General features: G+C 38.6%; 3 protein-coding genes and 2 long non-coding RNA genes across 20 annotated transcripts in view; 3 read left to right on the top strand and 2 right to left on the bottom strand.

Annotated features, from left to right (window-relative positions):
- Positions 1-14,954: 14,954 nt before the first annotated feature.
- Positions 14,955-19,949, top strand: LOC308199867. The gene is made up of 2 exons (XR_013955060.1): positions 14,955-19,052; positions 19,344-19,949. It is a non-coding gene; the product is annotated as an uncharacterized lncRNA (long non-coding RNA).
- LOC308199869 lies at positions 15,798-31,292 on the bottom strand. The gene is made up of 2 exons (XR_013955062.1): positions 27,501-31,292; positions 15,798-21,218 (listed from the first exon to the last, which is right to left on the bottom strand). It is a non-coding gene; the product is annotated as an uncharacterized lncRNA (long non-coding RNA).
- A 137-nt stretch (positions 31,293-31,429) lies between these two features.
- FXR1 (FMR1 autosomal homolog 1) lies at positions 31,430-60,454 on the top strand. Of its 4 annotated transcripts, none has more exons than XM_080604599.1 (17): positions 31,430-31,559; positions 40,532-40,584; positions 43,742-43,835; positions 44,652-44,723; positions 46,158-46,306; positions 46,739-46,832; positions 47,829-47,945; positions 48,048-48,218; positions 50,346-50,424; positions 50,809-50,918; positions 51,850-51,936; positions 52,667-52,874; positions 54,412-54,579; positions 55,554-55,754; positions 56,498-56,578; positions 58,986-59,077; positions 59,436-60,454. In XM_080604599.1, exons 1-17 carry the CDS (start codon positions 31,509-31,511, stop codon positions 59,604-59,606), a joined length of 1,998 nt encoding a protein of 665 aa, XP_080460725.1. In that variant the 5' UTR covers positions 31,430-31,508; the 3' UTR covers positions 59,607-60,454. The 4 variants fall into 4 exon arrangements, with proteins under 4 accessions (XP_080460725.1, XP_080460724.1, XP_080460727.1 ...); XM_080604598.1 differs by having other exon boundaries at positions 31,434-31,559; positions 54,376-54,579; XM_080604601.1 differs by lacking the exon at positions 56,498-56,578 and having other exon boundaries at positions 31,434-31,559.
- Positions 60,455-62,768: 2,314 nt separating this feature from the next.
- DNAJC19 (DnaJ heat shock protein family (Hsp40) member C19) lies at positions 62,769-66,598 on the bottom strand. The gene is made up of 6 exons (XM_080604620.1): positions 66,441-66,598; positions 66,060-66,111; positions 65,741-65,814; positions 65,333-65,409; positions 64,135-64,205; positions 62,769-63,458 (listed from the first exon to the last, which is right to left on the bottom strand). The coding sequence occupies exons 1-6, from the start codon at positions 66,441-66,443 to the stop codon at positions 63,388-63,390; spliced, it is 348 nt and encodes a 115-aa protein (XP_080460746.1). The 5' UTR covers positions 66,444-66,598; the 3' UTR covers positions 62,769-63,387.
- A 3,406-nt stretch (positions 66,599-70,004) lies between these two features.
- Positions 70,005-71,301, top strand: part of LOC308199856 (uncharacterized protein) — a 288,903-nt gene continuing 287,606 nt past the window's right edge. For 3 of the 13 annotated variants that reach the window (XR_013955011.1, XR_013955012.1, XR_013955020.1), the window contains exon 1: positions 70,005-70,153. The gene's annotated coding sequence lies outside the window, so the exon portion shown is untranslated. Of the gene's footprint in view, positions 70,170-71,301 lie in introns of all 13 variants that reach the window. The other 10 variants (XR_013955029.1, XR_013955030.1, XR_013955021.1 and 7 more) reach the window with 9 other exon arrangements.

Genomic DNA, 71,301 nt, shown 5'->3' on the forward strand with positions numbered 1-71,301 from the left:
TAAATTTAATTCCAAGCACACCACTTCATGCTTTATTATCTCACAACAGCAATTGCATTTGGCCCTTTGATTCATCTGTGGAGAATGCATTATGAAGCAAAGCATAAATATCATAAAGTGGTTAGTCCATGGGGCTTCTAATTTCAGGAACATCACCATATGCTAATTCATAGTTTTCATACTAGCACAAAAAATATATTTCAGTGCATGTCATGAGGGTAAATCCCTGCTTTCGTCCTTCACTTTGGAAGATGCTACAGCTTAAAGAAACTTAAAAGCTCTAATAAAACTTACAGGAAACCCACTCACTGGAGTTTTCATCTACACTTCTAAGTATTTGGAATAAAAAAGTGTGTAAAGAACCTCCAAAATAGTCTAGAGTGGGGATGAAAGTAATGAAAGAAGAGGTGGCATTTGCTTCTCTTTTACCTGCCATGTATTATGGTGAGTAGCTATTGTCCATTGGTGTAGTTCATCTTTAACAATGCTAAAGCTGCACCTTCAAGGCCATTCACTAGTACTGAACCACAGAGGAATCAATATGATTTGACACATATAATTTGATAAAAAATTATTAAGAATGATTTAACTATGTATGGCTCTACAAGGCGAAAACCAGCCCATCCAGGCAGAACCCATAGGCATCCGTGCATGGTTTCCTGTGGCGAGTGTAGAGCACAGGTGGGCAGTCTTGGCTGGGAGAGAGCACACTGAATAGACTCTATTTATTCTTATTAGGGTTGAACCAGGCACACCGTGCTCTTTCACTTTATGATACATATGTGTGAAAATGTCATCCACAGATGTTGCTGTGTCAATTTGTCCTTATTTTCAGCTTTAATTCATCTTCAAGATTCATGGACTATGCAGACATACAAATTTGTTTTGCGTTAACAAAAAAATAACAAAAAAAAAAAATCAGACAAAATTTCACAATTGTTAGAGGCAAGTGTGGGATGCATATGTGTGAAAGAAAGAGAGGGGAACTGAGACAGACCAAAACGCTGGCTGGGCTACCTCTGCGCAGCTGTAACTTGCATGACCAGCACTTACACAGCAGATCAATAGGTCCTACAGCCTTGTTAGAATTTGTGAAGCGATCTTTGCAGAAGATAATTTCCTTTTCAGCAATTACCAATCCAAAACATTGAATGCTACTTTTAAATTTTCCAACATATTTGCCCTTAATTCCCATTTTTCCATACTTTTACAAACGTGTTGTTTGGTGTTCTTTGAATCTTTCCAGAAGCAAGATAAGATCATAGCTGAGATCATAAAAAGCCCTGGGCATATTGAACAGAACCAGTGTGAGATAAGAGAATGTGCTTACTTGTAGAAGGACTGAATCACCGAGAATCCTGGCTGCTGCCCCATGCTGCTCTGAAAGAGCATCCCCAAACACAGCACAGTCCCCTTTGGTCTCTTCACCTGCTTTGTAAGCTGTGTTAAGAGTGTACCAGGCAGGGTGCTAATAATCTGGGCGTACAGGGGAGCACAGGGCTCATATGCTATGGAGGTGGTATTTTGGTTCCATTTGCCATTTGTTGCTGGTGATGGTAGGCAATTTGGGGCCTAATGATGGTGCAGAAACAGCAATGGACTTGTTCATTTCTGTTTTTCTTGTCTGTTAATTATAAAACTTTTTCTGAATCAGGCTTAATTCATCTTGTTGCGCAACAAAATATGTCAGGTATCCTTGTTTTGCCTTCCATGTCTGGTAACTTGTGCAGCGAGCTCAGCCTGTTGATGTTTGTATTGGTCCTTCCACAAAAATGTGCAGTAGCACCTACTTAGTTCATATTTCTGGTAGTTTACATCTGAAGTAAGCTGCTCTTAAACACAATTTTCAGCAATATAGGCAGCATTGTTTTCTAGCTCTTGCTCAGAATTGCTTGAAAAGTCATGAAGTTAGATTATCAGCTGGTATAAATTTGACCTACTTTTGCTAGAATGCCCGGAGATATTGATTTGAGGATATAATTTGTGTCTCTCAGACTGTTTATGCAGCAAGTCTGTGATAAAAAAAGCATGTACTTCTGCTATCCTGCAGCCAGTTGTAATTATATATATATATATGTAGAAAAATACTAGCTACTTCAATTTTTTATTATTATTTTTTATTTTTTTTATTTTTTAAGTTGAGAGGATAGCAACGGGATCCTCTACCTAGTACAGACAGGCTATTTTTTTTTTTTTTTTTTAATTTTGGATCATGCTTGCTTAGGATCAAAATATTTATTTGTGTAAGGTGGTGACCTTGATTTTTATACTGGCCAGCAAAACTGTTGAGTTTGTAATTTTATTCTCTGCAAATCATCATCATTATTTACTCTTAGATGAATAATTTAGATATGTTACTTTTATGAAGACTGGAAGGAAAATTGAGTCTGTATCTCCAACACCAGCAGAGAGTTTCTAAATTGTATTAGGATGGAGTTTCTAAAATCCGGTCAGTGCTGTAGATTATTTTATTTATGAATGGAAAGGAGTAAAGTATATTTATTGCTAGGTACATTTAAATGTTCAAACCTGTAGGTAAACTTTAACTTCTTAATATTTATAACATTGCATTGGTAAGAAAACAAACTCTTGATCACCTTGTGTTTTTGTATTTTCTATAATTTTGGATATTACAAACAACATAGACATGGAAGGCCATAATAGTCCGTGATTTCTAATATTGGGTAAAGCACAAATATAAAATATACTTGAAGCTCAGCTCTAAGTAGATTATAAACATTTAATATAGAATGTTATCATAATATTCAGAGCACCAAATTGCAGACTTCTGTCACCCACTTTCAGGCATGCTTCTGAAGATCATAGTTAATTCTGCTGATTTATGGTAATGCTGTAGCACTATCATATGCAGCATCAGAAACCACTAACAAGCTTAGTATAAGCTTGGACTGAAATGGTTTGAGGTTTAAATTTCTGTAACGATTATAAACTAGAGGGAGTGAAATCCCACTTCAGCAAAAAAATAAAAGTGTCTTGTTACAATTCAATATTGCATCCTCTCTCTCTGCCCCTCTCATTCTAACCCCCCCTTACTTTCTCTTCTCTCTTTAGCTTCTCTGAGGAGCCATATTTGAGAAAAGTAATTTTAAATTGTGACTGGCATTTTTAAATTTAAAAATAATCCTTTTTGTATGGTAATGTGCTTTATAATTACAAGACACAATATTAGTATTTATTGGAAGTAAAAAAAAAAAAATAGCTAGGCTGAAAAGTATTAAAATCAACTATTTTTTTTTGCCCTTTTCATTTGAAATGATAGCTATTTATAAAACAAATATGATGACTTTGCCAACCTTTTCCACAAACATTTTAATAACGTATGTCATATTTGACTGTCTCAGGGATACTATGAACTGCAATTACCATAAAATCTGTTTCAAAACTCCCTCTGAACTTAGAGTTAGTATGATGCTAATGAAGGTGTGCAAAGAGAGAACATTATGAATCAGAACTTTAGTGGATGTAAATCACAGTGCTGTTTTTTCATAATGAAATCAAAGGAACTACAATAACACAGTTGTTGAGAATCTAGCTTTGCATGTTTGCCTTTTATACACTAAGCTATTCTCTTTCCTGTGCCTTTATGAGAGCTGTGCTGAATGGCCATTTTTGGCAAAAGGCTGATGTTATACTACAAATAAAGAATTTTAGGAATCTTGCCATTGGTTCAGGCAACATTGCCATTTTCAAATTGCAGATTCACTACTCCGATCTGTCAAAATCACTTTTTCTCTCTCTGCTCATATGAAAATGTACAAATTGCCCAAGATTTTGAAATAATTTGAAATGTTTACTTTCCGGAGTTCAATTCTGATATCAAGAATCAAATCAAAAATCTGAGTATCAAATCTTAAAGAAAATGATTTGAAAGTTTATTTCAATTTAGTCATATAAACAAATTCAAAACACACTTCCCCCACTAAAAAATTGCTGCTTTTCATCAAAAATAAGGTCAGGCAAAATGGCGCAAGGAAAACAGCTGTATTTTTCCTGGTTTTGGTGAAACTTATTCTGAACTCATTACCTTGATGCAAGCTGCTTGATTTTGCAGAGGTCTGATACTTGTTCCCCATCTTTCAGGAAACAAATCATGATTAAACATCAGTCAAAACTTTCTTATGTTGGGCCAAAATCAAGTATACCTGTTGTCTTCAATGGGACATTGAAGGTTTTTAAGGCATTAAAAAATTGACTAGTTTTTTTTTTTTATTGAAGCTGAGACACATCTTCAGTAAGTAATCAGTGAGTAATCCTAAGTGTTCCTTCATATTTGCTTTTTCATCCCAGATGTTTAAAAAATAGGAATCATGACTTAAACAAAACTCCTAAACATTTTCAGTAGCATCTTTTGCCCAAATAAATTCTGTAGAATTTGTTATCTGAATCCTACAGCATCAGGATGTGGTACAGTTGTTGATTGTATGGCAAAGAGTTTTACCTTGATCATGGGCAAATTTGTGGTGGTATCAAACACATATCATCAGTGTCCACACAGAATCATGGGTTCACCTACTTCAGCACATCTCCCTCTTCAAGATGCACAAGGAATCCACTGCCCTTTTGTTAAAAAGTTGAGAAAGGGAATCAGCTCTTCTGGGATTCAAACCTCTGTCTCCAACTTGTTCAGCTGTCTTGCATCTGCTGCAAAGGCTGCTGATGTAGCCAATGGTCAAAGTTTTTTATTCTAAAAGTGGATCTAACTGGTTCTGTGTCTTTTTCTCCATCAGCCTAGCATAGATGTGAGAAGGAAGCCACCAGGTTCTGTAAGATTTGGGAGGGCTCATCATCCGGTGTTGAAATACCAACTCCACATGCTACAGCTTTCTTTTCAGGATGTCACTCTCCCGCCTCCACACTCACCACCAAACAAACATAGAAATCTACTACTGTTCTCCCCATGCACTCCATTTTCTTCCAATCTGAGAGCCATTTGTGTGTATAATTGAAAATTAGCAGTGCAGCTGTTTGAAGAGAGTAATTTATCACAGCACATTGTTCGCTCCTGACACTTTAGACCTGGCTCTAACAAGGCAGTGGTTGCTGGGGGTTGAGCTGCAGAAAGTGATTCGGCTGTAATGCCGCGTTTCCCCTGCTTTGTTGCTAATTGTAGCCTCTTTTTCTCCATTGAATTGGGAGTTGAGTAAAAGAGCTTGTTTGCTCTGTGCGACGAGGCTGCCAGGGCCGCTTGGGCTATTATCACAAGATACTCTTGATCTTTTGAAAAGCAGGAAATAGAATTTTTCTCCAACAGGGAAAGTAATTTGCGATGCGTCCATTAGTTCTTCATTAAAGCAAGATTAAATTGCACGGCAAATCACATCTGTGTTTGGATGATTAAAGGGTGGCATTTTAGAGGCCAAAACTAATTACTAGCCAAAATGAATGGGAGTGAAAAAACAGTCATGTTTTTACATTAGATAGTGTGGCTTGTAATTAGATTCAAGCTAATTCCACTATTTCTTCTCATTTAATGAGATGAGCCTGTCCTCATCTTTTTCTAGGCCATGCTAACAGCCCCAAATGTATAATTTTGATAATACTGAGAGTTTACTTTATTGAAATTTCTTAGCTACCTGCCACAAGTGACTGTTCTGTCTAGTGGTGCTTCATTATACATCAACACGAGCTACTGTGCATGGCCCGAGCAAGCATCTCAAGCAATCCCTGTACATTTATATGTAGGTATATTTGCATAAGTATAAATTTGTGTCTGTATAGATATACACACATATATAAATATAACACCCATGATATACATACTTTTTTTTTGTTGTTGTTGTTAAATGAATACAGGAATGTTTGAAGGAGTATTGAAGGAAAGTAAGTTAGGCCTTTGCATATCTGGGAAGTCCAAATCTCTATGAAAAATTCCTTTAATTATGGAGATTTGGAGGTAGTTCTTCAGGCATGAGAAGAAACGGATATATAGTTGCATCTGATCCCTGTCGGTCCCTTCCAACTCAGCGTAGTCTATGATTCTGTGATTCTGCGATTAAGTGGTGGTATGACACAGTTATTTATTTAATTTTTAAAAATGAAGTCTGCTAGTTGTCATTAAAGCAATAAAGCTTGAAACTAGTAGCTGATTCCAAATGACCTAGTAATTCATTACTTTATTATATCATGTTCTTAAGATCAGAAATTCTTGTTACTCATTAATGGATGTGGTCGAAATGATGTGGTACTATTTCTCCTCTTGGGTTCCTGTATTTAAAAGAAAGGAGGTGTACACAGATTGGATGAATATACGTCCCAGAGAACAGGTGCTGTCCCTTGCTTCTAATCCTTGGAGATCCTTCAGAAAGCAATAGATTGGAGATATGTTATCTGTTCTGCAAGATTTCATTGCAGTTACTCCCAAAGATAGACGCAGAAATGGCCAAACATCTGTTCATAAGCCTCCAATGAAACATACCTCTGGGTTTTTTTACAAGGCACCAACACATTCTAAAGGGAATTTGCCTTTGTCTTTACTTGCCCTATAGTAAGAACATTTGCTGCTGCTGCTGAACATTTGCTGTTGGCCACTGTCAGGAAATAATTACAGAAGAGACCTTTGGTTCAGTCCAGGATGGCAAATCTTATGTTCTCAGCACTTCCTACTGGACTGGTCACTGCAGGTTGCTCCAAATACACCATCATGGAGGACTTGTAAGAATGTTACAAACTAATTTGTGATGTATATGTACATGTAGAGCTGTAGAGCTGTACTTTCATAAAACAAATATTCATTTGAGTAATATCAAACAGTGCCCACTACCTGGAAAATCACCTTCAGTAATAAACCAGGACTTTTTTCTTTTTTTTTTTTTTTTTTTAACTAGCTTTTATTTTGATGCCTTACTGTGTTCTGTGAAAGCTGAGATGGCCAACATTAAGGTCCATTTGTTGGCTGCTTGCTGTTTTCACTGGTTTATATTGGCTATAGCAGATTTCTCTTGAAGATGATACTTGTAAACAACAGCCATGGAAGTGCCTCCTGGCAGAATACCATAGGGGCAATTAAGCTCACTTCTGGTTAACTTTTAAAAGTCTAGGGTTTCTTCTGGAGAAGCAACAATGTATTCCATAATTGCCTGTTTCATCTAAATTTAATCTTAACATTACAAAAACTTAATTGTGAAAATGATGCAGGAATTCTAGCAAAGCCAAATATAAAGTTCTTGACTGCAAAATTGATGTATATTTTCAAAGAGAAATCCCCCGTGATCAAGACTCCTTTCCTACTTTTCACTTGGGACCTTTCAGACAACTTAGCCACAGGTGCTGACTTCATTGTATTTTACCCCATGAAGATTTTACACCATCTTTTTCAGAGATTACTTGTAGTTGGTTCTCTGAGTTGATAGTTGTTGCTTATCTCATGAATTTCCATGGGAGTTCCAGCTAAATATGAGAAAACCCTCCCTTACTGTGCGGGTGACAGAGCACTGGCACAGGTTGCCCAGAAAGGCTGTGGTGTCTCCTTCTCTGGACATACTTAAAACCTGCCTAGATGCCATCCTGTGCAACATGCTCTGGGTGACCCTGCTTGATTATCTCCAGAGGTCCCTTCCAACCTCAAATATTCTGTGATTCTGTGAATTTCCAACTGAAAATTCATTTTTTTAAAAAACAAAAACTTTTCTGCCTTTTTTTTTTTAATCTAGTAAGACCGATTTTATTGACTCAACTGTTACTATGTAATATTTGTATTATCTCTGGAGATAGATTTCTGACTAATGGACATGAAACTTTCTACTTGGTTTTAAGAATTATTTAGTGCCAATCTAATAATCAGGAACTGCACAGAGAAGATTTTTAAACAATATTTCAAATTCATTTTACATAACATTAATTTACATAACATTCATTTTACATTAACGACATAATTTATGCTCACTCTACATTACATCATATCAAATTCATAGTCATCTCTCTGTTGTGAGCAACATATTACATTAATAAAACAGTTGAAAGATTGGTATTTTAAGTGTTTTGTCTAAAGTATTTTTCCCTTCATCAGTTTTAGGGACTCATGCCATTGCACCTGCATTTGAATTCTCCTAATTACAGGGAACCTAGCTTGCTAAAACAATAAGAGAAATGTGTCCATTTATCATTGCTTATAGCTAGAAAAACTATGACTGACGTTCCTGCAGATACTCTGGCAAGCAAAAAGGCTTCTTACAGCTAATGGGAGGGGAAAAGAACTCATTTGAAGACAGAAGGATCCTTTTTTGTTCTAAAGACAGTTTGTATTTTCTAAACTGGGAATTGCAGAGTTCAAAAGTTTCTAAGCTCTCTGCTGCCATTGAAAGCTTCCTCCAGTAATGGAACCTAAGTCTCTATTAATGAGCCTTAAATTCCACTTCAAAACCACTTAAATATTTTCAGCTTCCTAGCATATTTCTTTTCTACAGTATATATGCAGTCAGGGGTCATGTAATTTTCTAAACAAAATACTTAAAAATGAAAGATCTGTGGATTCTGGAGAAATTACTTTTGGCTGTGGCAATGGTTCTCAGAGTGTTTTTCACCGAATACCACCCTCATTAGCAGTTGATGTACATTTTGTTTGATCATTTCCATTCTCCCCGTGACTGGTCTATCAAAATGGTAACCTTCCAGATGGGTAACAAGCATTCCCACATTTTTCTGCCTTTCTGGATGAGCAGTAAGCAGTAACTTCTGGGCTCAAACATCCAACTTTATGCATGCAAGTAAGCTGTCCAAATAACTTAAGGTTTGGTCATAGTTTGAGAAATACTGGTCAAAAAGTGAGCTGTGAAGAGGAATTTGTAAGAAATTTTATGGCATGAAGAAGGAAAGGCTTTCTGGGCAAAAATACCATGACAGATAGGAAGAAGAGAATAGCTTATGAAGACAGCATCTTTAGCAAGATAGAGACAAGCTTCAGCTGGAAGCAAGGAGGGGGAGCCAACATCATATGAATATCCAGATAGTGCTTGAAAGTGCTTGCTTTCACTGGTGTCTGAAGTGAAATCTTAGGAATAAAACTTCATTTGAGACAGAATATCTAAGTCATGGCATTTGACAGAGAGACTATAATTTAAAAAAAAGAAAAAGTTGATCAGATCCACTCACTAGCAAATTTTGTACTATCACAAGTAATATTCAGGTCGCACTTCACCTTTGAAGTTTTAATGGCCATCTTAACTTAGTCACTCACTTACGTTTGAAGTAAGCGTGCAAAGCCTTAGCTGCCTCTGCTTGTCTATAACTGCTTTAGGAGCTTCAGAAGGCATTGAGCTCATAAAACTGCAGGCTTCAAAGAGCTTATTCAGAGATTTCATTCTGCTGCTGCCATTTATCAAAGGGGCACTTTCAAAATATATATATATCTTTATAATAAAATGTTTTTGTTGTTGTTGTTGTTGGTGGTGTTTTTTTTAATATAAACCTGGCAGTGGGGATGATGGAAACAAAATCTCCATTGACATCAATGACAGCAGAACTGATTTCCATAGTTTTAAAGATAACATTTATATTTTTATAAATAATATTTATTATTATTATATATAATAGTTTACTATTATTATATATAATAGTTATATTCAAGTTAGTTACTAATATAAGGAAACAGAATTAACTTTCCCTCTTATTTCTTTATCCTAATTTTGTGGAATTTATGGAAATATAAATGTGCATTTAAGCTTGGACTGTAAAGCAAGTTTTAAATTTAACCCATAATATTGAGAATAATTGCATCTCCTAAAGAGTATGGCAACTCACTATTTCTGAGTAGAATTCACCTTGTTGGACAAATAAAAGCCTGAAGAGTTGGTGGAGTATTAAAGCCAGATTGTAATTTATTAAAAAAAAACAACAAAAAAGGACAGGAGTTCTGTAATTTTCCAGTCCCATGATAGGTCTTTCGTATGTCTAGTACATAATGTTGGATAAATCACGAGGCATCAAGTTACTTTATGTCCCCTTTGAACAGGAATAATAATACTTACCTAAGTCCCATTCATGGTGCCATGTTCTCTTGTCCATCCACTTCCCAAGAAAACAGGGGCAGGCTTTGCATTGACTTTACTGTTTATTAGATCAGCCCTTTAACTCATCATTTTAACTTATGTAAAGGATTATGGCCTCAGAGGAAAGAGACAGTGAATGTCTATGAAATAGATATGACAATAACCGGCAAATACATCTTTATGGTTATAAAATACTCCCACTCCTTCTTTATCCCAACAGCTTGGTCACTTCTTTTGTTTGCTGCAACAGTGGACCTCATAACATCACAATCTGTTGCCATGGAAATGGCTGTGATTTTGCAAATTCAGTTTTATGTCTTCACGGTGATATCAGATAGAAGAAAAAAGAACTGGGCAATAGGGAAAAAAAAACTTGTTTGAAGACAAAAGGCCAAATTGATTCTAAATTCAGGCCTCAAATCTCGAACTTCAGTGGGATAATTCCTCATGTGAGCACCTTTTGAAGTTATTACTTTTCTGTGGTTACTTACAAGGCTTACCTAGTTCCTTCTGGAAGGGAATGCCACGTCAAGTCTGCCTGAACACTAACTAGCAAAGTAGCCTCATTCAAGTCTCTGGACTTACTATAGTACAACTAAATAATGATAAAATTATGATAATGATACCGTAAACATAGCTAATAGCATGGGAAATAGCCATCCAAACACAGGACTTCAATGCATTTTCTGCTTTTTCACTGCTCTAATTAATCTACCACCTCAAGCATGTAAGAGCTGCATTTTGGTCATATTCTGTTGGTTCACAGTTTGGCAACACTAAGAAATTGGCTTTTATAACCACCCCAAAAAAATTATTTCAATTTTGCCACTCTGGACTAATTCCCCCACATAAGTATTATTTCAGATTGTAAGTGACTTTATTCCGAAATAACTTCTCCGGTTTAGAATAACAATAATTCTTCTGAAATAATATTATTCTAGAATAAAATACCCCACAATGGAAAATATGCTGGAATAGCTAAATGATAAGTATCTTAGAGATTAGACAAAACTTCAGAGCATAGACTTTTTAAACAAGTGCACCAAGCTGTTTGTTGTTGTTAGTTTTTTTGTTTGGCTGGTTTTGGTTTTGGTTTTGGTTTTGGTTTTGGTTTTGGTTTTGGGTTGGGTTGGGTTGGGTTGGGTTGGGTTGGGTTGGGTTGGGTTTGGTTTGGTTTGGTTTGGTTTGGTTTGGTTTGGTTTGGTTTGGTTTGGTTTGCCTGCTGTTAAACCTTGCTCTTTTCTGTAAGATAACCCCAGCACTAAATAACAAAGATGTGCAATTCTGACACAATTCACAGTACAAGCTGTGATTACTTTGATGAAAAATCTTAGGAGGGGTTTATTATCTATTCACTGTAGAATGGGTGTGTTTTCAAAATGGGTCTTTATTACCAAAATTTACATGGATCTCCACAGACACTCCATGTAGTTGCCATCTAATGTTGGAGGTGTGTATATCCCAAATGCCTGAAGTTCTGCCTGAAGTTCAGCCTCTGCATTATGGTGAATCACAGGTCAGACACGTGCAGTACCTGCACAGGTTTCTTCTGTGGAGGCCATTGCAGTTTAGACATTTACTGAGCCAGCGAAAGGATAGATGGCTGTGATTCCTTAGTTCAGAGGTTACAAGTTAGGCCATTGCAGCCAGGACTCTGTCTTATTCAACAGTCAGGTATGGGATAAAGTACTGAAGTTGTTCCAGGGATGGGAGTTAGAACATGTCTTTTGCTGTACAGTAGCTTTTAAAGGGAATATATTTCACCACTCTTTTGAACAACAATATTAATTGGCAAAAGTACTTTTTTTTAATAATAAATGGTTGGATAAGATCATTGTTCATTACGTTTCAGACTTCACTAAGTGAAATCTGAATTTGCTAAGTGTGAATCTACATATTGTGAGGTTGAACAGACCAGCTGTTTATGGTAAAAATAATAAATAGGCCAAAGCAGTTATTGCAGGAAATTCTCTGTGAATGTTTTGAGAGATACTATCTTCTTTCCAAATGATAGTGTTAGCAAACAGTTACAGACTTGAACTGCACTCATTAGAAATATATACTTTGGCACAACTACAGAAAACAGAGTTAGACAAACAGTTAAAAAGGACAAATTGTTTTTCATAAACGTAGGATAATTGTAAAATATTTCAACTGCAAAATATTTCAAAACTGCTTTGTGAAAAGGGATTCAATATTGCATCTAGCTACACTGGTATAATTGTGAAAAACCTTAGTTCACATTTTGCTGTGTCTATTTGAAACCTAAAGATAGGGGTTTACACTGGAAATCTTGTCTTTTTCCCATTTGCAGCATTTAGTCTAATAAACTGTGCTGCCTTTCTCTACTTTGTATGACTTGCTTGTACAATGCAAACATGCACCACTCAAGAAAAAATGTTAAGCTATAAGAGCAAACACACATATATGAACAAACAGCTTGAGGACAAAGCTGTGATCACAGGGGAGCAGTTCTCTCTGAGGCTGTAAATACATTTTCAAAGCAGGATTTTGTGACTGATTAGTTCCTGGATGTAAATTTCAAAATAAATATTGGTATTCAGTGAAAGATAATTACTAGAGGCATTATGAGCCTGACCATTTACTGTCAAAAGCAAAAGCTATGCTTGTTTAATAATGTAATCAGAATGGGAACTCTTATGTCTGAACCATTTTGAATCACATTACAAGATGATGAAAATAGCACTTGAAACAATTCAACAGGGATCCCATGTGAATTTGGATTGAAGAATAAGCTGCAGAATCACACTATCAGCTATCATACTATTAGGTATACTCTGTCTGCTGATCAGGATGAAAATGCTTTTCTTAAATCTCTTAAGAACTTTGTTAAGTTCTTTATATGCTATAAGCAAAAGATATCACATTGATATAAATTCCAGTGTGCTGAACTGTCAATACTGGAAGAAAGTTCAGTGGTTAAAATAATAGTTACTGAGTAAATTAAGACATCTACTAAGGTAATAATAAGCTCACTGTTAAAAAAAAAAAAAAAAATAGTTAAGAGCCATGAAAATGCCATGAGCTGAATCTTCAGGGCTCTAGAAAGAGAATAAGTAGTTATCCTTGGACTCCTTATTTGAAGTAAAACTACTTAGTCCCATACTTTGAGAGACAGATTGTACTATGCAAAAGAAGGACCAAATGTCAGAAAGGAATTAAACTAGCCACATGAAAGATGTACTCGTGGCAATTTGTCAGAGCACCAAAAGGAAAGAGAGTTGCACAAAACAAGGTGAGCCTTAAAAAGGACAATTATGTGCTGTGGTACTTGGCAGTGACCAGTTGCATGTTCCACTCAGGCCGAAGCTTAAGGACAGTACGATGGATATGTTACAAGGAAGACTGGCACGGGGAGAAAAAATACAGAAGTTACAGAAACAAATTCTTGATTTTTTTTAAGTCTAACAGTGGAAAAAAAAAACTTCAAGAAGCTTATGCAGGATGAATCTTTCTGCTAGATGATCACCCAGTGGTACAATCTACTGATTCTCATTTGTATTTTAAATATTGAGTTATAATAGAATATGTCAAATAACAAAGGCTTATCATAATTTGGCTAGGATGGGATTCTATTCAAGTTCATAGATAAAGGCTTACATGTTACAATTGCTTCATTTTTGCTATTCTCTGTTATATCAGTAGAAGTTTAATATACTGTGTCCCTTATAGTCACAAATATTAGAAAAAATATCAGCATAAATACCAGAGACATTGATTTTTATTTTTTTTCAAGAAGTGTCAACAACGTAATACCTTTTTCTTAATCTGAAAGTCACAGACATTAGAATTACCAGTTTTGAGACTTAGAGGCCAAAGGAAAGCCAAATGTTGCCAATACCTAACAAAAACAAGAGGCCCTAAAATGATTAAGCCACTGCAGACCAAGTGAAACATGATAACAAAGGAACCCCTTTTCAAACTGAAAAACAGATGAGTTTCAGAAAGTGGTTGCTAACCCAGGAAGATAATGGATAGCTCATTCTGATAAAAATCATGTATTATCATTCACTCCTGGGTCAATTTTACACAAACAGAAGCTCCTTAAACAAAACTCAGGGTACTCTAAGAGGACACAGACACTATGACAAAGAGGTGATAATAGCTACTAGATGCAGTGATTATATAGTTTACACAACTTTTCTTTTTCTTTTATTTTTTTTTCTTTCTCCTCATTACTCAGATATAGCTGAGGCTAGTGAGGCTAGGAGATAACAGCCTATTGCCAACACTTTTGTCGTACTTTAATACAAAGGCTATTTCTAAACCTGTTTGGGATTATTTTTCTCCTATAATCTTATATGGTAACCACTATTCATCGTGAGGAATTCTTCAGGATACTGCTTTTTAAGCCATTCTCATTCCTTACACGAAGCAGTTTTTATATTCATCTATATAGCTTGGTGCTCTCCACCACTTTCCTGTCAGGTATTTAGGAGCACCCCGAAGCTCCCCCCTTCGCTGCGTGAGAGGCTGCTTGTGCTCTCCTAGTGCCTGGACACCGCCAGGTCTGTGTCCTTCCTTCCACCCTCATGGGGGCTCTTTCCACCCCCATACCATTCTCTCTTTATCCTTTACACGTACTGGACCCTTGTGGCTCTTTCCTCCAGACCCATCTTTCACTCTGCTATTACTTCTGTCATTTCCACAATGAGAAGACAAGCAGAGATGAGGTATTTTGTTGTTATACCGCATGCTGTTAATAGCTTTGATCTGCAGACAATTACAGAACGTACTGAAGCTTCTGGTTCTGCCAGCTCTGTATCTGGAGCTCCCTATATTCCCTGTTTAGCTTTCTTTTTAATTCGATTCTACCTAAATCTGTAAATAGCTATGCATTTATGCCTAGGGCATTCTTTGAGAAATTGTAGAACTGATTGGATGTATTATTCTAAAGTTTCCACGTTCCAACCAAAAAGACAAACGCCACCACCCTGAGAATAAAACCTTGCTTCATTTGACTACCTGTGTTATCTGCAGAGGCCTTCCTGGGGCGAGCTATTTGCAGGGTATACAGAAGCAGGTGTGGCTTTCATGTTGCTGTGAAGGTGAAGCCATTGTGACAGGAGCTAGGGCTGGTTTCATAAAGACAGTTTGAAAAGACAAAACCAGGACATTGGCTTTACTTCACAGGTAGGTGAAAGAAGGCAAGGGGCACAGCTAGACGAGCTAGGAACCAAGAACAGCCAGCTGGAGAAAGTTCTGTGATCAATATCCAAGAAAAGGTTTTATTTTATTTTTTTTTTATGAAATTCACCATTAGAGATATTGAGGAGGCCTATGTATTTAATTCCTGAGTTTTGAGGCACTGTAATAGAGCTGTCAAACAAAGATACAGAAAGTGCCACTGTTTCCACTAGACATGACAAGCTAAGGATTCCCAACAAAGTAAGCTGTCGAGGCCACCTGAAGAGGGATAATGAAAGTGATTACATCAGCAAAGAGGAAGGAACAATCCAGGTAAAGAGTTGGTGGATGTTTGATCTTGGAGGGTTGCTGTTACCTCCAGTGCAGTCATCCAAAGCTGTCTAAAAATTAAATAGGCTAAAAGAACAAGAATGCCTAGGATTTCTTCCAGGAATTTCTGTAGTTACCTACTAGGCATCAAAGGATACTTCTTTTGAACCTTCAAATATACAAGGAGGTCACATGCGCTAGTGACTGCAGATTTGGTAACCTATTATTCATTATTTTCTTTTATTGATTGTTTTACAGTTCTAAGGCATGTGTGTTGTTTGCTGTGTCACACACACACACACAAGTTGCACAGAATTTTTATTTTATTTTATTCATTTTATTTTATTTTATTGTTTTATTTTTAACACGAGTAACAGTGACTGTCAGTAATGACAATGACAGCCTATTTTTTTCCCTATTAGTTCTGATCAGGGGTTCTTATATGAATATTAAATCCAGTTTTCATGATGAATGGTGTCTTCTGACCAGGACAAAAAATGTCAGGTTGAGCTGGGATATTTTCTATATACAGAAGACTACAGTCTTCTTTAAAGATTACCTTTAAAAGCCTAAAATCACAACAAATTAAAGACTTGGCTTAACTACTTTCATAAGCCTTTTAAAAGGGAGTATTACATGTAATACTTGGGCAATACTGACATTCAGGACAAAGAGACAAGCCAAAGCAATGAGAAAATTATGGAAAATTAAGATATTGCCCACAAATATAAATAGCCACTAATTAAATATCTGTAGTTAGAAAAATAACGTACATTTTTTTTAACTCTAGGTGGCAGCAGTGGAACAAAATAGAGAAAATGTATGATTATGATTATACTTGCTCACTGTTAATACAAAATCCATTAATTAAATACTGCTGCTGCTATTTCTTGACACAGTATTACTTTCATACTCTAGATGGCAGCAGCACCACAAAATACAGAGAAACGAGATTCATTATATTCATGCTAAATTCAAATATCCATCCTGTACAAGTTTGTGGAGATTAAAGTTGGAGAGGATGAAATGCATATTTCCTGTAGGCATTTTTGCACTACAAAAGAAGAAGGAGAAGAAACTAACAAACAACAATTGTGAAATATCAGGTACCATTAGAGATGCATCACTTGTGAAGTAAGGCTACATTTTTATCACTCTTAGTACATTTTTGCTAATGAGAAACTGATATGCAGAAAATGTAAATGACACCGCCCCTCCAGCCAGGTGCAGTAAACTGATCCTTAAATATTTCCACCTGTGAATATCTGTCAAGGATCTTGCTTTTTTTTGTTAAGAGGATTACATTTATTTATTTTTTGCAAGAGAAGAGAGTAACAGTAATCATAGCAGATATTCAGTCTTTAAAATTGGAAGGTTTTGTATGTAACAGTTCAGAAGGACTTCATATATTTTGGTATGGGTCAAAGAACTTTGAGGCAAAAAATAAAACATTTACTGTAGATTATACAAAGTTTTGGTAAAACCCATTTTGAATATAGTTTAAGTAGAAAGCATTGTAGGTGCCAGCTCAACAGAAGGCTGATCCGGAGGTAGAAGTGGGAGGGATTGGTGGTAGAACTACATAATCTCAGCTCCACTGCTTTTTCCTCTCCTGAGAGAGAGTGGATGAAAAACTTAAGCAACCCAGGAATAGTTTCATGTTCCTGCCAGGTGAGGTTGTGCTAAATTCTACAGGGAATGATTTAAGTATAGCAAGTTTGTTGTTCATATTGTTGTGGGTGTCTACCCTATGTATTTTAATGCTATTATGACCAAATAACCAAGTATCCCCCAGAGATTGCATGATAGGCAGTGTAATGCATCACCAAATGTAAGCGCCAAATACTAAGGCAAATCCGGTGTATGAAGGGATTCTCTTCAAATGCAGGAAAAATACAATTTACTGCTGAGGCAGAGGATAGACTTAAACAAAATGGGACACTTTCTCCAGCTGGCTGGAGTATTAGCCTCAGTCACAGAAGCTTCCCGAGGATTAATTAGAGTATCGTCTGGTCCAGTTTTAATTGTGTTAGGAGCGGATTGTGTCAAACAAAGATTGTTGCCCAGTGCCATAACAGGGTCATATTATGGAGATGATTCCATTGACATCCTTTGGGAGTGTGCATTGTTCAAATGTACAAATTTGTATGCTGAGTGAGATGACCAAATGCGATCGGGGTGAGTAGGAAATATGAGAGACCCAAACACTAATTGGGGTCCCATCAGTTGTTTTTTTGTTGTTGTTGTTGTTTGTTTGTTTTCTTTGAGCACTTAATAGTTTATCAATCAGGAAAGGTTTTTGATCTATGCTGCTAATTGGAAAAAAAAATCATTAGTTATTATTTTGTCATTAATATTAAGTCTCTTAAAAAAACAGAAAGAAGAAGGAAAATTGATCTGGTATAACTAGTATTAAGCTAAAGTGAAAGCTAAGGCAGTAAACTTACTGAATGAATACTAACTGAAGTATTTTGTTATATTAAATAGATGTTTGTTAGCTATTGAGATATTGGATTGTAATTAAATCGTGGAATTAAATCATACAATCACCAGTACCACAGTGACTGTAAACCCTGCAAAATTCATTATGTGCTCTCTGATTATAAACCCTGAACAATTTCATCTGCCGAATCTGTAACTCAGAAATGGTTAATATTTTAACAGAGAAATGGAGAAAAAAAAAAAAAAAGCAGCACCTGAACAAAACTTTTGGAGAAAAATATAGTCTCCTTTCATTTCGTTTCTTTTGTGGTGGCTAATACGTTCCTTTTCTCAAAAGTAAGCTTATCAGACTATTGCTTTAGACTACTTGAAACTATTATAAAGTGGTTTTTTTGGCACTTTTCCCAGATAAACTACAGGTGCTTATAACAAACAGGCCTAACTGCATTTCAAATCCTAAAATTAAATTAGAAATATTTTGGATGTTCCTCACCAAGGAAAAGCAGGGATAAAGGTAGATAAAGGAAAACATATTGAAGCCTGCAAAAAAAAATTGCAGCTCTTCTGTTCTCTGGCTTTATAGTCTCTTGGAATACAAGGTGAAGTAATCCTAGAACCAAGTGGTGGTGTTGGCACTGTGCTTCTCATTACCAGGCTTTCTTCACAATGCAAAAAGAAGCCCATGCCCAGGGCTGCAGAGACTGCTCTGAAGCTCTGCAGTTAGATGTGCTGAGGCTTCTATTTTCTGGTGAATACCAGGTGCCACTTGGACTGTGACGCTTAATGTCTTTTGAGGTCCTGTATAACTTCATGGCTGCAAATCGGTGTAGTCCATGAGATCAGAGCCTTCTGAGGATTAGGCACTGCTTAGCCACTTGTCCTGTAGGTACAAGTACCTGCTGGGGGAGCTGTTCCAGGGAGACAGTGATCCCATGGATATAGTGGGTTTTTTTCCTATTAAAATGAGATTCCCATTGAACTTAACACTGCGGTGTTAATTTTGCAAAATGTATATGTGCATTCTCTCTTTTACTCCCTCCACGCTGTAGCCAGGTTCACAGACAAAGCCGTTCTACCGGTGGGATGAAAAAGCACAGTGAAAGAAAGGGCGTTGCATCCTTCACCTGGGTAACATCTCTGTTCTTTCTCTGCTTTGAATAGATTCTTTAAAGGCTTGGACAACTCTTGATGGTAGACAACCCATTAGCTGGTGCCAGCTAATGTTGCTGATGGGATGAGGGCAAGGACTGCTGCTGCCTTCTCCATAGTAATATCCATATAGTAATAGTAGTAGTGTTATTTTCTACCCACCATTTAATTTGCCAGTTGAATAGCAGCTACATACTGCAAGAGGCTAATCGGCTTATTGTTTTGTCTGTTTCCTGTTTTATTGCACTAACTTTTTGAATATTTTTTTAGAGGGAAGTTCCTGTGCCCGAGACTATAATATACTTGTATACTGTCTGACCTCCTGTTTAGTTTTACGTAGAAAGGACTGAAGACATGTTCTGGAAAGTATCTTGAAGTGGAGTAATGCAGGAAGAGAGTTGATACAAGAAGGCTATAAAATGTATGTTTTCTTTTGAGAGCAAAAAATGCATTAAGACATAAACATTTGCTGTGCACGAGTGCCCAGCTCTCTGATACAATGCCACTTCATTGAAGTGGTCCTCTCAGCCTGTGAGGAACTGTCGTTAGCCAGAGAGACATAAATTACTCCTTGCTTTGTGAACTACTATAATGATCAAGCATAGAGGTGTCCTAATGTACTGAAATGAGACAATGACTGAAGATGTTGAAAAGCACTTACTGAGATTGTCACAGAAGCCTTGCAGCACAAGCTGGCTTCTTTGAAGTTTTCTCCAGCAGTGTTGGAAAACTTTTTTTTTTTTTTTTCCCTTATGCTTTGCAGATCATTCCTGTGGGCTCAAACATAGAGGTACCCCCATTCGCAGTCTTACCCTGTAGGCTAAACTGGTTAGTCATAAATCCTAAAGAAAGTGATTCACCAGCACTTTGATTGGCCTCCAATGGACATTCTCTAAGCTTGTTGCTCTGGAAATATTGCTAACAGCAGGGCAATTCTCCAACTAATATTTGATTAATAAAAAGATCTTTGCTTAATAGAATGTGGAGGTTGTGTAATGAGGGGGACTTCCATGTAGGTAATATAAACGGTTCCCCGGTATGGAAAATTATGACAGGTTCTTTAATGTGAAGTCCATGAAACAAAAGTTGCTCAAAATTATAAATCATTGTACACAGAAGAGAAAGCACCATTCAGATGAAAGCACTGTACCCAAATAATCTTACATACTGATCAGTGTGAAATTTCTGATGTAGCTGAGGCATTCAGCTCATTTGAAGGTGACTTCACCTGTTTTTTACTGTCACTGTGGTAATGCAAACCAGAGATGTACAGCCTTGTTAGCTGTGAGAGTTGGATCTCTGCTTTACAAAGCCCTGTAACCCACAGCTCCTCCTCCTGTCTACAGCAGCCGCTGATGGTGTTCCCTCTTCCAGCAAGCAGCTGTCACCCTCTTTCATACAGCAGTCAAATCCACTTTCACCGCTTCAACAGGCAGCAGCTCTGTTGAGTGACCTCATGTCAAGCTTTTCATCCACTAGAACCCCAAAGTCCTTCTCGACTGGGCTGCTCTCAGCTCGTGTCTGGGATTGCCCCATGCCAGGTGCAGCACCTTGCACTTGGTCTTGTTGAACCTCAGCAGGTTCACATGAGCCCACTTCTCAAGGTTGGCCAGGTCCCTTTGACTGGCATCCCTTCCTTCTCTTGGTGTTGTCAGCAAACTTGCTGAGGGTGCACTTGATCCCATTGCCTGTGCTGGTCCCAGGGCAGACCCCTGAGGGACACCACTCATCACCATACTCCAGCTGGACATGGAGCCATTGACCACAACTCCCTGGGTGCAGCCTTCAAATGAATTCCTTATCCAAGTCCTCGATCCACCCTTCAACTCTTCAGATTGGATATCATGATGTCATGTGGGACCGTGTTGCAGACCTTACAGAAGTCCAGGTAGTCAGTCGGTCTTCCCTTGTCAACTCATCTTCTAAACAATCTACCATCAACTCCACTGTGTAAGCAGTTATCCTCTTTACCTCTCAATTAGCTTTCACAGCCTCTGGAAGTACCTGCTGCTAGACCTAACTTCTGTAGGAGGCTGCTACATGAGAGGAGGAAGTAGGCAAAAAGTCTGGACAGGGATGAGGACAAAATGTTGCTTATTTAGTAACCGACTTTGAGCAATATATTTTGAACCAAGGAGCTCAAACCTAGGAGGAAAAAAAAAAAAACCTCAGCATTTCATACTGAAAGCAAGCATTATCTTTGAAGCATGAACAAGCTGCACCAGTAATGCTCTCAGCTGAGCACGCAGTTTCTTAGTTTGGCTTTGCTGATAACTAAAAATTAACAATTCAGCATAAGTCTTAATATAAATGTCTCTCTGTCTGCCACCTGCTAGACTTTCCTCCAGCACTTTCTCCATCTTCATGCTGTATGCATCAGTATTAGCAATGACGGATTCAGCAACGTGTACCTTGAACTTTAGAACAGTGACTTGGCACCTCAGCCCAATACAGCTCGAAAAGGACTGCACTCCCTTACAGCATACCCAATCTTCTCTTAAAAGGTTACATGTCAAAAGGTCACCAGACTATATTCCCAGGCTTTTGAGAAAATGGAGAGTATCAAAGCAAGATTTGGTATTTGTTTTATGATACTATTTCTATTCTGATAAGGAGTAGGCAGGTGCATGCTTTTTTTCCATAAAGAAGTTAACTCTTTCATTATGTTCAATCTTATCTACCATCTTTTAACTGCATTTTACTTTAGCTAATTTTTCCAGACCTGGGTGAGAGAGTAAGACAGCATTTTTTCCTCCTTTTTTTTTTTTTTTGTCCTGTCAACAGAATTGCTTTCTAAGTTCCATGTAGTTACATGTGTACACATGTATCATCTATCCAGATTCATTCAGTACAAACCGAAATTTTAAATCCAGAGGTCTTGACTGACTGGAAGTGAAAGCCTAAAACATTATGCATGTATAACATGATGAAACAGTGGAAACGCAAGCTTTAACTACAGTTTCAGTTGCTGGGTTATGGTGCCAGCAGACTGCAGGGTTGCAGGCTTTCCAAACCCGGTAGTATAAAAACCAAAACCTTTGCTTTTAAACTGATCGAATTTTGTGCAGACTCATTGACAGACAGTGGTAATAAGTCTACTCTGCAGAGAAGCATGTGTAGAAATTCAAGTATCGTGTAATCTCATTATCAAAGAGAAGCCGAAGCTTTGATGTCAACAGGAGTCCATCTGTGGACTTTGATATATAATTAATTTCTGTAATCTTAATTATTTTTCCTCTGTTTTATTATTATTATTTATTTATTTTTATTGCATCATGAAATAGCGTTCTCCTAAGAGACAGCAAGCCGTTCAGGGATTTTCTTTTCTCTTTTTTTATTTTTTATTTTAGTTTTAGTGGGAGTATTTGCTGTTAGTTGAGTTACTATGAAAAAGTGCAATGCCTCTGTCTAGAATGATGGTAGAAGATATGTGTCTCTAAGAGAGATGTAGATGGCATATTGGCCATATGAGGGATGCACAAGAATGATGAGTAGTAATTCATTCAAAATCCCCAGTCGTAGTACTTTGATGTATTATCACAATATAATCTTGTGTGTTAATAGCCGATTATAATATGTACATATACAGGGCAGTAATTAGCCAGGTGAGCTTTGCTTATGTAAATTCTACTGTCTGTTTAAAACTGATAGTGGCTGTTATTAATAGTGTTTAAAAAAAAAAAAAGGCATGCAGCAGCTTCAGATGGGGGACTGTGGGTTTGGAAGACTGTATCCACAGTTATTCGTTTCCTCCTCACTCTTTACTGAAAATTCCTAGGAAAATATTTTCCACCCAAGAACTCTAGTGTTTCTCTAGTTCGGTGATATTAATCTTATTTAGCTGTGTGCCCTTTTCACAGACTCAATTTAATGTGTCACTTTTCTCTGCCACACAGAAGAGGGATGAGTGAGGAAGAAACAAAACTTTTCTGAAAGCAAAAAGAAAGGCTTTATTATGTGAAGCTTAAACAGAAAAGCAAGAGTGACAGGATTTCCATACAACTGCAAGATTATCTTCTTTAAATGTGTAACTCGTGTTTGCTCTTTATGGGTAGATTGTTAGACTGTATATTCAGCTCTCTCAAGAGGCATTTAGGACTTCAAATAGAGTAATAAATTAATTTGCGAGATAGAGACAATAATGAAAGATTCCATTTCAAACCACTGACGTGAAACTTTTGTGGAATTTTCAAACATTAGAAAGCGTAAATGACAGCCTTATTTACTTGCGTAAATGAACCCACCAATGAAGTAAAATACAAGATTGACAGCATTAGGAAAAGAAGCTCCTTTTTTATCTACAAAAGAGATGTGACTTACAACAGTGTTATTACTAGCTTTCTTCCATGATACTTGACCACCTCATGACCCTGAGAGGCCAACCACAACAAAGTGAGGGCAGATTAGAGATCTGGTGTATGCAATCCTTGCTTTTTCTTGGATAACTAAAGTTACTCTTGGTAACAAGGAGATGATGAGTTGACACCCATCATCTAAGAAAGGAAACCATTAGTTTACTCAGAAGGCCAATATGAAGCTACCAGATGGGAACAGTTTTCTGTCACTATCTGTCAAGGCTAGAGTGTAGCTATCCAGCCTCCTGTGACATCAATTTTATGCTGAGAGCACAGCAGTCTCAAAAACCACTGAAAAGCCATTTAGTTGTAAAGTATAAGAAACATCTGTCAGAGGCTAAAAGTGTTAAAGGAATGCTTAACTGTACATTGAGTTGGCAGATTCTTAGGCTCAGATTACAGGAAAAAAACATTAGCAATGAAAGTCCACAAGATTTATCCTAATTTTTCAGATTACTTCCTCAGAAAGTCTCCTTTTGAACTGCTCTTCAACAGAAGAACAAATGTGTAGACTTCAATGCTTAATAAAGCTAAAAGCTTCTCCCTGGGGTAATTGAAATTTTTCTATCAAAGGATAGATAGACCTGGTTGCAGCTGCAACAAAGAAGAAACATATAAAGCCAAGTGGAAAGCAGTTAGACAGCATTGGTGGTGTAGGACCATTGAACATGGTCTTGCTAATTGGAATCTATAGCACAGGACATTCAACTACATGCTGGGCAAATGACCCTGAAAGTTTCAAGTCTATCTAGTATAAAAAAAGTTCAGATGTAAAAATAATCATACGAATGATGGATTCTGTATTCTTGAATGGGCATAACCAACCAGAGATCTGGGTAACTGGCAAATTTCTTTTTTAAATAAGGCCCTTTGAGTCCCATATATGCATCTACTTTCACAAGCATTTCAAAACCTGTCTTCTAATAATTTCACACAGAGCTTTCAGAGAAGCAATTTTCAAAAGAATGAAAGTAATGAAACACAGCAAAGTTTTACATTTTTATTTCTGTACTTTGGGAGAATTCCTATTGAAGACAGAAGGCAGTTCAAATTGGAATTTCTTTACTGCCAACAAAAATGTGTGACTCTTGATCTAATGAAAAATTAGAGAGATTGAAAAGCAGAAGTAGACTTAGGAAGGATTTCAGTTACAGCAGGATGCAGCCCTTATTGCATTTGTAGTTCAAACTGTGATCTTTAAGGAGACCTAAATTGCTCCAGAATGTGGAATTTAGGGTATATGAGACTTTCTTTTCTCAGGGGTACAAGTATGGGTAGCTAAGACATCAGGCTTCATTGTTATGCATTTAGAAAACATATTTCAATTTAAATAAAATGCCCTTTAATGATGAAAATGTTCAGTTCTTAAAACATTTGTCATGTCAATTAAAAGTTGTTCAAAATGGTTCCATACAGTGGAACTTGTGAATTTTGTCAACATTTCCATTCCTGCAATCTGATTTGGATAAGCACAATATTTTATACAGAAAAAGGCTTTGTATTATTGTGATTGCTATTGGTATGCAAGGTTCACTGGGTTAAAATCTAAAGTGGCATTCTCACACTCTCTGTAGCTCTGTTAGCATAAAGGTATTTATGGGAAGTGAAACAGATACTAAATAAAGTACCTGTCTATGTACTTGTATGTGCTGGGGCCTTCAAAAATTAAAGCATGGAAAGACAGAAATCTGCTTCTGGAACTCTCAAGAGCCAGAGTACTTTGAGTTGCGAACCAGTCAGTTGTTAAAATGAATTATTTTGTGATTTAGATTACATCAACTAATCCTACAGGACAAGGTACAGCTTTGTCTGAACGCGGGTGTTTCCTTTTTTGGTGTCCTGTGGCATTAAGTTCTTATACCTCAGATCATATATTTTATGATTATTATGATAACAACATGCTTAGTGTCCACTGCCTCATGCAAAGCTTGCTCAGGACTTCATTGCCTTCTTGTTAGTGTAGGCACTGACTTTAAGAAATTAAATACTAATACTCAGAACAAGAGATCAAACGTGCCTATTTTGATGTTTGAAAGACACAGGTAGTAAGTGATGTAACCTAAAGTTACATTACCTGAAAGCCTGTTCTAGTCCAGTCCAGCACCAGAATGCAGACCTCTATCTACACAACACTGACACTAAACTCAAAGCTGGTCCTCATGTCAAGTCAAAACAGAGGTAGTCTAGCAGCAGTCTTGTCTGAGGTTAAAGAAACAAAATTGTACCAAGAGTAGAGTAAAATAAAGTGTTTTCCTTTCCCAGTTTCTATTGAAAGTACTCAGGAGACAAAAATGATTTCATTTGTGTTCATGTGGGTAACTACAGTGATAGGGAGAATAAAATGCTTAACACTTGGAGATCAGAACTTCCAGGACTGGCTATCTAAAGCTCATAATATGAAAGCTCAATATGACAGGCCTGTCCACACCATTACTTCACCGTGACCTCACATGATTACAGTGGTACCTCTCTGGTACTCAGTGCACTTCACTTCATGGCTTGGAACAAAGTCAAGCACAAGCTAGGTTATTTTTGATCAGTTGCATTCAGACTAGCATTCAAAAGCAGCAGAATCCAAGTGATAATGAAAATTACCAAACCAAGCCAACCCCATGAAAAGTTGCTCTGTGAATGGATGAGCTTCAGACCACCGCATAAAGTCCATTAAACAGCACTGTTCTCATCTGAGTTCATTAAAATTTCAGTGAAGTGATTTTGCATTTTCTTTGCACTGTGCCAGGATGAACATTGTGCTTACAGCAGGCATTGTCTAGTGCTTCTCTTTGCTTTTAAAATCACAACAAACTTTTAGTTCTATTTTGCTTACTTTCCTGTGCTGCTACTGAACAAAAATATGAAGACCAGCCAAGTAATGGTAAGACAGACGCTCATCCAGTGTGAAAAAAACAAGGTTCATATGTTGTAACTCAGTGTAAAATTACTTTTCACATAGTACTGTTGCCTGGATTTATATATTTATTTTGCTGAGCATGCATATTATCTTGTAGATTTTGAACAAATGAAACCTGAGTCATATTTACTCATCATTACTTCATCATAAATACAGACTGCAGTCAAAAATGATTTCCTTTTAGCATTGTTTCTTGATGTCTTCCTTATATAATTTAATTAGTTTGGTGACTTTTCTTTTTTTCTTTTTTTTTTTTAGACTGCAGTGACAAAGCAGAGTGTAACAGTAAATACCCACTGCATCCTGTGAATTATTAACATGTTTCATCCTACTAAACATGGGGGGTTTTAAATGCTATATCTGTGGGACATTTTCTTTTCACTGTGTCTAGACACAGAAAGATAAATGTGAGTGCTATCAGTTGCAAAACACACAAAATAAACTAGCTCCAAAAATTCTCCCTTTCAAGGTAAGTATGAGTGCTTATTTACAACAATAGGAACACTTGTTATTTCTCCTTTCTCTGATTTCCATACCAGACAGAGCTTTTAAAACTGCGCTACACAAAAATGTTTTTACATACACTCACTTAGCAACACCTTTTGTGGATCCTATTTTCAGAAGCGGTGTCTCCTTACAGTACTTGCAGATGTATCTGGGCATGGCACATGCAGTCCAGCTAACCTCCAGACAAATATTCATTCATTTGCAAAGGTCAGGAATGCATTTGTAAAAGGCTGCTGAAAATTGGTAGAGATCCCTCTTCAGCTCAATAATTCAAATAGTGCAAAAATCACAGAGAAGGACAAAAGCAAACAAAACACAAGTTTTTTCTCTGTTTTCTTTCAATTTTTATAGCAAACCACTGGCCCCTTATATAGCTGCAGCCCAATAGGATAATCTGTGTTGAGACAATGTGCACAAGCTTCGTGCCGTAAAATATTAGATCCTCTGATGTAATTGCGTGGGTCTAGAGGAGCTGAATTTACATGTCTCCCAAATTTACTTATGATACCCAAGAACATTACGTGGAACAAGGAAATCATAAACCCCCCACACTTGGAAGCATATCATTTTTCAGAAGAACTTCTCCAAGACTTTTTCTGAGTTGTAATGTAGTTTTGTCATTTGGTAAAATGTAAGAAGCCAATATGATCTTACCTTATAATATCCTTCAAATACTCATTTGGGTTGCTTGTCTCCACTGAGGTAGTTTACAGAGGATCTAAGTGCTGCCAGCTGCCTAAGCTTCTGCTAAGGCTGGAAGTCTCTGGAAGTCTCTATGTCCCTCATAGGTATCACCCTTCTGCCAAAATTTCAGAAAGAGTAACTGAACCAGAGCTTTTTATCCACTTAAATTTGAAGCTAGATGATTTTTTTTATCATTATTTTATGTTTTTATGGCAAAAGTTTCTAAGTGTCAGCATTTTCCCTCATTGAATAGAATGCAGAACCCAGGTTCTATACTGAGGGTTTGTAAGTAAAGGTACAAGTCTGAATTTATTTGACCTTGATTTTTGCCTATCTTTCACAAAATTTGCTAGAAAGGCATGCTTTAGGGGGGTTTATTTTACTGGAGGTAAGGAATACGTGCAGAAAAACACGGCAATACCCCCTTGTTTTCCTAACAGCAAAGACACTATAGTTAATTGGCACAGAAATAACTGATTAGTTGAATCTACAAAAAACAATTACAAAATTTAACCATCAGCCTACTAGTAGTTCAAGAGGGCTATCAATTTGCATATTTCTTTGTAAGTAAATATAATCTTAGTTTAAAAGATCACTATTCTGAGATGTTATGTTGTTGATTTCATAGATGTCTCAATCTTGCCAGGGTCACTGAACATGGCTACAATTTTTCTGCTTTTGGGTAAGATGAACATGTAACATTCTCATGTCAGAAGGTCCCAGAATGACAATTCCTTTCTGACCTTTAGTTTCACAGATGACAGGATTTCCACGGATTCATTTTTGTATGAACTAGAGCATAGCTAATAGTGATTTTAAAATTGCTAGTGACACGACTCTAAAGAACCCTTTATTACTTTGCCCTCTTACCTGGGTACTTGCAGCTTGTGGCCAAAAAAAATTCTTTGAAAGTAATTAAAACTCTACTACAATACTGTTCCACTGCGAGTTGTATTTTCAGTCCTTGGGGTTTGTGGTGGTGGTGGTGGTGGTAGTGTTGGTGGTTTTTTTTGTTGTTTGTTTTTTGTCTTTTTCCTGAACTCTCTCCAGTTTGTCATCGTATTTCCTGCACTTTAGACAATGGCCTTTGGGGGAAATGGGAAAGGGGGTTGTTTGGTTGTTTGTCTGTTGGAATCAATACTTTCAAAGTCTTCTATCATGAAACTACAGTTTACATTGCCCATGATACATCACTGTCACAAACGCTTTTTCCATCCTAAAACTAGGCTGCTTTCTTAAATTTTATTATTTTATTTTGAAAGACTGTTCCAGAACCTTTCTCATCCTCCCATGTTTACCTCTAATTTCCAAATTTATTAACGGTCAATCTATACTTGCTTGAGAATCTTTTTGGTAGCCTTGTTTTCCATCTTGTATTGCCTTAGTCTCTCTTTGGTGGTTATCCTCCCTGTGTGCCTTGATGTATTTGAAGACAACAGTCGTCATCCCTCAGCCTCTAATCCTTCACCCTTTCTTTTGCTCACTTAAACAAACCAACCCTTTTTCTCCTCTTTCCAGCCATGCCCACCAAGGCAGGGAATCCTGCTATTCCTTGTTTGCTGTCCTTTTGGCATGATGAAGCTTGCTCTTACATTGCAGAATAGTTCCAACAGAGAGTGGTTCAAACAGAGTTCTTCATAACATCATGGACAAGACATTTCAATGGGAGGTGACAAAAAAAAAACTGCTTCCTGATGAGAACTCTTCTATAAAAGATAGGTGGCAGTTTCATTGTAAGTGTTGAAAAAGGAAAATAAACAGAAAAATCACCTTCCGTAGTCTTGTGAAAAAAGTTGTAAGTAGCTAATGGTCCTCCCTTTCAATATCTCAGTAAATACAGTAATTTAATTTAGTAGTTACATCTAATTTATATTAAGTGAAAAGTGAACTCAAAATAGCTTTGTCGTCTACAACCTGGTTGATGTGCTCCAAACTATTATGGCCCACAACCTAATAATCTCTCTTCTACCCCAATTTTCACTAAAGTGTAGCAATCTGCTTCAGTATTAACCTGTAAATAACCCTGTCACTTTAACTGCTACCATGTGCACGCTTTCAGAAAAACAAATTTTATCAGGCAAATTCAGATGCAGATTGCATTTGGCTCAAGCCAGTTCTTGTTATCATTGCTGACCAGAACTGTACCCCGCTTTGCAAATACGGACACCCAAGCACCTCAGGAAGTTCTTGGATATTTTTTTTGTTGTTGTTGTTGTTAAAAAAACAAAACAAAACTGAACACCTTTTTTAACAGCTGACATTAAAAGACTGTTTCTTGGAAGCTGAATAAACCAATCTCAGCCTATGAGGTCTTGGGGCAATTAAAACTTCTGCCATACAGTTTTTGCAGCACAACTGTTTGCTTCATATTATCAGCTCTCATAGCTTATCCTGGAAAGTCCTGAGTGCCCTCTACCCACAGGAAGGAGGGCACTTAGCATTTTGCATGAAGGGCTCTCTTACCTATGCATGGTCTAGGCACCATTAACAATTGTGGGTAATTTTTAAAGATGTTACAAATATTTATAATAAAAAGTACTCTTCAACATTCCTTGGAAGAAATATGATGTAACAATGAGAATAATCAGGCACATGGAATGGGAGAAGAGTAGATAATACAGTTGTGGGTTTTTTTCTTAGCATTACCTCATATCCAAGATAATATTGTTTTTGTTTTGTTTTGTTTTCATAGCATTACCTCATACCCAAACAAAGATATGAGTTAGAGTGGAAGAAGCATGGTGTTGTCAGGAACTAGCAGAACCTTTTTGTTTGTTATTTCTGCACTCATTTGTGTATCATTTCCCTTCATGCTTCATTACAGCAACTCAAAGCTCTACATAGGTAGAGCCTGCGACTTCAGCTGCACCTACCCACCTCCGGCCCAACCCTCTCAGCTCATCCCCCTGCCCCCAAGGGACACCCCGGACCACACCACCACAGAGTATGAGCGACCTGAGTGATGCCACAGCTGTCTGGCACGTGGTGGGGTTAGCCAGGACATTGCTGCTAGCCTAGCAGATGCTGTGAAACTTTTGATCTCTCTCCCTCACTGAGGCACACTGGGTTGTCTTTAATCAGCAGTTGACTTGCCCAGTATTTCTAGTCATGTATTACCTGAAGTCCTCACCCCTGACAGACACGGTAAAAGCTGGCAAAAAGCTACAGGGGGGAGATTAATATAGAGTACCTAGAAATTTATGCTTTTCACAGGCAAAATACTATTTATCTTGTGCTTGTGTTTATTTGAGGCTGACTTCCAACAGGGATGACCAGCAAAAAGGCCATTTTAAAGCACTGCTATCGATATTCACAACTGCTGTAAAAACCATACGCATTTGGCAAGGATGCGGGCCTTTCCCCGAGCTCTGCATGACTAAGCTGACGTGCAGCACTGAGCTCACGGCCAAACTCAGGCCTGACTGCGGCGTGCGGGTCACGAAGGAGCACCGGGAGGCAGCCCCTTGGTTTTTATTTTTGATTTTTATTTGTCCTGCAGCAGAGCGCGGGGGAGGCCGGGGTCCACCCCCTTATGGGCGCCTGGTGCACCGCGGGGGCGGCAGGCGTCCCCTGAAGCCTTAAGAAAAATAAAAATACCACGCCTGACAACAAAACGCCGCATTTCCCTCAGGCCCGCAGCGCGGCGGCCATTTCCCCGCGGCGGCAGCAGGGCGGGGCGCGGCGCCACCTGCGCCTCAGGGCGGGCCCGGCCGCGGCCCCCTCAGCCCGGCCGCCTCAGGGGGCGGCCCCGCAGCGGCCGCTCTCGGCCGCTCCCACTCCCTCGGGGGAGGGGGGGGGAAAGGCAGGAGCCGCCCGCCCTTCCCGCAGGGAACGCCCCGCTCGGCTGCTGCGGGCCCCCCCCGCGGCTCGGCGTGGGGCAGGCCGGCGGCGGTGCGCGGGGGCGGGGCGGGCGGGCAGCGCCCCCCCCGGCGGTGACAGTTTCTAGAAGCACGTCCCGGCGGCCTTTGCGCTCGCAACATGGAGGAGCTGACGGTGGAAGTGCGCGGCTCCAACGGGGCCTTCTACAAGGTACCGGCGGCCGGGGGGCGGCGGCTTCCCGGGGCTTCCCCCGCTCTGTAGGGGCCCGGGGGCGGCCGGCGGGGGGAGTCCTGGCCCTAAAGGAGGGGGCAGGGGCTGGTGGGGGGAAAGGGGAGAGCGGGGGAAGGTGTCGGGGTGTGGCGGGGGCGGGGGGGCCGCGGAGGGCGCCTGAGGGAGAGGGGCCGGGGGTGGGTGGGCTGAGGAGGGGGTGCTCGGCCCCGGGTGGGGGAACGGGGGGTATGTGAGAGTGGTTTTGGGAAGGAGTGAGGGCCTTCGGGTGGGATGGGGGGAGCTGAGCCAGCAATCATAATCTGGAAATAATTCTTTAACGATCTCGAGTTTATTTATGTCGTCAGAATGCTTCCTTCGCCATCACCCCCCCCGGAATGTCAGGATGTTGCAGGATCAATGCAGAGTACCCTCAGCTGTTGCCCGTCAGTCATTTCCCCTAAGCCCGGCTTCAGATGTTTAAGAATCCCAGCGCTTTTTATGGCAAGAGCCCTCTGTCTTCCTTTCCAGGAGGGCTGCTTCCAGCCAGCATTGTGAGCACTCAGGGTAGCCGTGCTCTGGGAGTGCTTAATCTCAGGTCTCTCTTTAGCTATTAAGCCTAACCACATACACGGTGTGGAATTGCACATGCATTATCCCAGTTGAGGCTGGGGGGAGTGTTCTCTTTTTTTTTTTTTCTCTGAATTTCCTGTTTGCAGCTGTGGATTTGGCTTGGAAGTCATTTGGTGACTGTACAGTATGTAAAGGCAATTGGTCAAAGGACTGTAACCAGCTGACTCCAGGAGTTAGGCTTTTTTTTTTTCCAACTGGTTATCTATTAAAAGAGTCGAACAGGAGATAATCATATAAGGAAATAATTTAATGGGGTAAACTATGCCCTTGATACGTATTCCTCTTAAATTTTTACCAAAATAAGTAGATAAAAAAAACTGTGAACTAGGTACATATTTAGGTGGCTTATAAATAACCATAAAGAAACCCACATCAAAAGTATTTGTATTTAGAACAGGATACTCCTAAAACAGAATTGATTTTTTTCCTGTCCATTAGAAAGCCAAGTATTTGGAGATGCATTTCTTAGCTTTCCATTGTCCGCATTACGATCTTCGACAAATCAAAAAGTATGAGCTAGTTGTTTCTTCTGCTTAAGGGGGATGTGAGACAAATAGGAGCATTAGGAAGTATACCAAATCTTTGGACTGAGAGGAGTTGCTTGCACAGCATTTATTACAATTAGCCTGATTTGAAATCTGCAATAATGACGTCTCCTTCTAAGTCGGTGAGAATTGTCAGGCTTGGATTAGTACCATCATGTGTTTGGCCCTGTGGATGGTGCTTAATGAGCAGAAGTTTTACGTAAAAATGTCATTTAATGGCTTTCAGGTTAGTGAAATGGCAGTTAGGTCCAGCGATGGAGCCATTCCATTCATCATGGTGAATGGTGAGGTTAGAGTGCTTGGACCCATGGTAATGAAAGTCCCAACTCAAAATAATCACTGTTAATGTGTAAAAATCCACCCCAAAACTCCATAAAACAAATAGAAACGTGATTTTAAAGGATTATTTTTGTAGTGAAATCTGTGTGTTTGGCTCCATTTTGTGAGTCTTACTGTTGAGGTAGGCAGATGATGCCCGCATTTGGAGCTAAGGAACAAAACGTCCTGTTGAAAGTTTGGGAAGCAAAGGAAGGAGGTGTATCAGCCTCATGGAGAAAGTGTCCTGTTTTGGACACTGATAGCATTGATACTAGCATTTGTAAGGTTATAAGGGGATGAAGTTTGAGGTTTGCAGTCAGAACAATCTGAATTTAGATTCATTATCACAGCATACCTCCTGGTAAATGAGATGAGAAGGATCCTGCTATGCCAACAGAGATAAAAAAAAAAAGAGTAATTATGTAAACAATTACATGACAGATTTTTTTAATGAGTTGTTAATACGATCTGCAATTCAGCTGTAGTAGCAGCAGTGATTAAATCTGTTTTAGTGGGGTTTTAGTAGCTGTTAGAGGTATGACCATGATAGATGAAATTCTGTGATTGCTACAAATTAATCAGAAAAGCAATGCTTTTTATTACAATAGGTAAAAAATCAGTGTTGTTCTTGATGCATAAGTCAATGGAGATGGTCATAGACACCCCAAGATATTCTTTCTATTCTGTACAAAAAATATGATGTAAATTTCACCTTCTGTTTATAAATCTCCAAACTAATTTTATGCCTTTTTTTTTTTTTTTTTTTACTTTGCTTTAAATGACTAATATAGTCTGGAGAACAAGACAGTATGTTGTATTTTATCCTGAATTCTCAACCGGTAAACAACAGAGCATGTTTAGCCATTCCCTGCATCTCAGAAGACTTTGTATTCATCTTAATATTGAGCATCCATTGTCTTTGAGCCCCATCGGTGCCATCTCTAAAGTGGTTAGGGTCTTGCGGAAAAGATGAGGTTTGAGTTGCGGAACAGGAGGAGAGTGGACAGAGTTGACAAGCTGTACAAGTCAGCAGTAGCATCTGTTAGGGTTATGTTGATTGTGAGATCAAAACGGTTGAGGCCTTCTCAGTCACCCGCACACTTAAATGTTTCCTGGTGCTCAGATGGAAGCTCCTGTGTTTCAGTGTGTGCCCATTGCCTTTTGTCCTGCCGGCTGTGAAGGGGGCCTTGGCGAGAATGAGACGAACACTTCTGTTTTGCCCAGTATCTCCCTCAGCCATTTGCTTACATGTAAATCTGGGCCTTGCAGTAAAATGACACCAAAGTACATAAACTGAACACTAGATAGCTTACTCTGTGGAATCCTTCAGTGACATCTGAATAATTCTAAATGTCTGTTGCACTTACCATTGTAGGGATTTCCACGTGCTGGAGAGCGAACTCCCGTGTTGGATGCCCTTGCAGTCTTTCTGTTCTAGACAGTAGCTGTCCAGACTATGCAGAAAGATGAAATGCGGTTAAAATGAAAGTAGAATTAAACCCTTCACCTTCAATTTAGAGGTTCTAAAGCTCATCCTTGGTGCCTCTTTCAGGAGGTTCAGTTGTACTAGTAGCAGGCCTAACCATAGATCTGTTAGAAGCTGGCCTTAAGGTAGAGAATAGCCAAAATTCTGCTAAAGAAAATGGGGGTGAAAGAGAAGTGCACAGTATTTCTTCACGTGTAGAATGTCGAAGCACAGTGAGCAATTCTGTGGAATAAAATACTTATGTATAAAAATATAATGGCTTTTTTTTTTTTTAATTAGTGGTTTTGAGAAGTTCTCTGTGAGGCCTTCTGAATGTCTTCTTAGCATGACAGTAAAATAGGAAACTGTCATTAAGAGGATAGCTTACACAGGTATTATTACACCAGGAAACACTACAGTAAATGGAATGAAATTTTTTTCTGTAAAGACTTCAACTGTCTTTTGATGGACAGCATTTATTAAATCTAGCCCTATTGAGTGGGAACCATCAGACATCTTAAGGTTGTTACTGCTCTCTTGAAACTTGCATAGTTGCATGAAGTATGTCTAGTCATTGCCATTGAAGAGCCGTTTTCTTGACCCTTTTAGCCTGGTAAAAAGCAGATGCCACAGGCAGTGGTTATTGATTTCTGATGTACATAATCAGTACAGGTTGTCTTTCGGAAGTTTTGCCCTTTGGGAATACGCATATGAAGAATGCAGCATAATAATGTGAGTGCCTTAGGCTTTATTCATAAGCCTAAAGCAGGAGATTCAGTGCTGAAGTTCTTGCATGACTCTCATAAGGACCTGTGAGTTTACATGTGATAATTATGATTGTGAATGGAAATAAGTAGTAATGTGGAAAATAAAACTAAAAAAGCATTTCAGGATTGTTTCCTACCTGCTCTCTGCTTGTAATGCTTGGTCTGTTTTCTTCTATCAGTTCCTTGTAGCAGGTGCAGCTAATCATTTCCAATGAAAATAACACTTTGAAGTTCAAATCATTGGACAAAAAAAATGGGTATTTATGAGCTTCCTGGGTTTGCTTTGATTTTTTTCTATGAGGGTCAGTATGGAATAGCAATAGTTAAGTAGGACATTTTGCATTTGTTACATGAAACAGTTGTGTGTAAGTCTTAATTGAAAATACTAACAGTTCTTGGTTCTGACAGGAGTGAAAGGATTGGTAATGGGATACAGGCTTCCTGACCTTTATGTCACTGATTCAGAAACAGTCCGTGGTACCAGATGCCAGAGTGTTTGCTGTTTGAAATTTGCTCAGCAGTGAATACGGTGATCTTAGTGTAGTTTTTAGCGTGCGGGTGTATGTGACTCAAAATCCAACACAGTGGCTGGCCATCTCTGGAAGGAATGCCTGCAGCTAAGCTAACAGCCTTATTTTTAGACTGGGCTGTCCTATTTGGGGGTCAGCTAATCTTAAGAAAGCAGGATGAAGTGGGAACTTAGATTGCATCTGGCTGTTACACACGTTTTGTGACTCCCTGGAACTGAATGTAAAAACCAAATAAATGCAGATGTGGGTGTGTGTATGCACACGCACATAGTTCACCGTGAGTGCACTTCAGTAAGTCCTGATCCGTTTATGTTATCAGCAGGTCCTAATCCTAAATCCGTGAGCAAAGCCCAGGTAAAAGGGAGAGACTGTGTGTTGTTTGTTGAGAGGTGAAGTCTCAGCTGTGGTGATTTTGGTGGCAAACGATCTTTTCATAGTTTCCTGTCCTTTTGTTCATACTTTGTACAGCATGGCCCTGTATTAGACTTGCAGACTCTCTGATCCCACACCTGGGTGAGAGTGCTAGCCGTGTATATTACCCCTCAGCTTACAGGTGCTGGTGTCGGGAGCCTGGCTTCTGCCAAGTGAGTGGCAGAGACAGGTCGGTGTCAGAGTGCCTGGGGCCCCGTGTGCCATTAATAGCCTGTAGTACAGTAGAGTCTCCTGGCTGCCTCGTGAGCAGCTAGCAGGGCATACATGGGCTTCAGAGATCCAGCCTGCTGCATGAACTGAGGGATTGGTGCTAAAATCTGGACAGTTTGGCTCTGAGGTGTGGCAAGGTGAGGTCACATTAATTTGTCTTCCCTTCCTGCACTCTGCAATTCCGTATGTGGTGTAAAACGCGTTTAGAAATGTTGCGTGTAGGCTGGCTCGCTGGTGCTGCAGATTCCTTGCTGTGTGTTCTTGAAGCCAGTAGAGTTGCTGATGGGGATGTGTTTGGTGGTCTCTTAGCTTGCTGAGCCTCATCACCTGTTCGTCATGAGGATATGCTGAATGCTGGGTAAGGAAGAGCTCTGCAAGTTTAGGTATTGGTGTTACCTGCCTTCGGCCATCACTGCTAAATTAAACTTCAGTGATGGAGTGGCTTGTTCATCTAAGCAAAAGTTAAGTTGTGTCTTTAGTTGGTAGAAAACGTTTCTGATACATTATCAGATGTGAGTAATGCAAATTTAGAGTACAAATCTATTTATATTGGTTACCTCACTGATGAAGAACTTTGAAATTCTTAGTTGAAAACCATGATATTTACTGTTGTATGTTTTTTTACGTTCATCAGGCCCTTGCTGAAAAAATCCTAGTAAATACGTAGGATTTAATGTAAATTCTAATGTAAAAAATAAATTTACTTTATATTGCAAAATATCTTAATTTCAGTTTTTCACAGAATTCGAGAAAATGTTTATAAAAAGAATTTAAAATCATCTCTAGGGTCTTGGAATACTCTTTTAAAAAAAAATACACTAAACCTCATCACGATGTATGTGAAATCTGTTTCTGTGGTTTTATCTTGGAGTTATAAGTGACAGCTGATAATGTTTATAGTAAAGTTCAGGTTTGTAGGTGGGAAACCAGTAAGGAGGGCTTTTTACTTTCGATAAATGTTTCCATATTTTTGGCATGTTTCTTGGTAGTGGTCAAGTAATTTCTTAGAAAACTATATTTAAAACCTATATTGAATCCTGATTACTACTAGTTGTATTACAAATGAATTATCTGCCCTATATACCTCAGGCTGTCATGTTTTAGTTGCTGTAAATGTGTTTTCTTCCCACCAGTAGTAGAGAAACTGATGATAAGAGAAAGTATTAAACCTGTTTTTTGACTTAGCATGTTACTCCCTCATTATTTCTTATACTTGTACAATTAGAGTCTGATCAGACTCTTCCAGGCTTCACAATATCATTACAATTATTTAATAATTTAATATTTTACTTGTGTCCTTTGCTGACTTGACGTGGATACCTGATGCTAGAATATCTGGTTTAGAGTGTTTCTCATGTGAATATTGTGGACTAAGTGAGAATACCAACTGAAAATATTACTCAGCTAATTCTAGTCATAGTTTAGTAGTACCGCTACTGTAGTACTGCTAGTCTTGAGTCTATGTAGAATTCTGGTATGGGAAGAGCAGTGCACGTGCTTTGAACTGAAAGACTCACTTGTGAGAAGAAGTTCATGAAACTTCTGGTGTTGTAAAATCTATAGATTCTTTGTTGGAATTTGTACTCTGAATTGTATTTTAAAAAAAAAAGTAGTGCTCAGTGTTTGTGTTTATGTGGCTAAGTTTTGTGCATGGACGGCTGTTAGTCTGCTGCTGGTCATACCTGCAGTGTTGCTTGACTTCCCTTTCTTTGGCAGGACGTTAGTTGGAGAGTTGGTTGTGAATATTAAACCTGGTTGTGCTGTTACCCTGAAAGCCAGGCTTTACCTAGTAATGGACTGATTGCCACCACCGTTGGAATTCGTTGTCTTTCATTTCTGATGTCATTTTAATGAAACCTGTAACTAGTCAGTGAATTCGGGATTTTCAAAGTCCACAGAGCATTGTTCGGAATATTTCCCAGGTGTTTTGTGCTATCTGATCGTGAATCTCTCTTGATTTTTGAAGTTTTTCTAAACAAAAGGAAGGATAAATGAATTTGTATCTGCAAAATAAATTTTTGGCTACTACTAGACTGATCTTAGAAGCGTTTTGGATTCATTAGAAATTAAATAAATTACCCCCCATGTTAAGTACTGTGAAAGCATGTAATAAATCAGAGGTAAGGTTGTCAGTTATGCCATAAAGCAGCAGAATGAGGCGAAGACTAATATCGAATCAGAGGCTCTTGGAATGCAGATAAAAGGCTGTCCGTAGTAGCGGGTTACATCTCCCGTTGGTAAGTTGTCGCTGACAGAATGTTGGCCTGCATAAACTTGATTCATGCTGGTGTGGCTTGAGTGATTTTATTTATTTTTGGCTATTCTGAATGAATTGTTGTAGAACAACTTCTATTTCCTGCACTTTGTGTTGCAGTAACTTATCCCCACATTGGGGCATGTTTAAAGGGACATCGGTGGGATAAATAAATAGTCAAAGTTCTGCTTTACCTCTGTTAGCTGATACTTCCAGCAGTAAAATTTTGTACGCACTTTATGTCTGTTTAAAGAGGCAAAGAGCATAGCTTCAGTATTCCTGTCCAGTTTATCTGTCTAGAAGCTTTCTTGAAACTGAGAAGTCCCTGATGGTGTGCATCTTCACCACCAACTGTTGCAGTTGCCTACATCTCAAAGAGATTTGCCTTCCTCGCCTTGCAGTGGCAAGGTGACCTTTCAAAGGGTTGATTTTACGAGGAACATGCTGGATGGTTCAACAAGGTGACTTTGGTGATTTCTGGTGACCTGGTGTGCTCAGGATCACTGGTCTGCTTTGTGCCAGAACCAGTCTTCTCTGTTGCTGGCAGATGGCTTTGAGTGCAGCTTGCTTAGGGTGCAGGAAAGCAGGATGTTGAGTGAATCCTGCTCTTTGTTAAGATCGCCCAAGTACAAGCTCAGGTAAAAGGAGCTTTATTCCTGAAGGCCCCTTGCAGCCAGCTGTCAGTGCGGCTTCCTTCATTGTCCCTGATTAGACTGAGGGGATCCTGTGCTGAAATTTCTTTCCCAGAGCTGACACATGATACCTCTGTGGGCTCCTTACTCCTTGCACAGCTGATATGTTCTTCATCCTCCTCAGTTGCCAGTTTCTCAAGTGGATATAATCCATTCAGCAGGTTCCTGGAACTTATCTGAACAGAGCTATGCGGCTCTTACTCATCTGAAACTGCAGGTTCCTTCTTGCTCTCCTGTGCTAGGGCAAATACCAAGCTATGGCAAAAAGTGGGAGTAGTTAGAATTTTTTTGTCTGTTGTTTTGTCATGTGGATTTCTTTTATTTTTTTTTTTTTTGCACCATGCCTTCCTTCCTTAACCAAGAAATGGAGGAACTTAATTTCCGCATGTGTATATAAGTACAGCTGAATCAGATTGTTCTTCGCCTTTAGGTTTTTGACATAATCAGTGCATCCTCAAGAATTCCTCTTTTCAAAAGGAAAAAAAAAAAGTAGGGTTTTCTCTCAGTTGTTCCTGAGATCATAATAATGTGACACAGAATGATGTGAAACATTTGCTTTGTTTTTCTATAGGTCCTGCAGGTATTTTACCTCATACTGTCCCCAGTTCTGTATTTGAAAGGTGATGCATGTAGCCATGTAGCAGCCCGTATGACCAATTTTTAGCCAAGTTTGGTGTCACACCATTTTGAAGGAAAGCTGCTTGGGATTCATTTTTGTTCTGAGAATAACACCTGTAAAAGCAAATAGTACAACTCATGGTACAATGTTAAACAGCTGTGAGTAGCACTAACTGCCCTGGGCTTGGACCTGTATAATTTTGCTCCTGTAAAATAGTTGTGTAGACATGTAAATAAAAAAACTCAGGAAGTAATATATCAGTTGTAAATACGCCGGTTTCATTTGAAGAGGCACATGAAATAACCTATGTTCAATATATTTCTTAGCATAGATGGCTAAGTATATCAGCAACCTCATGCAAGCAGTGGGATTGTGTCTGAGAACTTTCCTAAATTCAAATCCCAATATTGGTGATGCTCGGCTGTTTGGGTTAATTTCAAGCTGTACTGAAATTGCTGCCTTGTTTTGATTTCATGTGCCTTCTTATAACAAAAACTGTTTTTGTTTTAGGGATTTATCAAAGATGTTCATGAGGATTCACTCACAGTTGTATTTGAAAACAAGTAAGTATTTTATTTTAAAAAATCATTTATGTTTTGTTTTGATATTAAAAGGAACTGGGCTTCATTAGAAAAGTGTTGTTCTGGAAATAAAGGCTCACTATTCAGTCTCCATGATTTCGTGAGTAGCTGTAGTATCATAAGTGAGCAAGTCAGTTAGGCATTCATTTCCTTTTTTTTTATATTTTAGTAATGCCCATAGATGTGTTAGCCAATTTTAAGTAGAGAATAAGTGGTGGCAGCTGCCTGCTATTCTTATATATAAAGCAAAAATGGAAATGCAAATATGTAGCAAAAATATAAAGCAAATGGAAAATATCAAAGTATCTCTATTTACTAAGCAATTCATTATGTCTAACCTGGGGAGTGCTTGTCAGCATCATCAACCAGAAGAAACAGTGCAAGTATTCTGAGTGATTTTTTTAAACTATTGAAGAATATACATACATGTACACACATTCAGTTTAAAGCCAGTTATTTTTTTTGGTGTGGAAAAGTGCAAATCTGAAAGCACTGGAGAAAAAATTATGCATGCTGCCCTCTTTATTTATTGTATAAGCACAGCAGCACCATCAGGGACCTATAGCAGCAAGTCAAAGATAATCCATGGGATGGTAAACTACAAATGAATACTTGCTAGGCATTCTGACTGATAACGCTGTGGATTACCTGAGAGTTTCCAGTGTAATTTAGGGTATTCGGGGAGTCACATCCTCTTTGCTGTTTCCCTTCCAGTTGCTAGGTGGAGATGCTAAAAATGTGACTTCTTTTGGTGTGAAAATTGTTAGTAAGCCCTGCCCACATCAACCTGTACATTAGTCTGAGCTGTTCTTAAAGGAAGGCTGGGGGGGGGGGTAACGTAATACTAGAGAGTATGCATTTGTGTATGCACAACACTACATAATGTTTAATACGAGTGTTTATAATTATAAAATCAATATTGTATAATATTGAATAAACATACAATATTGCTTATATAATCTTAGGATGTGTGTTACATCTATGTATATATTCACGCATATGAAAAAACTCTAGGGAGGAAAAGGTAATCCTAGGGTTTACTCTGCAAAGTCCAGTCTTTGATTCTTTCTATCCTGTATTTTCTAGCCCTTCTTTACTGAATAATGGTTAGAAGATGAAGTGGCAGCCATAATTCGTGCTAACACTTAATGAGGAGATTATGGAGGCTGTTACTGTCTCCTTGGTTTTCATATCGACAACACTCATTTCCCACTCCACCCACCCCTCAAAAAACACAGCTTTATCCTGTTGTTGATCTGAGGAGATGTGGCCAATCTTCAGTTTCGTATTCAGCATCCAGGTTGCCTTTCTTTAAGGTTAGAGGCTCTTTGCCTCCAAGGCATGCTTTCATGTGACAACCCAAGTAAGCTAAAGGAAGTGCTTGTGGTTCACAGCAGCTGTCTCATTATTGACAAACACATTTCGGCTGTTTTATATCCATGTAATCAATATGTTTCAATGTGTGGCAGCAGCTATGTTCCATAAAGGATGGGCTGCGACGTAATGTCACAATAGATCCTATCAGGAAGTATGTAGACTACTCTAGTCATGCTGTGATGTAAATCTGATGAGTTATTACCCGTCTTACAGAGTTAAATTCATAAGGGCTTTAATAAAATTGAAATTAATGAGTGTACAGTCCTGAATGCATGATTCTGCTGTGATAGTGATCAGTGCTAACAAAGTAAGCAAGTGTACACTGCTAATGGCAGTCAGTTTACATTTTGCCTGTTGTTAGCCAGTCTTTACCTACAGCTATCATAAGGTACCCAAAGTTGGTTTACAGCACAAGTTGCTAATGATGATTTTGTGGCCGTAGCAATAATCTCTGGGCAGGTACTGATTTCTTCTAGGAAATATTTTGGGAAGAGGCAGAGAATGAACAAAGAAGCTTCAGGAAATGGAAACCTTTATTGTTGCATACAACTAAAAATTAGATATTCAGGTGCAGTTTCATGTAGGCCCGTGGGAATTTGAAGCAGCCCTATCAGAGGAAAGATTGTGTTGTAGGAAGCAAGCATGCTCTTTTTTTCTCATGTTTTGCACCAGATATTTGTTCCGTCTGATTCTCTTAGTAGGCAATTTGTAGCTGGTCGCAGGTCATTTCTTAAGACATCTTTCCTTGGCATTTCACTACTGAGATGCCCCAGTTTTGGAATTTTTGCCATCAAAACTTGTATTCTGGAAACTGAGCCTTTTGTGTACTTTTCCACTGTTTTATCAAAAAAAAAAATCTTGCTGCTGAAATGGGTAAGTCATTACTGGCCCATCTACTTACAGTGGATGGAGTCCATCTATGTGATTAGAGATGGAAGCAAAACTAGCTCACTACAATTTTAAGTAGATTTTATTGAAGATGCAAGGTCTCTTCAGTTACAGCATCTCATTATGGGCAATTTATAACTTTCTGTAAGCTCCTGTTGGCTGGATTCTGAAACTACAAGGCACAGTTGAAATTCTCAAGAGAACTTTAAGCTGCTCAGTTGTTTACAGCAATTTGTATCCTGTTGTTCAGTTATGATTATTTTGCTCATACTGTTTCCAAACTGAAGTTTTATATACCCTGTACTATGGGGAATGCATTTTGTCCTCAAGTCTTACCATTTGCCTTTGCACCTGTGAGAGTAAAAACTTAACAAAGGGGGCAGGGGGAACCCACACCCTGGGGTTAATGACAGTTACAGTTACAAGGATAAATGAATTACAAGTAATCTTTTTTTTCTAGCCCACTGCTGTTTTTCAGAAATGAGGTTTAAATAACACTTATGGCAAAAATACCATCCAACCTCAACAAAAGCTATCTGTAATCTTCCTTGTTTTTTTTGTTGTTTTTAAAAATTTAAGTATATCATATAATCTTTTCATGGAGGGTTTATGAAATCGGTTTAATGAACCCATTCAATTTTAATTCATTTAAAGTTAATTCAAGAATTGTTTTGTCATTAAATATCTTCTCAGATATTATTTTGGTCTCAACAGGGTTATTTTGATACTTTGCTTATACGGTTAACTCTAGCAATGGATGAACTGACTTGATTGTATAGAAAGAGTGATTTAACTAAACTGAGTTCTAAAAACAAGTTATTTTTAAAAAAAAAAAAAGAATTCTGGAGCTAATGTGCAATGTCTCATCTTTCAGTTGGCAGCCGGAGCGCCAGGTACCCTTTAATGAAGTCAGATTACCCCCACCCCCTGATATCAAGAAAGAAATTGGTGAAGGAGATGAAGTGGAGGTGAGTTTATCCATATGTTTCTTTTCTTAATGAACTATTTTGTTACACTACTGATGGTCTGTTCAAGATGGTGACAATTTTAAGTATATAAGCAAAGTAATGATTTTAAAATGGAGCACGTCTCTAGTAATGGATTTATTAAGCCAGTAAATAAAAAATGTTTTGATTTTCTCGTAGTACTTAGAAATCAAAACCTGCTGTCTTCCAGTGAAACTGGAAAGTAATCGTGTATTTCACTGAAAATTACCAATGGAACTTAATCTAAATTTTGAAAATAGTGTGTTTCAAAATTAAAAACCAAATCAGCTAATTTTCATTTTTCATCTGGTATGTAACAGTTAGAAATATTGTGATGTGAAAATGTAATAATGATCTTCCAATAACCTAAGTTTCAAACTAGGTGAAATATCTACTATGAAAATACCTTGTAGGAAATAGTTTAAATGATACTATTTTACAGAGAAGCGGCGCTATTTAGAAATAGCGAGTTAAACTGTGAAACAGAAGGTACATGTTCCATCCCTGGCTTATTGTAGTGTCTTTAGTATTTGTTTGTCCTTAGAATGGAAGCATCTTTAGGATACCATTGTAGTTTTAGGCTAGTAATCTAGTTTGTTCGTAATCCTGGCAGTGCAAAATAATGAAAATTTGTGCAAGGAGCGTGGAACAGTGAAAAACTAATACAAAAATTACTTCTGTGTAGCATAATTTTCATTTTCATGAAAATTAAAAAAGTTGAGATGTTCTTTCTTCATTGCATATCTGCACATCAGATGTTTTTGTTAAAGTCTGTTTTTTAACTACTTCCATTCCCAGGTTTATTCCAGAGCAAATGATCAAGAACCTTGTGGCTGGTGGCTGGCAAAAGTTCGAATGATGAAAGGAGAGGTAAACTATTTTAAAACTTAGTGCTCCCATGTTGTTACTTTCATGTTGTTATATTAAATAACAGTAAATATAAAAGCTCTTTGTGGTACAAAAAAAAAAATAATCTACTACCAGTACAAAAACATATCAAAACAGAATTTTAAGCCAAGATGACTTTGAAATGACCCATGCTGCATTCATGCAAGTGAGAGTTGTATTTTTGTATCTGCGTAGGCCACTTTGATTATTAGTAGTTTAATTGCTTGGAGGGCTGTATGCATGCATAATAATACTGGTTCTAACAAACATAATTTGTGAATTGAACTTGGTGCTAAGAACTTAGTAAGGCAGTACCCTTTACTTGCAGTTAAAGTCACTGTTTAAATTTAATTCTGGTAATTAATCACACTGTATCTATGAATGTGTTGTCGTTTCTTTTTTACATGTGTATTTCCATTGAGTGTAGTGTAAAAACATTTTTTTTTTTACATACGTCAACCTTGTATTTTGCCACTGGTTGTTATGGTTGCATCTGCAAAATAGCTTGTACATTTAGATTTTTTAAAAAAAAGGAAAAAGCAATGGTGATGTCTGGTATCATATCATTAAAACTTTATTTTTTGAAATGAAAGCAAGAGAATTCAGCTTCGTAGTAGGAAAGGCCCTATGTCTCAATGCTTCCGTTGTGTTAGATCCCCAAAACTGAGGAGAACAGGATTGAGGAAAAAAAAATTGTCTAACTTATGATACTGTTTTAAACAACTGTTAACAATTAATAACTGCTAGTGAATTCTGTAATGGCACGGTGATAATTGAAATAGAATTATAAGTAAGCAGTTATCAGAGGAGGATCGTGTTTCTTGATCCTTGTGGATGAACCTTGTTAAAAAAAGGAGATAGTTAAACTGATTTAAATTACTGTGTTCTTAACTTGGGGCTAATCTGCTTCTCTTACATGCCACAGAAGTTTGGGGTTGTACTATCAGTTTGCTGTCTTGCTTGGTTAGAAACTTTGGCTTTTAAACTGGAAGAACTATTCTTGCTCTGTATGGTCTCATCAGAGTAGTAAAAGAAACATTTTAAATCTCAAATTTGTTTTTTTCTAATTCTTAATTATCTAGTATTGACACGAGAAAATGATTTTTCATTCTCTGAAGCCTGGTACCTTTATAGAGCATTATCAGAGCATTGTCAAATTAGTTATGCTATAAAAATATGTTGTGCCAATTTAAAACTTAAAATCAGAAAATAGCATGTGGAAAAGTATGTCACAACATAGTGATTTACTCTTTCCTGATATTGGAGTAAGTTCTGTGTGTTCACAAAATTAGATAACCTGGTTTGGAGGACTCTTAGTGTAGATATGAATATTTTGTACTTTCTTGGTGTTGGTAATATTAGAATGTCTTCGTTTCCAACTGAAGTTAACATTTGAAAAAAAAACTTCTCCCGTAGTTTTATGTCATTGAATATGCTGCTTGTGATGCCACTTACAATGAAATTGTCACTTACGAAAGACTCCGACCTGTGAATCAAAATAAAACTGTCAAAAAGAACACCTTTTTCAAATGCACAGTGGATGTCCCTGAAGATCTGAGAGATGCGTGAGTAACTATGCACACTTTCATAATACGATGGTTAATTTATTGAGAAGTGTTGGGGGAATATTTTAAAGGACAACTGACAGGTCCATTAAGAACCTTGATGGTGGCTTTTGCTGCTGTAGCTGAGCTAGAAACTACAGGCTGGGGTCTGTGCTGAGCCTTTGGGGTGGGGGCACAAAAAGCAAGTGCTGAGGTGGGATCTTCAGGTCTTGCTTTCGGCTTGAGTAGCTGATAAACTCACAGCGAGTCTCTGCTACTGAGATTTGCCTTATAACTGTGATGATATGCAGTCCACAGAGAAATAAGCTCTGGAAATGTGTAATGAGAGAATTTTTCTAATTTCTGAACATACTTTATTGTAAACTAGTAATCATATTGCGTGTTCTGTTTTGATGCATCTTAAAATATTTTAACGATCGCTTATCTCCTCAGATGCGCTAATGAAAATGCACATAAAGATTTCAAGAAAGCTGTAGGAGCATGTCGAATTTTCTATCATGCTGAAACTGCTCAACTAATAATACTGGTAAGTATTTCGATGTGAATGTTGCATGAATTTTCAGTATGTTATTTACGTTACATATGTATTCATCTGTATGTTTGCACTGAATGCAGTCGAACTTGTCAAGCTATGTAAGTTGTTAGTGTTTTTAATATATGTAGATGTCTTTGTAGGGTAGGCCTTTGGAAGGGGATTGGCCTAAATTTAGGAGTAACGTCTCATGATTTTGTCATTGAGCTGAGTGTTTCAGTGACTTGTACAGATTGCTTAAAGCTAACTATAGCTTCCTCAGCTCTGGAATGGTGGAGTCTACCTGTACAGTATTAACACTTTGTCCTTTGACCTAAAGTTGGGTTTCCATGTGAAGAACTGCATCAGTTCACATCATGTTGAAGCCTGGGCGTGGACTGGCCGATAGGTAGGGTGGATTACCAGGGTTCTGAGAGCTTGGAACATAAGGAGTGACCAAGCATGATTCTAGGTGGATTAAAGTAGTTTTTGCAAAAATAGCTTGGTTGGTCTTTTCAAATGTGAAATTCCTTTTCCAAGCAGAGAAACATACAGCCAATAAAGAATTGTTCATTTAGATACTTCTGTGCCTGTTTTGTCTCAGTACATAGACTTCTTCCAGCAGTAGCTTTTCTGCATGGTTCTGTTTGTGATATTACCTACTTAAATCTGACTCTAGGGATTTGTTTTCCCTGCTTATTTCCTTAGCTCTCCCCCTGAGTCAGTGAGTGACAAGTATGCATATCTTAGAATGATACTGATTTTTTTTTTTGTCTGGGGAATATCATATCAAGGGGAAAGAGCTACTATGTAGATCAGAAGCAAAATTTTTAGCGTAAAATATGCTCTGAGTTAGAACAGAAAATTGTAGGTTTGCAGAGGTGGTGCTGAATTTTTCATGCTTAGTTTTGAAGAAAAACCGTATTTGTAAATACTGGAAATTTGGATCATGTTTATAACTTCTGTCCGTTCAGTGTGAATTTTTCTAAAAAATGACTGTCCTTTTTGTAGTCTGCCAGTGAAGCAACAGTGAAGAGAGTGAATATTCTGAGTGACATGCATTTGCGCAGCATTCGTACCAAACTTATGCTTATGTCAAGAAATGAAGAAGCTACAAAACACTTAGAAGTAAGTTATAGCTTGAAATTTTTGTTGCTTGAAACCAAGCACATAACTAACTGTGCTTTACATTGAGTGCATGTGAATGAGCCTTATTTTGTTCCCCTTCAGTGCACAAAACAGCTTGCTGCGGCATTTCATGAGGAATTTGTAGTCAGAGAAGATTTAATGGGACTTGCTATAGGAACACATGGCAGTAACATACAACAAGCCAGAAAGGTTCCAGGAGTTACTGCAATTGAACTTGAGGAGGATACTGGTACTTTCAGAATCTATGGGGAGGTAAGAGGAACTTTTTGTGAATCTGATAAGCATTTTGCTTTGTCTGCTTTTAGGGCAGTGAGAGCTATACTCAGAACTAAGAACTGGAAAGAGCTGAGTACTTTTTTTGAATGGCCATAAACATACTCACACTGTGGCAGCTTGTATGTGAAGTAAGAGACTTTACTGCAGTGATGGTCTCCATGTGATGTGTTCTTTCCTAATCAGTCCATGTGCTGATGCACAGATTCAAGGGTAGCTGCACTGTACACCTCCGTCAACCTGTGAGAGATACTGTTTACTGTAATCTTGCTTGATTTTTTTCAGACTTCCTGTGCTGTTCTTATTGGTGCCCTCCCCCTGCCCTGAGCCTGCTATAGTTCACTATGGGGTTTTTCTGATGTGTGATATCTGTTCTCTGATGTAGCCAAATGCATTCTAGTCTTATCTGCTGCTTTTCCTTTTTTCCTTTTTTTTAACGTAGCGATTTAATGCTGGTTTTGTTTTTGGCAAACTAATGATGGACAAAATACTGCTGTATTTCATTTGTGTGCCTCTTACCTGAGGTGTTTTAAATCTTGAGAGAGCCTTAAAACAGGGCTGTTCTTTGGACCAAAGCTATAATACATTCATGAGGCAGAAGAGCAGTGTCACAGCAATGCTGCTGTCACTGCGGCCCTGTTAGAACATTACTTGAGGGGTTTAACCTGTGCTACCAATTCTACAGGTGTTTCACACTCATTTAGAACTATGCTGCTGCAAAAATAGCAGGAATAATGCTGGGATTAGGGAAACATCCTGCATTTAATCTTCCTATTAGACTCTACAAGTAACTTGGACATACCTTGATTCTATGGAGTAACCAAAGCAGGAATAGACATACAGACTGGAACTCAAAGTTAGAAAGATAGTTACTAGTAACTGGATTTTTATTGAGGTGTTTAATCCATGTGCACACTGATATTTTCAACTTACTTTTTTTTTCCCCCCATGTATGCATAGTCATTATTTTCCTTTTCTGAATTACTGGCTGCAGGGAGCTGAGTATGCGTTATCCAAGGCAGCTTTATATGCTATCTCCTGCTGGGGTGTGAGTCACATGGGTTGTATGCGCACAAAACTTCTGAGTACTTGTGGCAGAGCGCAGATATGCATATGGGTATGCTGGAGCTCTTAAGTCCCTGGCAGCTGTTGGCTTTCTCATTCTGATGCTGCTTGTGTGACAGCAGTCACTGTTCCTTCATCTTTATTTGGGAAAGAAGTGATAAACGTACCTCTGAGGCAGGACATTGTGAACTCTCTAATTATGTCCTACTTGTAGAGTTCATTGAAGGTGAAAATTGCTAATGTGTGTTGATCTTTGCATCGTTTTATCTGTTACTTGGAGTACGCAGTATAGCTCTGCTTTCTACAACCAACCACTTCCTGTTTGCCTGTTTTTTTTTCCCAAGCTTTATTGCTTGTTTCATCATCTTGAAATCTATTATCTCCCATGTTTCCCTCCTCAGCATTTTGATTTCTGCCAGAAGTAGAAGTTTGTGAATTTCTTGTCCTAGGAGTTCCCCAGTATTTCATTTAAAGGTCCGGGAGCTGGTGATACTTTTGCTTCGTGTTTGTGTGAAAATATGAGAGATGAAAGGGCTTAAAGGCATTAGTACGATGAAAAGTTATCATTGCTGACACTCGAACACTCATTCATGCATTCTATACTCCTGTTGTTGGTAATTTTAAGCTGTATATTTATTTTTTCATTACTTTTAGTATTCAATTAACAGTCATTTAATTTCTGTCACCTGGCAATGAAGCCATAAGGAAGGACTTAAAGAGAGTTCTCCTGTATCTTAGAAAACTTGATAACTGAACTGTGGCCAGAACTACCATTCAGAAAGGGGAATTGTCTTGATTGTAATATTACTTATAAATTACAGGTTCACGTTTGATGAGGACATATTCCTTAGTGCAGTATGTTTTCTTGTAATTGGCCACTCAGTTATTTCTTTAGTGTTTATTTCTTAAGTAGATTAATTTTGCCTCTCGTCTCCTCTTTTTGAAAATGCTTGCCATTTGGAAGGTTTATGGGTGTTGCTATAGGGTTTTATCTTTATCATGTTGCATTCAGAAATAAATGTTTTTTAATTTGTTTTTCAGACTGCTGATGCAGTAAAAAAGGCTAGAAGTTACTTGGAATTTGTGGAGGATTTTATTCAGGTTCCCAGAAATCTTGTTGGTATGTAATACTGCTAAAATATGAAAACCTGGGGAAAGAGAGCCTACTAAGCCTGACCGTGCATAGAAGATTTAGCTTCTAGTACAATATTTGATTTTTCCATTTAATTAGAAAGTAATTTAGTCTTTTCAAACTATATGCATAATCTTGGTAACTACTAGCCATTCTATGCATGCATACAGTTTAAATATAATTTTAGAATTTTTGGCCTTCTCTTCTAACACAGTTTTTGTTTACGAGTGTGAAGTAGGAGAAAACTTTGGGGGGAAGAAGTAGAAGGTAAAAGAGTTGGGTTGTTACAATTATGTTGTATGTAAATTATCAAACAGCTGTTCAAAATATTTTGCACACTGGTGCAAAATTAACCATTCTTGCCCTCCAAAGGAAAAGTTATTGGAAAAAATGGGAAAGTGATTCAGGAGATTGTAGACAAGTCTGGAGTCGTCAGGGTGAGAATTGAAGGAGATAACGAAAATAAACTGCCACGTGAAGATGTAAGTACTTTCTTCTTTCTTCCTATTAAAATAGAAACCTTAACAAATGAGCCATTTTGAATGCTTTAACAAAGAAAATAAGGGAAAACATCCAGAAGGTGAAAATTTCTGGGGCTTGACTTAAATGACTTAAAGTACTACCTTACAGCATTAGAACGGGAATATTGTTAATCTCTGCATCATTAGGCAGCTGGCCTATGTGCCCTTGGTTTTTCATGGCTAACCTATAATAGTGGTGATGTCCAAGTTATAAAAACGTGGTGACTGTGATTTGGGTAGTTTTATGGGATAGAGGCATGCTTGTGGATTGTGTAATATATCCAGTTTTACAATTTTTTGATGGCTATAGAGATAGATTATAAAATTTTTTTCAGACCGGCATCTTGCAGTGAATCTTGTATGAAACAATTCAAGAAATGGTTTTTGCTACTGAAGCAAGACTTATTTTTAAGCTTTCTCCTTCACGTACTGTAGCTGAATAACTGTTAACGCTGTCAGCCTAAAATTGTTTAACGTATTTTAACTATATGAGAACATAAGATGAAATCTTCTAAAGGTGCTTCATCTTGCAAAGTTGGTTTAATTAACCACTGCACACTTCTCAGGAATCTTTGGATGCCTTTATGCACACCTACAATGACAGAAACACACGCAGCAGTTGTGTTGCATAGGCAACACAATGGAATGTAGACAGTATATGTTAGGTTACCTCAACTGCTAAAATAGGATGTTGGAAAGCTAGACAGTCTGAAATTTTTAACAAATAAGTATTTGCTTCAATCTTTAAGCTATTTCTGGTGTCTTTGCAGCCCAAGATTCAGTTGCCTTTGTTCTGATTTTTTTATAATTAAAATATTTTTAATTGCGTACATAAAGTATAGTTTTGATAATTTTCTTCCTGAATGTAAGATTTGGCATTTTGTTTCTGTAGGGAATGGTACCATTTGTATTTGTGGGTACTAAGGAAAGCATTGGAAATGTCCAAGTTCTTTTAGAATACCACATTGCGTATCTGAAGGTAAGTGCATTTTGGAAGAAAGAAGCTGTAGAAGTAGCTTTTCTTGAAGTAAGAAAATACTTGAGTAACAACTTCATTGTGTTTTGCAACTGCTGAACGATTTCTTTGTAGGCTGTGAACTAAGGTTTGGTGTCATGAACTCTTACATTGCATGTAAGAGCTATTTAGGCCTTTAAATACGTTATCGTGAGTACTTAGTACTGTTGGTATTCAAAGAACTGGACTTTAAACAACACTTCTAAGTGGCATTTGAGAAGTAATATGCAATTGTTTTCTCCATGTTATTGTTTTGTTGCTCTGAGGTTAATGCTGTGTTGGTGTGGGATGGAATTTCTTATGCTAAGTAGTATTTAAAAGAATTGCCTGCCTAAACTAGTTGGCTTTGTAGGACTAGGGGTGTGACTTCACAGAAATAATGAATTAATTTGATCTTGTTACTCTGACAGGGTTTTTTTAAGGGTGACTAGAAAAAGTGCAGTGAAGCATTGTTTTTAAGATGGTTACCTCTCAACAATCTTTCAACATGGTGTTTTAAAAGAAAGGTTTTAGATTTCTTCCAAAATGCCAGGATTGCAAAACTCATAGATCAATCCCGTTACTTGTAGTCAACTTTGAGGTAGCATTAACTCACCTAAAGGAATGTTAGTTTTTCCTGTGACTGGATGGGCAATGGTATTTTGTGGGGAAAAGTAAGATGTCTTTATCTGACATTTATTTCCTTTTTATGTAGGAGGTAGAGCAACTAAGACTGGAACGGCTCCAGATTGATGAACAATTGCGTCAGATTGGTATGGGTTTCAGACCTTCCTCTGCTAGAGTTCCAGAAAAAGAGAAGGGTTATACGACTGACGAGAGTACCCTCTCCTCAGTGCAAGGTTCCAGATCATACAGTGGAAGAGGGAGAGGCCGCAGAGGCCCCAATTACACATCAGGTTACGGTGAGTTTTTTGTGGTGGTTTTTACAACTGTAGAGCAGCTATTGAATGAGTCTTCAGTATGCTTTTGAATCCATGTGTTCAGAGTAGTTGAGTTGAAGGTAGACCTGAAAATTCAGAATTGCCTTTTTTTCCGCATAGCTCAGAAAACCTAGTTAGTTTATATTCTTGCTGAAGTTAAATTTTTAACTGAAAAAATGAGCAAACTGAACTCTGGTAAAATCTTGGCTTTCAATGATAGCAGTTGACAAAAAATTTAAAGTGATGGTGTGTGCAAGAGGTACAGATACTCTGAGGAGACACAATTTTTTTTAAAGTAGCATTATCTGACTTGACTGAGGAGGAGAAAAGCTCGTCTGTGATCATGGTCATTCTGTGAGCATACCTGTGAAAATTAAAACTTACAATGGATGTAGCACAAAGCTTCTTCGTAATCATTTTTGAATTTGGGTAGAAACTAACTGGATTTTAGATGTAGTGAGGTATTCTGTGGAACTGAGTAGCAGTTCCTTGTAGAAGTGTGCACATCCCCTTTTCACTCAGCTGCATCCCCCCAGTTGGAAAGTCTGCACTTAAATATAGATGTATTTCATAAAGATACATAGGCGCCCTAGTAAACAGGGCAGAAAATTATTGAATACAGTAAATTACTCTTGATCATCTCCGTGTAGCTCACTTCTGTCACAAAATCACACAGTTCTTCTGAATTGTGTGGCCTGGCACTGATGATACCTTCGATCATGGCATGTTGATCAGGTTAATTCTGATGATACTGATAATATTTATTACTTTGTTTTTTACTCTTTCCTGGTGAATTGTTTGACTAAACTGAAACCGTAATGAATGTTCAGTTTGTTTATATAGGAGTGTAAATACCTTTATTCCAGAATTGTTGGTAGGGAGAAGTTCTGGATGCTTAGCATAAATGGTAGGTGTTCAGATTTTTTAGTAATAAAAAGCTGTGCAGGTTTGGTTAGCTCAGAAACAATGGGAAGTTATGAGCAATATTTAATATAAACAGTTAAATTTTTCAAGTACATTACCGCAGCCAGAAGAGGTTGCTTAGCGACAGCCATTAGCTGTAAGGTGGCAAAGTTGTCCTTGGGAATTTCAGAGAAGTTGCCTAGAAACTGCATCAAATGCCTGCAGCGTACACACAAAGAGAAAGTAGTATTTAATTGTTGATTTTATCCACATACATAAATTACAGTTTGAGTAATCTTGGATCTAATTTCTCTTGTTATTGCAAATAAAATTAAGAATCATAGAAACCTAGGTAACTTACACTGTTCATATTCTATTTGTGCACATAAATGTTTTAATATAAATTTATATAAAAAGATATATCTATAGATTTTTATTTTGAATTTGTGTTTTTTGTATATATTTATAGAATACGTATAACTAGGCCTGATGCTTGAGAAGACTTCTCTAAGAATCTGAAACCAGAATACAATCCCACATTTCTTACTCATTTCCAATTTTCTTTTCCTTTTTGTACAAGGTACAAACTCTGAGCTCTCTAATCCCTCTGAAACAGAATCTGAGAGAAAAGATGAACTTAGTGACTGGTCCTTGGCAGGAGAAGATGACAGAGAAAGCAGACATCAGCGTGACAATAGACGACGTCCTGGGGGACGAGGACGCAGTGTATCTGGAGGTCGTGGACGTGGTGGACCTCGTGGTGGCAAGTCATCTATTAGCTCTGGTAGTGTGTCTCAAATGTATTTTGAGCTCTGTTTTTGTTCCTTGCAATTCCCTCTCTGACCTCTTAGTACTTTTAAACACTCTGCTTTTACATTGTAATTGTAATACTTTGGTATTTCAGTGGGGTTTTGTGATACGCAAGAAAGCAGAAAAGGGACTCCATCAAGGAGTGTAGTGATAGGGCAAGGAGTAATTGTTTTAAAGTAAAAGAGGGTAGATTTAGATATTTGGAAAAAGATCTTTACTATGAGGGTAATGAGGCACTGGAACAGATTGTTGGGAGAAGCTGCAGATGCCCCGTCCCTGGAAGTGTTCAAGGCCAGGCTGGATGGAGCTTTGAGCAACCCGAGACAGTGGAAGGTGTCCCTGCCCATGGCAGGGGGTTAGAATGAGATGATCCTTATGTCCCTTCCAACCCAAACCATTCTGTGATGTTTTGTTGTCATAAGCTGTCGTTGGAATTCTGTTCATCATCTTCTGTTCATGATGATCTCCATTTCCTTCCTCTACTATACACAATAATGACATTAAAGTTTAGAAATCTTGGGCATGCTACCCGTGGTTGCCTTTTGAGTTAAGCTTGTGTTTAGATACGGAAGGAGAAGAAATCACAGGAAGTTAACATTTTATCAGAGTTTGACTGTGTAAGATAATTCACAACACTTGAATAGTGACAGAAGTGCCATCCTGCTAATGAAGCGAAAGGTATATTTTACACATTTAACAGCTTAAAGTAAAAAGTTCTTTAATATTAACCTTGGAAATCTTTGTGATGCAGTAATTTAAGTGCCACATTGTGATGCCTCAGAATATATATTGTTGGATTAGTTAGAGAGGAACCATTACACATAGAACTATAGCATTTATACCTTTTCATAAGATTGTTCTAATGTTTTGAAGCATAGATTTAAGTCAGCCTGGAAATTAAATGTGTGTAACTACAGTATCTTAAATACAAACTTTCTGTTCGTTTAGTGCTTAAAGATCCGGACAGCAACCCTTACAGCTTACTTGATAATACAGAGTCAGACCAGACTGTGGATACCGATGCTAGTGAATCTCACCACAGTAGTAACCGCCGCAGGAGGTCGCGCAGGCGACGGACTGATGAAGATGCTGTTCTAATGGATGGAATGACAGAGTCTGATACAGCTTCTGTTAATGAGAATGGTTTAGGTATGTAAACAGTTAGATAGTCCCAGAACGATTTTGGAAGAAAGAAGTGTGCTATCAATGTAAGTGCAGTGAAATACTTGTTCATTTTTATTAGTGGTGAGTCATTGTTCTGTTAAAGGTTGTTGTCTGATTAAAGGAAAAATTCTACTTCCATGGCTCTGCCATGAAAGTTCTTGTTTACTGAGCTCCAGTAGTACTTTCATATGCCTCTTTTGTAAAACGTATCTGATGGAGATACCAAAGACTAACTTTGATTTCAGTTAGTAATGCTGTTTTCATAGAGACACGGTGCTCTGATCAGTGTTCTGTTTTGTCCTTAGTAACCTCAGTGTCAGGGTAGGAAAGCTACTTAAGCAGTTAATTTATCTCTAGCCAGCCTCTGCTTAAGTACTTTCCCTCAGTAAATTCTCTTGATACTCACTGGGACAAGAATATAATCTGTTACTTAATAGTGTAGAAAAAACTCTTCTTCATGGTTGTGGCTAAAATCTGACATACGGTTATTTAATAAATGAAATCTGAGGTCATTAAGCATATGCCTAAATGTTTTCATGAGCCAGGAGCAAAAAAGTAAAATCTGGCATTTACTTCATTGTGTATGCTTTCAGTATAAATTTGTTGTTCTTTCAGACTGTCTTAGCCTGTCTTTTTTAACAGAAGTAATTTGAAATGCCCCATGCTGAAACTGCTGAAGAATTTATTTTTTCGTCAGAAATAGTTCATGGTAAACTTTGCAATTGCAGATGATAGTGACAAAAAACCCCAGCGACGCAATCGTAGCCGCAGGCGTCGCTTCAGGGGTCAGGCAGAAGATAGACAGCCAGGTAATTCGAGTGAAGCTGTGGGTATTCTCAGGTCAAAAGCATGAGAGAATGTTGTGTCTGCTGTTTTACATATAGCTGCATAATATATAAAGGTTAATAACTAATAAGACTACTAGATAAAGATGAAAAACATTTCTTACACTAGGAGAACTTTTATAAAGTTCTTAATCTGTCTAATGAAACTAATTTATAATGTCTAACTTTTTGCTTGGAAATACAATTTATGCTTCTGATCCGGTTCTCATTGAAGTCAATAGCCAAACTTCTGTTGACTTCAGTGGTCCAGGATCAAGATGTATATAAAAAGTTCATGATCTGCACTCACTTGCATTTGCGCACTTGCATTGAATGTGACACAACCTTTTCAGCACTGGCTGAGAAGCAGAGTTGGAATGGCAGGTTGTAGGTGCCCTGGCAAGGCACTGTGAGGGAACCTACATGGTATCTGCCAGTCCAGAGCTTGATTCAGACTTCTGCTATCAGTCTTCAGCTTTTGTGAACATTGTAAATCATCCACAAATTGAGGGTGGGAAGGAGGAGGAATTTAAATGAAGTTGCATGTTTCCAATTTTTTTGTTGTTGTGGCTTGTTGCACTTCTTTTGTGTGTACTAACACTTGAAATGTTAAAGGTGAACTAGCTAATTCTCAGTATAATGCCCTGTTCAGAAAATGCTTGTACATCTGTGCCATAAGGTAGTAACAGAAGGTCTTCTAGACTGACAGGCTCAAAACTTCACCCATATTTGTTTTCTGTATATCTGTGGTGCTCATATGATATTTGACTTGTAAAGCAACAACATTTTTTCTTCTAATAATTAAAACTTTAAGAAAAAAGTAACCTTATTTTTCAGCATTCTGTAGTTTTGTTACAAAATGATAGTTTATAAAGGGGTGGAAGAGATGCTGGTCATCTCTACAAAAACCTCTAGTATTTTTCTTGAAATAAAAGCATTCCACGAACAAAACCAAATCCCCAAAGTTTTCTCACTTTTTTCCCTGTTGATTTCTTTTTGTTCAAAATACCATTTTCAATTTCTGTAAGAAATATTTTTGAAACCAACCTTAAGAGCATTGGTAGTTATACTATTTGGAAAATGCTCTAATAATTTAATCTCTTCATAAATACTCAGTAAGTGTATAGTGAGTGAAATTGAGAGAAGGAATTATTCCTCCTAAATACTAACAGCATACTTCAGTCATTTAGTTATGTCACCATACTTTTTGGGTTCCTGCTACGTATATGATTATTAAGATTATTATTAAAGAGCCTTTTACACTGTGTGTAAAAACATGCTTCCTCTTTATATTAGAGGAGTTGGGTACAGAACATCATTTTAGAGAAATAAGTCCCCTTGTGTGGAAACTCACTTGGTCTCAACAATTATGCAGGGACCCAGTTGTGAAAAGTCCAGTTAATGTAACAGAAAACCTGTGTGTTACACTTCCTGTGCTGATAATCTGTTTCTTACACAGTCACTGCTAAACCCAGGAAAACAGTTCACCTGAATGCATGGTATACTAAATGTAATTGACTGTACTGTTCAGTAGATACTGCTTGCCAACTCTAATATGCTTTAGTTCATCAAAGATACAAATGCATATTTAAATTTGTAGTCCTGTGTATTCTAAAAATAGAGTTGACTCTCAATTGTTGTGGTTACGAGAGGGCGGGATAAGACAAAACCAAGCTACAAGAACATGTGCTGAGGTGGTAAGAAGAAAAGAGGTCAGAAAGCCGCTGGCCAGCATCCAGTAAGTGTAGCCATAGCAGTGTAAGCATGGCTGTCCTGCTGTTGGGTACAGGCTCGCTCATACAGAGCCACTCGAGTGCCTGTACGCACATCACAGTTAATCCACCCACCCACAAGCCAGATTTGACAGTGTGGATTGCCTTTTGAGTACCAGGAGGGTGAGTTCTCTTGCCAGTGGCTTCATGAAAGTAACAAGGATTTGAATGCATCTTTTATCGTAAGTGATGCCATATTCTGAACCTCCCCTAATATTTTTTGTATTTTAACCTACCTTAATTTTATTAGTGTGAAATTTTTCACTAGTGAAGATAGTTAAATCCCAATAATAAACTGTCTAAAGTTAAAGAGCCTGCAGTTTTGATCTCTTGAAGATGGGTATAGAAATCCCTTCTTTTTAAGCAATCAGGCCAAAATTACTGTTTTACTAATTTTAAGATTCTGTCTTCAGATAATCACCAGCTACCACAGATTTTGTTGAAAACTTTATTAACATAAAAGAACTGATCCTTGCTATGTAGTTGATAACCTGTAAGAGTGAAGGCCTTTTGTGAGATATCTCCCAGTTATAGCGTAACTTGTGCAGAAAAAAGATACGAAGCTTAATGCTAAGTTAAATTTCTAATATGAGCGTCACTAATTTTTTTTCCTTGTACAGTAACAGTAGCTGATTATATATCACGAGCTGAATCTCAAAGTAGACAGAGAAACCCTCCAAAGGAGACACTAGCCAAAACCAAGAAAGAAGCGGTAAGACGATTTTAAATGTACACTTCCTTTTTCTCTTCCCTTACAGTGAAACAGTAAAGGAATGCTTGATTTAGGTCACTTTGAGTACTGAGTTCAAGAATAAATCATGAAAAGTCAAAATGGTTGAGTAAACAGAATTGAGCATTAGCTTGTAGAATATCAGTGGGGACTTGAGTAACTGTTTTAGGGTTCAAATTAAAGGACTTATGTACTCTAAAATACTATATTTACTAAAGTAGCATTGCATAATAAAATGCAAAAATTCCCGTTGCAAGGTTGCTGTGAGCCAGAGGGAAATAGACATTGTATTCTGTGTTTTTTTACTGAATTTTTAATAATCCTGTTCTTATTCTTTAAGGCAAAAGATGCAATTGATGAAAACTGCCCTTCCGAAAAGGCAGTGAATGGTCCTGCTACAACTGCTGGGGATGAGCCTTCTAAATTACAGCACAGTCCTGATGAAAAGAAAGTTACTGTTCAAGAGGAGGGAAATAATCAGGAAGAAGCAGTGCTGAATGGTGTTTCATAAACTGAAGTTCCTAGTTTACAGTTCTTCTACATTACATTTAAAATAGTGCTTGTATAAGCTTGCCAAAGATAGAATATGGATCGCCAGTCTTGACACCGCACTTTCAGTTCCTCCATTTTGGAATACAGAAAGGGGAGGGATCCTGAAGAAATCATATGTTAAACATACTTTGACACCTACTGTGTTATAAATATATCATCAGATGTGCCTTGAGATAGTATATGTAACATTTAAATAAACAAAATTGCTGGCTATAGGAAATGTTATTTTGTTTTCAAAATACGGCAGAGATGTGAGGGGGATCCCTAACATAATACTCTTTATGAAAGCATTAGCTGCTTTTGTTACATTTTTAATAATATGCAACCACTTCTTCACCTGAGGAATACTAGAAAGAAATGCAGTCTAAAATATTTTGCACTGAAATGTAATTTCTCCATTAGTTTAGTCTGGAAACTGGTCTGTTTTAATACATGTTTTTTAAATGCTGTATGTAGAGGAAAAATCTGCAGACCACTGGAATACATTTGTTAAATTCTCATACTCTGCAGGGATACTGGGTGACATTGGCAGTGACTGTTCTACATTGAGGCTTTGTTTGGTTTATTTATTAAACTGTACAGTATTTAAAAATCAAACATAGCTTTAGTTAACACTAAGCTGAATTAGTCATGTCCATTAAGACATAACCTGAACTACTGAAAAGATCAATTTCCAGAAAGTTTATTCTGTATAAACTACATATGTTAGTCCTTAGTAGAGTATTTTTATTTTTGTTTTGGTTGTTTGATGTGCAATATGTTTTTTTTGTATGCTGGTAGTAAAAGAAAATAAACTTTGATCTTCCATCTGTGGACTGTTTCTATCAGAAATTTAAATTGCTATTGACTTAAGGTTTTCAAGCTGTTAACACTAACTGTTGAAACTTACCTGCCAGGCAGCTTGAACCTTTAACTGTTACAAAAAAAGTTTTCTAACATGCTAACCTTGCATTAAGGTGATGTAAAACATCAGTTAATGTATCTAAAAAGACTTACCTTAAGAATTGCTTAACATGACTAACATATATAGGAACTAATGCAGGTGTAGTTTTTGAGAAGCTAGAAGCATGATATGCTAACAAGTCTTTTTGGGGGCATGAGCAAGAGCAATAACGTAGAAAACAGAAGTAGGAAAAAAAAATGTGGGAAGCAATGGAGTTGTAAGAAGCCAGAGAGAGCACATGCACTGCTGAAGCTATACTGATTAGAAAGGAAAATTCTTTTACCTGATTTGGCTAAAAGTGAGAAAGGGAAAAAAAATACACTGTGCAGTACGTGCCTCCAGTTCCTGTACTTCATACAGCTAGAGCAGAGTTGTACTAACCAGGCTTAGGTATTTACTTCATTTAAGGAGGCGCAGTTTTAGTATGACAATGTTGAGACTAGGCAACAGTGTTCCCTCCTGGATAACAAAGTGTTAGAACTCTAAAGTAAACAGAAGAGTCCTCAATGATAACAGCCACAAGAGTGGAAAACAAATGGGGGGGGGGGGGGGGGGCGGAAGCTGTTTAAAAACAGTCAATGTTACTTGGCAGGAAAGAACGTAAGGAGCTTTCATTCTTTGTAGGCCTTGACAGATGCAAATTGTGAAGCTGCTGCATGGCAGTGTTCCAGCTGTGTGTGTGTGTTGTGTTTTCCTTTTTTTTAACCCTGCTTTAAGTTCTGTAGTAAAGCAAAGTATCCCTTTCATTTTAAGTTCTAAACGTTTTCTTCTTCATTCTCTTCCATTACTGATCTTGAGCCTCTGTTGTAGAAGTGTATAATCTTTCCATAAGGGTGCTTTGGTATTACTAGGTGGCCTAGAACTAGTTACAGCAGTACAGCTACAGAGTAGCCAAAGTTCAGGCAGAGGATGTGAGACTACTTAACACCCCTCATTGAAATAGGGGCATGGTTCTGGAAAAATGGAAGTTCCACACTCCACTGTATATTTATGAGCAGATGGTGTTAATGATTACATATGTTGTACAGCAGTTTTACTGTAGTTGCAGAAAGGCTGGAAAGATTCCTGGAGTGTGACAGAACACTTTGGCCCTAATTCAGATACATAAGACAGCTGCTAGTATGTTTGGCTTCATGCAGCCTGGTAAATCCAGCTCAGGTATCCTGGTTTTATGTAAGTAGACCAGAATAGTTCGGTCAGAAGGGACCTACAGCGATCTGGTCCAACTGCCTGACCCCAAGAGTTGGAGCATGTTAAGATCCCAATCCAAATGCTAGCACAGACAAGCCTGGGGCACTGACCACCTCTCTAGGAGGCCTACTCCAGTGTTTGACCACCCTCTTGGTAAGGACGTTTTTCCTAATGTCCTGTCTGACCCCCCCACCCCACCCCGGTGCAGCTTTGTGCCATTTCCGCATGCCCTGTCCTCAGTGACCAGGGAGCAGAGACTGTCGCCTGCCTCTGCACTTCCACTCCTTGGGATGTGGCAGAGAGCGGTGAGGTTGTTCCCCAGCCTCTGCTCCAGAGGAGACAACCCAAGTGTCCGCAGCCTCCCCTCACAGACATGCCCTGCAGCCCTTCTACCAGCTTTGCTGCCCTCCTCTGGATGCTTTCAGGGACAATACTCGGGGTGAGGCCGCACCAACGCTAAACACAGCAGGAGAATCGCCTCTTTAGGCCGGCTGTGCTTAACGCACCCCAAGTGCGACTTGACCTCCTGGCTGCCAGGGCAGCTGCTGGCTCTCGCTGAGCCGGCTGCCACCAGCATCCCCAGGTCCCTTCCTGCTGAGCTGCTCTCCGGCCACTCATCTCCCAGGCTGTGCCTGTGTCTGGCTTTGCTCCCTCCTATGCAGCACCTGGCATTCGTCTTTTGTCAATGTCGAGCTGTTGATAGCGGACCAATGTGCCAACATATCTAGATCCACTGCAAGGCCTCTCCTCCCTCTAGCCACCTCCCAGATTAGTAGCATCAGCAAAATTGCCAAGGATGCATTTAAGTCCTGTATCCAGATCAGTGATAAAAACATTAAACAGAACCAGCCCTTGTATTGAGCCCTGGGGGGACCCTGCTAGTGACCACCAGTGACGTAAAGACTTCCTTTTTCCTGATTACTACAAATGCAAACCTTATCACATGAACCGTAACTTCATAGTTAATAATGTGTAAAACTACAGTACTTATTACAGATTTGCAATTTATTGCCATAAGATCCATTAAAAGTTGGAAGCTACTAAAAAAATCTAGGATCTTCCAGATCCATCAGTAACACTTAAGAGCTGAACCAACCTTGTTTTTCACAAGGCAAGACAACTGGGTACATTCAGTTTCTTCAACTTTATTTCGTCAATTAGAAACATCCACGTATCTGTCCTGTATCTTCCTGTCAAGTAATTCCTCCTGTTTTTTTTCCACCCTCTCCCTGGACTGTTTTCATCACGCTAACTTTGGCATATGAAAAGAACAGCAGCATGGATTTTAAACATAACTAGATTAACAAAAATTAGGTAATGGCATGTCAGCATCCAGTAACATGCAAGAAATTTTGGCCAAACCAAATCAGTGGCAGCTTCTACCACATACTAATGAACAGCTTTGGAAAACCTTTAAGCCTCACTCCCTCAGACATTTCCCAAAAAGCGACTAAGAATTGATCAGGGAGGGAAATACCTCCCCACATTCATTTTTCAAGCCTCATTTTTGTCAAGTCAAAGGCTGACATTAAAACTTGCCTTGAGCTGTTTATAAAAAAAACAAAAATCACTTGAACAAACAAGCCCTATGACTTCAATCTCCAATTCATTTTTTAGCTTGGTCTTCCAGTAAATCTTTAGCTTCATTGATTTTGGCTGCTACATATGGTGAACCACCTAGAAGAAAGATAACCTCATGTCACACTGGATGAAACAAGTATTTTGGGTTTTGGTGCATACAACAAGTAATGAAGTCACTTTCAAGGAGGCCACTTCACCTTTTAAGTGAGGATTAAAAAGTTAAATGCCAAGCATTAACAAACAATTCTAACTCACTGAAGAATACAGAATTCAGAATAGGCAGAGGTGCCTTGAATTACTAACTTTAAGTGTTACTAGATTCTGAGCCTTCGGAATGCCACCGGCAGCAGTGTTTTGTAGTTTAGTCTTCAACAGAAGCAGAAGGCTCAATTCTTCGCTTGCCATATAGGACCAATTTCCAATGAATTCATCTCAACTCAAACTCACATGGTAAATATAAAGTACACAGAAATACTCTGGTCTTTCACCTAAAATTAAGGTGATTTTAAGTCTCAGTTTAACAAGTCTTATTTTAACCGGATATAAACAGAAAAGTGCAAGCATCAGTTGACCTGCTGAATCTGTCTGCTTGCTTTAAACCATTCAAACACCAGAATATGTTCCAAAACTGTACGAATTTAGGCACTCTAAAATCTGTTTTCACTTTTTTTTTTCTTTTAGTAGCCAACATATTCAAATACCACTTCCCACACAGTTCACTTCATGGGTAAAAATACGTATTAGTCGATCAATGTGAATTATTTTTACTTACCTTTATCTGGATGATTCAGAAGCATGATGCGTCTATGAGCTTCTCTAATTTTACTTCTGTTGGCTGTAGGGCTAGTTTAAAAGACAAAGAAAAACTAATTTGAGGGAACCTCATAAAATCCTCCAGATTAAAAAGATGTCTTAGAACAAGCACTTTGCCTTGCCCCAAAATTCTTTGATTTACATGTACGTTTTTCTTTTCCTATTATTATGTATAACGTTTAAGTCCTGGGTAGGGTTTTTTAGGGTTTTTCCAATATATTGCATGCTCAAGAAGACATGCTGTAAGGACATGGTATAGCAGTCTAACATGCTTCGGAACATCCACACAATCTGGAGATGAGGGGAAAAAATAAAAATAGGCAAATTTTCAAGAATATTTTGGTAACAACCAAGTTAACAGGATTTATCCTGACACAGCAGTACTTAAAAGTGTTTTTGGTATTTAGCTCCCACTGAAATCTAGTAGAATTACACTATCTTGCAGAAGTAGCTAACCACCTCAAGATCCTACAGTGTATGTCCCAGACAGGGCTCTCTCAAATGCCTGTGTGAATTCAAACTGAATATTCAATCAAAAAGGAACAAAACTAGATTGTAACATTTTTATAGGGTCAAATTTCATAGAGGGCTCCTGAAAAAAGAAAAACTTAATCGATTGTTTTTAATTATTTGTGTACAAACTTCCCTGTTGAAAGTTGCCTTCAAAGAGAAATGGTTCTTACTCTCTCTCTTACTAGATAAACTTGCGTATTTGGTCTTAGACTCTAAGTTTTGGCAGGGAAAGCTAATCCTCTCTCAGATATTCTAGAATAAGTGATGAATTTGCATGCAGGAAGTAGGTGTGCAGCACTTTCACACAGGATCTGAAATTCAACGGAAGTGACAGCAACCACAAGTGAGCAGCACAACCCTGTTCGCCACACAGAATCAGCCCCAGGTCTTCATGAAAATGGCATGTTTACTAGGACCGGCTTTTGAATGTGCTTGGGATTTACAGATGTATGCAGGTCTAATTAGAGTTAGCTTGGAGCACACTACCATGCAGCAGAGAACCCCAAGTCAGTACAGAAAATCCTGAGAAGACACTCTGTATTTCCTGGCTTGGCAGTGACATTTCCAGGGGAACTGGCATAGGACAGTCTTGAGTACTGAGTATCCTCCTTTTTACCTTTCATTTATAATAAATTTTCTTTTACCTCACTCCGAGTATTAAAGCTGCTTCTCGTTTAGTCATTTTGGGTTCAAATCCACCTCTATAATAACCACGGAAGTCCTGGAAGGGAAAGTGTGTTCATTTAGAATACAATGATTATGTAAGTTTAACTACATCAGTTAAAACAACTCATGATTGCTTCATGATTGTGAAGCTTCTTTTGCACTTGCAATAAGGAACTCAGTTGAAGCAGAGCACTGTAACTTAAATTAATACTTAAACCTGCCAGAACAACTTCTCTATTAGTCTACTACCATCAGAATCACAGACTGTTAATAGTGACAAAATTATGTTTAATTTTAGAAGATGCAATACTACACAGAGACAACAGTCTGCAGCTACTTCACTGAGTACACTTTTTAATAAAAAGATGCCATTGATAAAAACTTACGGGTTTCGGTAGATTCTGAAGTGCTTGTTTTACTTGGGGCTCCATTTGCTTCATAGCTTTGAGTGCATAACGACCTGAAAGAAATCAGCGTTGAACAAGACTAAGTATGAGGTTTCATAAAGACCTGGCAATTCAGTTTGACTAGTAATTTATGGATTAGAATATGGAATAAGGAATTTTTTTTAGACATAAAAAAATGAGAAATTTTTATTTATTGTTTAACTACTGCCACGTTTCTCATTATAGGCTCTCAGCAGTGTCCACTATCAGGTATTAAAATGCATCGGTGCAGAAGCAGGCGTTAGACACATCTACAAACCTGCAAATCCAGCTGCTGCTATGGTCAGGCCAACCGCCACCATGGTACCGGCCTGCACAGGAAACAAAGTCTTTGTTTACCAAGAAAGAGAAACAAGACAACACACACACACACACACACACACACACACAAAAAGGCTGTCTCTGGAAGCGGGCACCATTAACCCATTAGCGCCGGGCAGGGCTGCGGCGGGGCTGCGGGGCCGAGTGGGATCCGGGGGGTGGTTTTCAGCGCCGCAGCCCCTCGTACCCGGCCTCCAGGGCCGTGCCGAGGGCAGCGGGCTCCCTGCAGGCCGTGCCGCCCTCCTGGGCCTCGGGAAGGGCCGGAGCCCCCGCGGCTCCCGCAGCGCGGCCGACCGGGCCCGGCCCCCACCGCACTCACCATGGCCGCGGCTGCCGCCCGGCCCCAAGCCCCTCGCACTGCCGACGGCCGGGCCGAGCTGGCGGAGGGCCGAGGCTCGTCGCTCGGCCCCTGCCCCCGCCGCACAGCCGCCACCGGCTGTCGTAAAGCGGGGCGGGGCGGCGGCGGTGACCGCCCCGGTGGGGCCGGGCCGGGCGCTGAGGTGGCCGCGGGGCGAGGGCGGCCCGAGATGGCGGCTCTGCGGGCGGGAGGGGTGCAGTGCGTGCCCCGGGGCTGTGACAGGCGGCTGTGCTTTGTATAAACGAGCGATGACGTGCTCGAGCTAACGTGTGCCAGACTCGTTTTTTCCAAAAAAAACCGTGGTTTATCTCCCGTCCCTGTGACAGGGCGTGTGCCCCGTCGCATTTTCCTTGTCTTCTGTCCGTCCCTCTTGAGCTCCGGCCCGCTCCTTCTCGTTCCCCGAGCATTAACGCCAAATTCGTGAAAATTCCACTCAAATGGCGCCTGCCCTGCCGGGCTGGCACGGGAAGGACTGGCCATGGGGGCAACCGGGGAAATTAATGCAGGCCCTGGCTCCAGACGGACAAGCTCGCATAGTTGATTGTTTAAGATCACTACAAAGTGAGGGTGAACTGCACGTCTGGTACTTGTATTTGAATATTATTAATAATATAGTGGTGACACTGTATTAACAGCATAGTGCTGCACGTAGCAGAGTGTCCGTCTGTAGTTCCAGTCAGAAGTCATGGTTTTGGAAATGCAATAACTTGGCCTGCAGGAACATGCCAGCCTTCAGCACTGAGCTGCTTTTTCAAACAGGTCGCAGCTCTAATTACAGCTGTCTGATTCGTGTTTAGTTTGCAGGAATTAAAAGCTTTCGTCTTACCTTAGGTCTTGTGGATGTGTTGGTGTCTTCACGGGCACCTGGAAAATGAATGTGCAGTGTAGTCTAAGAGCTGGTCACTGGTTAAGACGCTTGTAATTTTGCTGGTTCTTGCAGTGGAAAATATTTTTTCTTCTCCTATTTTAGCTCTTATGAGTGCTGAGCTCACTTTGAATACATTATAATTTCAGTTTGAGTGTGAATTGTTTTTTTTTCACTAAAATTTCAAGTGCCTGACGCACTGTCTTCTGAGATGTTTGTTTGGGGGTGGTCTCCTATTTCCTTCCTTCCCTGTTATCCAGGCAACACTATGTTAAAATAATCTGCTCACTTTTAAGAATGATAGAAAAAAGGTTTTGGCTGTATAAGGTGCTTCCACAAAGCATCTCTAAGACTTTCGTGAGATGGAAGTAAAAGGAAACTTTGATAAAGTGATCAAGTCCCCTTGTTGTAGAGCGCAAGGCCCCTGCCAGCCTGTGAAAACTTTTCAAATATGGGACAGGGAGCTAGCAACTGAAAAAACAGCTGGGTGTTTGTTTTATGAAAAGAAAAAAAAAAAAAAAAGCTGTAGGAAACTACAGGCTTGGTAGCCAACTATAGTTTCTTCATAAAGGGAAGAGAATTAGGTTTTAAAATGGTTTCTTCTTTTTGTCCGTTCTCTATCCAAAAAGGGCGTAGAGCAGTGCAAGCTAGTGGCTTTTCTGAGGCATTACCAGTGATTTCATTTTTCCTATCATCTAAAACAAATAAGAGAATGGGAATCCTTTCCTGTAATTTATTACATGAGGTTTGGTTTCCACGTTGTGACAGAACCTTTTGTGGGGCCCAGATCCTTGTGGCTTTTGAAAGAAAGCTGTCCCAAATGGGACTGCTGTTGTCTTTCTTTCCTCACTTTCCCCAGCTCGTGTCGGGAAGGACTGGAGACTGGTCACAGATGGGGTGTTGCAGGTTTATACCTACTGGGTCTTTCTATTATATTTTTACTCCCTGAGAGGATCCAAACTTCATCTGAGAACATCACACTGTTCTGAGTTCCCTGTCAGAGCCGAAGCGCGTGCTAGAGGTGTTCCAGCTGATGGCACGTGGGCACGTTGTATGGGATGAAGACTTAAAGCCAGCGATACAAAACGCCACATTTGCTAAGGAAGATGATATCTGGGGATGCCTCCCGCCACGTTCTGAATGTGGTCTCTTCTAAGGACTTTCGTAGCAGCCACGTGCCTCTAGGTGGTACGGGATATATTAAATACACCTCTCCCTCTGGCAAGCCAAAGGAAGAACCGCTGCTTGCCCTTCCTTGGCACTGCCCGTCTCCAGACTGCTCTGGCGCGGGTGGCAGCTGTTGTAGGCCTGTCCTGGCCAAGGTACCAAACTGCTGCCACTCAGCTTTCCAAATGTGCATCAGAGTTAAGAAGTTTTCGGTGCAGAAGTCTGCAAATAGCTGCTCTGAGGCTAGTCCAGATCTGTTTCATTTTCCTCCTTGGCTGCTCAGGAAACCAGAGTGAAGTACAGTAAGGGACTGGATGTTTAAATGCTGTTAGTTCACATTTAAACACAAAATCAGTAAGTGCTTGTGTGTATGAGTAGCTATGATAACAAGTCCTTGAAGGATCAGAACTGTGATACATTATTTCTGAAACTGGAAGATTTATGAATTTTTACTTATATATAGGTTGTACTCTCCAGAAACTACTCGTCTAGATGCCCCTGTTGGCAAATGGTGTCTTAAGTCTTGCCAAATGCTGCAACTTGATTTTGTGCAGGCTCTGTACATAAATATTAAGATGATTTGTTAGACAACAGGTAGCTTGGTGTTTTTTAAGCCTTGGTCCTTCAAACTACTACAGCTATATAGCATACAGCTAGAGCTTTATGGACATGCTGGTGGCCATATAGACACTGGGGCATGCTGCTGAAATCATAGTTATTACTGCTGATTTCTAGGAATTAGGAAACAGGCATTATAAGGAGTATCAAGATCAAACAAACAAAACCAGAAAATGCAGAAAACCTCATAGAAATACTTGTTTTCCACAAACAGAGCTGGAAGTGCTCTCTTTTGCCATTGGAGTTTCCATTTATTTAGAAATAGGAATTCTGCTCTGTTTGCTTTATGGGTTCATTTTATAGCACCTTATTCCTCTAGGTCTTCTCTCTGTCAACCTTGTGCTGTTGTGCAGAGGATCATTCACGGGGAAAAATGAATAAGCTCTAATGGCCACAAATTAAATCAGTACACTGCAGTTTTTATCCCTTCTGAAGAATGTCTGTTTTTTGAAATCAGGAGGAAGGCAAAACTACTGAGTTTTTAAGAAATATCCCCTCAGCTGGAGTATACAACCTTTTATTTTGCTTAATGTGTTTCTAAACTGCTCCCTTTATGTTTTCCAGAGAAACCCTGAAGCTTTTGTTGTTTCTTCTGTTAAGGGTTTCATCCTAGTGCTGTCTTAAGGTTTTCAACTCAGTTAAAATACCTTTTGATAGAAGATGATTTTCCTTTTCTTAGCATTATCTTACTGCACTATCCAAAGCAGCCACATGTAGAACATAAGCAAACTTCTCCATTAAAATGGACCATTTCTGCAGAAACCTGGCAATACTTAACCATATCTTCCACAAACTGGACAGCAGGTGAAATAGTTGTGCGTTGAGGAAGTTTGTGATGTACCTGTTCAACATCTATATAAGGCTGCTAAACGTTTTTGTAAGTGAAAATCAAGGTTATGTGCTGCAGCAGTTGTCCTGTGCACAGCTGATCCTCGTGCTTCTCTGCTGCTTGAGGCTGCAGCCATTCTGTGTTCCCTGCTGTGGCTGCACCGAGATGCTCAGAGGCTCACCCAGGAACACTGAGGTGAAGAATTTCTTAGGTGCTTTTAAACGTTTTATCCTCTTTGGTTTTAGAACACTATTTATTTATATTTTAATATATGTATAATAAAAATAAAGTTTAGGTAGAAATTCTTGTTTATTTTCTTTTCTCCAAATTTTTTTCCTATTTTTTTCCCCATACTCCACTTTCTTTGGCTATACTAGTCTGCCAATTACGTTTAACATCTCCTTTCTTTTTCTTCTCATTTATCCTTTTTGAGATTCCATTATTTCTTGTGTCCTAAATATCTGTACCAGAATACAACACTGTGCTGTCTCACCTGTGGCTAAATTACCTTGGTGTTTGTAGCATCACTTTGTCATTAAATTGATAATCATAATTATTAGAGCATAGTGTGGATGACACTAATTGCAAACTGAGATTCACTCACTTGGTAAGAATTGTTATGGGCTTTTTTTAATCAAACAAAGCAGGATTTCACTGTAATTTGACACCAGCTATGAAGTATGTATGTGTGGCACCTGTGTTCACAACAATCATAAGAGAATCTGCCTTTCAGTGGCATTATTTGGCTTCCCAGCTTAGTTAAAAAACAGATAAGGTTGCTGGAAAGTAATGGAGAGGCAAGGTCTGTAATTGTTAGTAAATTAGTCACAAAATTCCCTGAAGCTGAACTAAGGAATACAGCATCTACATGTGAACTTTCTCAAGTTTCTAAAGTCAAGTTTGATACTTACCATCTTTTACCCGTGGTATCCTGAGATATGCTTCTGCTTAAGGGAAAAAACAATGAGATAATACTGACGTGTTTACCAGGGACATTATGTCATTTTTGGTTTTGTGTTGATTATTACTGTAAAGCTTTCCTTTTGAAATTTGTATTCTGCCAGTATTGTGCTGAAACTTGTGTGTCTGTGCTGTGAAACTCTATTAAGTACTACAAAAACAAACTGTGCCAGTTTTTGCAAAGAAGTTGAATGAGTAAAGCCTTTATTTGCACTGCCTTAATGAATTGTAGTGAACGAAGGTCTCGATCTTAGGTTTCCCCCACTTGGAGATTATCACAGGATCAAGGCCTAAACCAACTGTCTGTCAGATAGGCCATCATCCCTTTGTACACTGTGGGTTCAGGTGTGCATCCTACCTCCTACCTAAAGATGACAACTGAA

The sequence above is a fragment of the Anser brachyrhynchus genome, assembly GCF_964034855.1.
Source record: "Anser brachyrhynchus genome assembly, chromosome: 9".
Classification (NCBI taxonomy): domain Eukaryota; kingdom Metazoa; phylum Chordata; class Aves; order Anseriformes; family Anatidae; genus Anser; species Anser brachyrhynchus.

Excerpts from the sequence above, each read along its gene's own strand:
- FXR1 (XM_080604598.1), top strand. The coding sequence starts at position 31,509 with ATGGAGGAGCTGACGGTGGAAGTGCGCGGCTCCAACGGGGCCTTCTAC. Across the intron at positions 31,560-40,531 it reads CCAACGGGGCCTTCTACAAG|GGATTTATCAAAGATGTTCA; the intron begins GTACCGGCGGCC and ends TTTTTGTTTTAG. Across the intron at positions 55,755-56,497 it reads TGTTAATGAGAATGGTTTAG|ATGATAGTGACAAAAAACCC; the intron begins GTATGTAAACAG and ends TTGCAATTGCAG.
- DNAJC19 (XM_080604620.1), bottom strand. Across the intron at positions 65,815-66,059 it reads AGCAGCAGCTGGATTTGCAG|GTCGTTATGCACTCAAAGCT; the intron begins GTTTGTAGATGT and ends GATTTCTTTCAG. Across the intron at positions 64,206-65,332 it reads GCTTTAATACTCGGAGTGAG|CCCTACAGCCAACAGAAGTA; the intron begins GTAAAAGAAAAT and ends CTTTTAAACTAG.